The 70389-nt window shown below is 39.1% G+C and overlaps 8 protein-coding genes, 2 long non-coding RNA genes, 1 other non-coding gene and 2 pseudogenes across 11 annotated transcripts; 6 read left to right on the top strand and 7 right to left on the bottom strand.

Moving 5' to 3' along the window:
* The first annotated feature begins 11951 nt into the window (after positions 1 to 11951).
* TOM6 (translocase of the outer mitochondrial membrane 6) lies at positions 11952 to 13738 on the top strand. Its single transcript, XM_089621810.1, has 2 exons — positions 11952 to 12263; positions 13465 to 13738. The coding sequence occupies exon 1, from the start codon at positions 12079 to 12081 to the stop codon at positions 12241 to 12243; it is 165 nt and encodes a 54-aa protein (XP_089477936.1). The 5' UTR covers positions 11952 to 12078; the 3' UTR covers positions 12244 to 12263; positions 13465 to 13738.
* A 412-nt stretch (positions 13739 to 14150) lies between these two features.
* On the bottom strand, positions 14151 to 14224 carry TRNAI-AAU (transfer RNA isoleucine (anticodon AAU)). The gene has a single exon. It is a non-coding gene; the product is annotated as a tRNA-Ile (tRNA).
* A 2596-nt stretch (positions 14225 to 16820) lies between these two features.
* On the bottom strand, positions 16821 to 18515 carry NFD3 (Ribosomal L18p/L5e family protein). Its single transcript, XM_089621543.1, has 2 exons — positions 18296 to 18515; positions 16821 to 17750 (listed from the first exon to the last, which is right to left on the bottom strand). Exons 1-2 carry the CDS (start codon positions 18417 to 18419, stop codon positions 17161 to 17163), a joined length of 714 nt encoding a protein of 237 aa, XP_089477669.1. The 5' UTR covers positions 18420 to 18515; the 3' UTR covers positions 16821 to 17160.
* Positions 18516 to 18874: 359 nt separating this feature from the next.
* Positions 18875 to 20549, top strand: LOC149387784 (uncharacterized). Its single transcript, XR_016300981.1, has 3 exons — positions 18875 to 18980; positions 19044 to 19253; positions 20263 to 20549. It is a non-coding gene; the product is annotated as an uncharacterized LOC149387784 (long non-coding RNA).
* A 45-nt stretch (positions 20550 to 20594) lies between these two features.
* On the top strand, positions 20595 to 23290 carry LOC149387783 (uncharacterized). The gene is made up of 5 exons (XM_089622250.1): positions 20595 to 21240; positions 21461 to 21826; positions 22133 to 22210; positions 22723 to 23213; positions 23281 to 23290. Exons 1-5 carry the CDS (start codon positions 20680 to 20682, stop codon positions 23288 to 23290), a joined length of 1506 nt encoding a protein of 501 aa, XP_089478376.1. The 5' UTR covers positions 20595 to 20679.
* Positions 23291 to 23460: 170 nt separating this feature from the next.
* LOC149387782 (ubiquitin-like-specific protease ESD4) lies at positions 23461 to 25141 on the top strand. Its single transcript, XM_089624279.1, has 3 exons — positions 23461 to 23754; positions 23866 to 24368; positions 24440 to 25141. Exons 1-3 carry the CDS (start codon positions 23473 to 23475, stop codon positions 24627 to 24629), a joined length of 975 nt encoding a protein of 324 aa, XP_089480405.1. The 5' UTR covers positions 23461 to 23472; the 3' UTR covers positions 24630 to 25141.
* Positions 25142 to 25386: 245 nt separating this feature from the next.
* Positions 25387 to 29053, bottom strand: LOC149387781 (uncharacterized). The gene is made up of 7 exons (XM_089622249.1): positions 28937 to 29053; positions 27505 to 28330; positions 26396 to 27221; positions 26136 to 26351; positions 26019 to 26087; positions 25602 to 25643; positions 25387 to 25548 (listed from the first exon to the last, which is right to left on the bottom strand). The coding sequence occupies exons 1-7, from the start codon at positions 29004 to 29006 to the stop codon at positions 25387 to 25389; spliced, it is 2211 nt and encodes a 736-aa protein (XP_089478375.1). The 5' UTR covers positions 29007 to 29053.
* A 628-nt stretch (positions 29054 to 29681) lies between these two features.
* On the bottom strand, positions 29682 to 32293 carry LOC149387780 (Tetratricopeptide repeat (TPR)-like superfamily protein). Its single transcript, XM_089621765.1, has 2 exons — positions 32145 to 32293; positions 29682 to 31610 (listed from the first exon to the last, which is right to left on the bottom strand). Exons 1-2 carry the CDS (start codon positions 32266 to 32268, stop codon positions 30196 to 30198), a joined length of 1539 nt encoding a protein of 512 aa, XP_089477891.1. The 5' UTR covers positions 32269 to 32293; the 3' UTR covers positions 29682 to 30195.
* A 7534-nt stretch (positions 32294 to 39827) lies between these two features.
* LOC149387779 (Cysteine/Histidine-rich C1 domain family protein) lies at positions 39828 to 42499 on the top strand. Its single transcript, XM_089623475.1, has 2 exons — positions 39828 to 40242; positions 41859 to 42499. Exons 1-2 carry the CDS (start codon positions 39962 to 39964, stop codon positions 42340 to 42342), a joined length of 765 nt encoding a protein of 254 aa, XP_089479601.1. The 5' UTR covers positions 39828 to 39961; the 3' UTR covers positions 42343 to 42499.
* Positions 42500 to 48549: 6050 nt separating this feature from the next.
* On the bottom strand, positions 48550 to 49582 carry LOC149387778 (uncharacterized; annotated as a pseudogene).
* A 22-nt stretch (positions 49583 to 49604) lies between these two features.
* On the bottom strand, positions 49605 to 51371 carry LOC149387777 (uncharacterized). The gene is made up of 3 exons (XR_016301022.1): positions 51117 to 51371; positions 50278 to 50409; positions 49605 to 49721 (listed from the first exon to the last, which is right to left on the bottom strand). It is a non-coding gene; the product is annotated as an uncharacterized LOC149387777 (long non-coding RNA).
* Positions 51372 to 57958: 6587 nt separating this feature from the next.
* LOC149387776 (uncharacterized) lies at positions 57959 to 58369 on the top strand. Its single transcript, XM_089622248.1, has one exon. The coding sequence runs from the start codon at positions 57959 to 57961 to the stop codon at positions 58367 to 58369; it is 411 nt and encodes a 136-aa protein (XP_089478374.1).
* A 1369-nt stretch (positions 58370 to 59738) lies between these two features.
* On the bottom strand, positions 59739 to 60437 carry LOC149387775 (secreted RxLR effector protein 161 pseudogene; annotated as a pseudogene).
* Between the last annotated feature and the right edge of the window lie 9952 nt (positions 60438 to 70389).

Here is a 70389-nt window from a genome sequence, read left to right as displayed (position 1 = left end):
GGGCTTCACGATGAATTGTCGGCCCTTGGTTCCTCATGGCACGGGGTTTCGCGGTGACTCGCCAGCAACGAACTTCACGGTGATTCACCGAGATAAGTCTTCGCTTTATATAAAAAAACGCATACCAGTGATAACTATTAATAAATTTATGAGTTTTGAGTTTCTCTAATTTTTTTTTGTATAAATCGGTTGATATGCGTTAATAAATTTATGGATTTTTGGGTTTTCCTAATACATTTGAGTTTCTGTTTATTTTTCTAAATCGAATTGAACTGCATCTATTTTATTCGATTAAACTTCTTGATGCGTGAAGGCTGCAAAGTAGGCGTGTTCGACGCCCTGTAGATGCGTAGCAGAGTTTATGTAATATTGCATCTTTTATGATGAATGATAATGTAATATTATAAGAAAAACTTTAAACTAACTATTTAAAACTAAATGATTTGCAGAGTTAATATTAATTTTTTGTTAGAAATAATAATGTTTGCGAGAATAAATAGCAAGACAAATCACATATTATTTATTTTAAATAATTTAAAAGAAAATTAATAGACAAAAATAACAATTCAGAATAAATGTTCAGTTTCAATCAGTAGACCTCATTCAAATATTTACCGTAAATTGAATGTTAAATATTTTTTATCATCCAACCGTTTCCATCTGGTTAATAGTTTTTTTTATGCCACGCCACATATATAAAGTTTCATATATTGCACTGGTGTCCAATTTATTACGAAATTAAGTTAAATATAAAAGTGAAGCCGAAATAGGGATGCATCTTTTGTTTGAAGCATGAAATTGATATCTCCGCGAAACAAAGGACTATGATATAATTATTGTATCTAAATTCTAAATTAGTAGACGATGGAAAGTCGAAGAAAGTTTAAATGTGAACAGTATATATTACGGGAGACCACAAACAAAGAACGCACATCACTTTCTTGCCAATTTATCTTCGTTATTATTAATATAATTTTATCCTCTAGCCACAAGTCTTTGTCAAAAATAAATTTAGATCTTCGTGAGGAGGACCAAATTGTGGTGGTGGAAGACCAAAGTGATAAGAGGATGAAAATACCACTACCTTTCTTCCAATAATTAAAAGCCATATTGTTATTGCTCATGCCTTCTTTATTTTTATCCTCATCTTTTCTTCTTTGTTTTTTTTTTTTTATTAAATACCTCTGCATCAGCTTCATTTGTCACATAAACTTCTCAAGTTACAATTTATTTAAGCAACAATCCTCTTTAACGGTAAGTTAAATCAATATTCTAACTTGAGTTTACACCACATGACAATCATATTTGTTTTTTTTTTTGTTTTTTTTTTTTTTTACTTTTTATTTGGTTGAAAAAATAATGAGGTCTATTGGTTTTGTTAGAGCTAATTTGCTCTATAAAGTTAATTTGCTCCATGAAACAAATAGCCAAAAAGTGAAACAACGTTGAAATTAATTGTTTCAATTTTATCTTATGTAGTAGTACATGTCTTTTTGGACAATTAATAAAGATGTTCTAAAGAGGCTGCAAAAAATATATATAATTTGTTTTTTCTCAAGTCCAAAATAATTGTTTCATTCCTAAAACTGCATTTTGAGCTGGCGTGATGTGATGGACAAATAGCAATGAAATGAAGCTAAACGAGCCCATTTTCCTTTGGTTCATACTTAATTAATAGTGGACAGTGAACTAACATTTAAATTGATTTGACCACCACCCATGCTGAATACGCATAACTAGGAGGCTAAAGCTAAACAGATATTCTGAGCAAAAAGAAGAAGAAGAAGCTAAACAGATAATTCTGAAATTTAGGAATATGCGGGTGTTTGTTTTTATGATCGGTTTAAAAAAAAATGTTTATAGGAAGATATGCACTAAATTGTTCGATCACTTATATTTAGCCGGAGATTCACTCTAACTTAAAGCTACTATACATCTCATACTAAAATATTATAAAAAAATGGCGAACTAGCTAAATAGTCAATTTACACATGTAAATACACAGACGTGACTATTTACTTAAAATTTACAAAACGGTAGCTAAATGAAAATGTGAAACTGTAAATATGACTATATACCTAATGGACCCAAATATTATACTCTGGGATATAAATGAATATATCGATAATTCTAGCGTGATCCATGCAAGTGCAAAAATAAAATGTAATTTTTTTTTAAATGAAGACGAAGCTAAAATAAAGTTAAATTAGACCTGAGTATATAGAACAACATTTCCACCGGAATTGTGTTTTGTTTTGTAAATTATCTGGAGCTTTTCCGTGAAAAAATGACAATTAAAAAATAATTTTTGTTCTATCCGTTGCTATTTCAACTCATTTTTTTTTTCGAAAATTTGATTATATTTTTGGATTTTTTTTAGTTGAATTGAAATTTAAGTCATTTTTTTTAATAGTACGGACTTTCCATTAAAATTGGGTAATAAACTCATCAATACAGGAGAATAACACCTTAGTACATGGATTACCAAGACCTAAGTCGAGGTGAATCTAACACTTAATTCCGGTAAAAGTACGATATGTGCAAACTTCCGACAACGGGAAGAATTACAAGCACCAATAGAGCACACAAGAGGCTCGTTAAAAAACTCAAAGAATGGCGATGAAAAAATCCAACCAAACTCGGTCCGATAACCACGAATAGGGTGGCTCTTCAACCTGCTGTTGTCGGTCCGTCTCGGACCGACGAGAACTAAGGCATCGCTTAGATCCACGCGACCGGTGCAAGGCCCGCACAGCGGCTCCCGGCCGGCCAAGTGCCATCCAGCCAGCTCCCGGCCGGCGGCCGCCCGGCGTGTGACCGACCCAGGGCCGGCGCTGGCCAAGGCCGGCTCTCCAAGGCCGGCTCTCCAAGGCCGGCGCCGGCCAAGGCCGGCGCTCCAAGGCCGGCCCTCCACGGCCGGCGCTCCAAGGCCGGCCCTCCACGGCCGGCGCTGGCCAAGGCCGGCGCTCCAAGGCCGGCCCTCCACGGCCGGCGCTCCAAGGCCGGCCCTCCACGGCCGGCGCTGGCCAAGGCCGGCGCTCCAAGGCCGGCCCTCCACGGCCGGCGCTCCAAGGCCGGCCCTCCACGGCCGGCGCTGGCCAAGGCCGGCGCTCCAAGGCCGGCCCTCCACGGCCGGCGCTCCAAGGCCGGCCCTCCACGGCCGGCGCTGGCCAAGGCCGGCGCTCCAAGGCCGGCCCTCCACGGCCGACGCTCCAAGGCCGGCCCTCCACGGCCGGCGCTGGCCAAGGCCGGCGCTCCAAGGCCGGCCCTCCACGGCCGGCGCTCCAAGGCCGGCCCTCCACGGCCGGCGCTCCAAGGCCGGCCCTCCACGGCCGGCGCTGGCCAAGGCCGGCGCTCCAAGGCCGGCCCTCCACGGCCGGCGCTCCAAGGCCGGCCCTCCTCCATGGCCGGCCGGCGCTCCAAGGCCGGCCTTACTCCATGGCCGGCCCTCCAAGGCTGGCCCTCCTCCATGGCCGGCCGGCCCTCCTCGGCCGGCGCTCCAAGACCGGCCCTCCTCGGCCGGCGCTCCAAGACCGGCCCTCCACGGCCGGCGCTGGCCAAGGCCGGCGCTCCAAGGCCGGCCCTCCTCCATGGCCGGCCGGCGCTCCAAGGCCGGCCCTCCTCGGCCTGCGCTCCAAGACCGGCCCTCCTCGGCCGGCGCTCCAAGACCGGCCCTCCACGGCCGGCACTCCAAGGCCGGCCCTCCTCCAAGGCCGGCCCAACCTTGCTCACTCGGCCAAGGGGTCTTCAAGCCACCCCTTGGCTGCCTATAAATACAAGGGTCCTTCCCTTGACCCAGGTAATCCATTCTTGAGTACTGAAACGCTGCCGAACTCGTACCTCGCTCGTTTCTCTCAAGCTTTGGCCTCTAAACACCCCTAAAACCTCTATACTCCACCTCAATCATACTAATGTTGAGCGTCGGAGAGGTAAACAGGGGCACCCCCCCTGTTTCCCCTTTGTAGTTCACGTGTTCTCTACTCCTCTTCAGGCACTCTGACGAACTCAAGGGACATCCACAGCTAAGGGACGACTCAGGACACCGGGTCCGACACGCTCGAGTCAAGACGAGACCACTTGGTCCGGCCTTGGGTCTAACCGTCTTTGGCTCCTAAATAGTTGTCCGAAAAACAGCGACAACATTAGTATGATTGAGAGTCCGACACGCTCGAGTCAGGACGAGACCACTTGGTCCGGCCTTGGGTCTAACCGTCTTTGGCTCCTAAATAGTTGTCCGAAAAACAGCGACAACATTTTGGCGCTAGAAGGAGGGGATCTCTCGACCTTGGCAACACATCCCCTCTACCAGTCTTCTTCTCACTTCTACGACTCTCGAGAGATGAGTCGTAGCCCCGCCACCTCCGTGGGCGCCCGAGCGACTAGCTCGAGGCGCGACCTCCAAAGCTCCGTGCGCCGTCTCGAAGGGCAACCTCGTGATAACGAGAGCCAGCCCCGAGACCTGGCGAATGACCCCGAGGCCGCAGTCCGAGAGGATACGGATCGAAGGCTCGCCGAGCTCCTAGACCGCCCCGGCGTCACCGGCGCGCTCATCATCGATCTCCTCGACTCCAGCAATGTCGATGACATCAACCATGAGACCAGCCTCGACCTCGCTATTCACGAAAGTGGACACGCGCGTACGCCTCCAAGTGGACACCCTCGGGCGGCCGCGTCAAAACGTCAACTTTCTGGTGAGCACGCACACACGCCCTCGAGGGGACACCCTCGGGCGACCACGTCAAGGCATCAAAGCTCGCACAATGCCCAAGGACGCTCGACCTCGAGGTCCCGAAAGGGACGCTCCAAGCTCACCATCCGCGTCCAAAACCCTTGTGAAGGTGACGACGTCGATGGTCTCGGCCTCCGCCAAAGGCGTCGCCTGAGTGATGCGCCCTTAACAAGGGTGATAGGGACGGCCTCCGGAGACTTGAGAGACCGCCTCAACTCTCAAAGAAAGGATCCCGAGTTCGACTTGAGAGAAAAGCTTAACGCCCGACGCGAGACCGCGATCATCTTGGGGCAGCAACCACCCAACATTGATCGAGCACTCGATCAAGAGCACGCAGCCACGCTTGTGATGCCGGCCGTTGGTCCCGAGTCACGAAGGAAAAGGCGCCGGAAAGGTCAAGTCCCTAGCGACCACCCTTCTCCAGCCCCGAAGCGATCCTTCGTCCCGCTCAACACAACGCCCGACCGGATCCTGCGCTTACGCCGCGAAGAGCTGGGAAGCCCCGCTCCACTCACAAAGGACCCCACGAAACGAGATCGAAGTCGGTTCTGCGAATACCACAAAGATCACGGGCACGCGACGGTCGAATGCAAGCAGCTCAAGAAGCGAATTGATTCCCTAATTCGAGTTGGGAATCTCAGGGAATTCGTCGCGTCTACTGGCAAGCCATGATGGTCGCGACTTCGACATTCACGCCCGAACTCGATCGGCTTCGTGGTCACTTTCATTTCAAAAGTGTAATTTCTTTTTTTTTTTCAAAGAAGGCCAAGTGCCATGACAAGCTGTAATAACCCCCTTATTGCAATAAAGAGTTATTTCACACATGAAAAAATGCTATTGCATACCCCTAACGCGAGAGTTTCTCAACCTTTGTCTCACAAATGCAAGAAACTCGGGGGGCTAACAGGGACCAACGCGCAATCAAAAAACAATTCAACAACAACTCAAAAAATAAAAATAAGAGAGACTCTTCGCATGTCTCCTCGAGATGAATTCATTCCTCGAGTCGAGCTACGAGTCCGCGCGTCGACCGATACTCCTCGCGCCGACTCTTCACAAAACTCCTCGTGCAAGCTCTACGTGAGTCCTCGAGTCGAGTTCGAGTCCACGAGTCGACCAATACTCCTCGTGCTAACTCTTCACATGTCTCCTCGAGATGAATTCATTCCTCGAGTCGAGTTCGAGTCCACGGGTCGACCAATACTCCTCGTGCTAACTCTTCACATGTCTCCTCGAGATGAATTCATTCCTCGAGTCGAGTTCGAGTCCACGAGTCGACCAATACCCCTCGTGCCGACTCTTCGCATGTCTCCTCGAGATGAATTCATTCCTCGAGTCGAGTTCGAGTCCACGAGTCGACCAATACCCCTCGTGCCGACTCTTCGCATGTCTCCTCGAGATGAATTCATTCCTCGAGTCGAGTTCGAGTCCACGAGTCGACCAATACCCCTCGTGCCGACTCTTCGCATGTCTCCTCGAGATGAATTCATTCCTCGAGTCGAGTTCGAGTCCACGAGTCGACCAATACCCCTCGTGCCGACTCTTCGCATGTCTCCTCGAGATGAATTCATTCCTCGAGTCGAGCTCCGAGTTCGCGAGTCGACCGATACTCCTCGCGACGACTCTTCACGAAACTCCTCGTGCAGGCTCTACAAGAGCCCTCGAGTTGAGTCCCAAGTCCACAAGTCAACTAACTATTCCTCGTGCAGGCTCTACATGAGCCCTCGAGTTGAGTCTTGAGATCGCGCTCGCCGCCCAGCTCGTCGGCCGAAAGGCAACGAGTTACAAATGGGTTCAAGGCTTGCGTCCGCCAGGGCGTGTCTGGTCAAGCCAGCGTCCACGGGAAACCTCGCCACACAAATGTGGCATCGCGCTCGCCGCCCAGCTCGTCGGCCGAAAGGCAACGAGTTACAAATGGGTTCAAGGTCTGCGTCCGCAGGGCGTATCTGGTCTAGCTAGCGTCCACGGGAAACCTCGCCACACAAATGTGGCATCGCGCTCGCCGCCCAGCTCGTCGGTCGACAGGCAACGAGTTACAAATGGGTTCAAGGTCTGCGTCCAAACAAAAAAGACGTGCTAATCGATTATGCCTTCGTTGGCAAATCGAGAAAAGTAAGACGCGCACTAAACGACGAAGACGTGCTAATCGATTATGCCTTCGTTGGCAAATCGAGAACATAAGACGCGCACAATACAACAAAGACGTGCTAATCGATTATGCCTTCGTTGGCAAATCGAGAAAAGTAAGACGCGCACTAAACGACGAAGACGTGCTAATCGATTATGCCTTCGTTGGCAAATCAAGAAAAGTAAGACGCGCACAATACAACGAAGACGTGCTAATCGATTATGCCTTCGTCGGCAAATCGAGAAAAGTAAGACGCGCACTAAACGACGAAGACGTGCTAATCGATTATGCCTTCGTTGGCAAATCAAGAAAAGTAAGACGCGCACAATACAACAAAGACGTGCTAATCGATTATGCCTTCGTCGGCAAATCGAGAAAAGTAAGACGTGCACTAAACGACGAAGACGTGCTAATCGATTGTGCCTTCGTTGGCAAATCGAGAAAAGTAAGACGCGCACAAAACAGCAAAGACGTGCAAATCGATTATGCCTTCGTGGGCGAATCGAAAAAACAAGACGCGCACAAGACAACAGAAGACGTGCAAATCGGTTATGCCTTCGTTGGCAAGTCGAGAAAATAAGACGCGCACGACACAATAAAGTCGTGCTAATCGATCACGCCCTCATCGGCAGACCGAGAAAATAAGCCACGCACGATAAACCCGAAACAAAAGGCCATCCCTCGCGACGCACAAAGGCCGTCCCTCGCGACGCACAAAGGCCGTGCCTCGCAACGCGCGAGGGCCATTCCTCATGACACGAACCCGAGAGCGTTCATCCCGCATCCGTATAAAGGCGTAGATTTTGAGTTTCCACTCGATCTACGCTCGACCGGAAACTCGGGGGGCTAATGTTGTCGGTCCGTCTCGGACCGACGAGAACTAAGGCATCGCTTAGATCCACGCGACCGGTGCAAGGCCCGCACAGCGGCTCCCGGCCGGCCAAGTGCCATCCAGCCAGCTCCCGGCCGGCGGCCGCCCGGCGTGTGACCGACCCAGGGCCGGCGCTGGCCAAGGCCGGCTCTCCAAGGCCGGCTCTCCAAGGCCGGCGCCGGCCAAGGCCGGCGCTCCAAGGCCGGCCCTCCACGGCCGGCGCTCCAAGGCCGGCCCTCCACGGCCGGCGCTCCAAGGCCGGCCCTCCACGGCCGGCGCTGGCCAAGGCCGGCGCTCCAAGGCCGGCCCTCCACGGCCGGCGCTCCAAGGCCGGCCCTCCACGGCCGGCGCTCCAAGGCCGGCCCTCCACGGCCGGCGCTGGCCAAGGCCGGCGCTCCAAGGCCGGCCCTCCACGGCCGGCGCTCCAAGGCCGGCCCTCCACGGCCGGCGCTCCAAGGCCGGCCCTCCACGGTCGGCGCTGGCCAAGGCCGGCGCTCCAAGGCCGGCCCTCCACGGCCGGCGCTCCAAGGCCGGCCCTCCACGGCCGGCGCTGGCCAAGGCCGGCGCTCCAAGGCCGGCCCTCCACGGCCGACGCTCCAAGGCCGGCCCTCCACGGCCGGCGCTGGCCAAGGCCGGCGCTCCAAGGCCGGCCCTCCACGGCCGGCGCTCCAAGGCTGGCCCTCCACGGCCGGCGCTCCAAGGCCGGCCCTCCACGGCCGGCGCTGGCCAAGGCCGGCGCTCCAAGGCCGGCCCTCCACGGCCGGCGCTCCAAGGCCGGCCCTCCTCCATGGCCGGCCGGCGCTCCAAGGCCGGCCTTACTCCATGGCCGGCCCTCCAAGGCTGGCCCTCCTCCATGGCCGGCCGGCCCTCCTCGGCCGGCGCTCCAAGACCGGCCCTCCTCGGCCGGCGCTCCAAGACCGGCCCTCCACGGCCGGCGCTGGCCAAGGCCGGCGCTCCAAGGCCGGCCCTCCTCCATGGCCGGCCGGCGCTCCAAGGCCGGCCCTCCTCGGCCTGCGCTCCAAGACCGGCCCTCCTCGGCCGGCGCTCCAAGACCGGCCCTCCACGGCCGGCACTCCAAGGCCGGCCCTCCTCCAAGGCCGGCCCAACCTTGCTCACTCGGCCAAGGGGTCTTCAAGCCACCCCTTGGCTGCCTATAAATACAAGGGTCCTTCCCTTGACCCAGGTAATCCATTCTTGAGTACTGAAACGCTGCCGAACTCGTACCTCGCTCGTTTCTCTCAAGCTTTGGCCTCTAAACACCCCTAAAACCTCTATACTCCACCTCAATCATACTAATGTTGAGCGTCGGAGAGGTAAACAGGGGCACCCCCCCTGTTTCCCCTTTGTAGTTCACGTGTTCTCTACTCCTCTTCAGGCACTCTGACGAACTCAAGGGACATCCACAGCTAAGGGACGACTCAGGACACCGGGTCCGACACGCTCGAGTCAAGACGAGACCACTTGGTCCGGCCTTGGGTCTAACCGTCTTTGGCTCCTAAATAGTTGTCCGAAAAACAGCGACAACATTAGTATGATTGAGAGTCCGACACGCTCGAGTCAGGACGAGACCACTTGGTCCGGCCTTGGGTCTAACCGTCTTTGGCTCCTAAATAGTTGTCCGAAAAACAGCGACAACACCTGCATAGATAAAAACCTAACAGGAAATCCACTACGGGAGATGCGACTACGGCTAATCCGAGTCCAAAACAAACCAAAACAAAACAAGCATAATAAAAATTAAAAGGATCCATACTCCAACCAAGAACCCTATAGCTAAACTGAAAACAAAAAACCAGCCACCAAAACAATAAACCAACCACAAAAACTGATACAACTAGCCCAGATCTGCGAACCTTCGTCAGTCGCACAACGATCGGAGAGCAAGAGCCCGGAGGCGCACACCGACTGCGCGCGGTCGCACTACGGTCGGAGAGCGGTAGCTAGGACGCGGACGCGCACAATGATGACACGCTGAGAGCCACACTCCGAGGGTCAGACGCGGACGACGGTCGCACCGTAGGAGTCCGGCGGTGCACAGCGTCAACGACCCCATGAGTCCAGTGAAAAACGACAAGAAGCAAAGAGCCGTGAAACGACAGCACCGTTGCGATCCTGATCCTGTTGTTGGGTCGGACCGCCTTGCTGGCGGCGGCGAGGCCGGGGCTGGTGGTGGATGCGGTGGTGCTGACCGGAGCTCTAGTGATTGAAGGGGTGCTTGAGGGCCGGGGCGGGGGGCTCTTGGCGGTGGCCAGCCTCTGGAGAGTGGTCAGAGTGGTAGAGACCGCCTTCGAGCTCGGCGGTCGACGGATCTGAACCGGCGGTGGCGAGCGGGCTCTGCGACGAAGAAGCGGAGAAACGGCATCCACTGAGAAGGGGGTCATGTGGAGAATCGCCCTCCCCTCCGGACCGGAGCCGCGACAGCGACGGCGTCCGAACCCAGAGGGCGGCGGCAACGATTCAAAAGTAGGGTTTTCTTTTTCCCTGTTCTGTTCCGAAGTTTTCTTAAGGAATTGAAATTCAAGTCATTGGAACACTCAGTTTCGGCTGATCCCGTTATCTCGGCAACATAACAAATTTTTTTTTTTTTTTTGTTGGCTTGTCTAAATTTTGGTGAGACAAAATTAAGAAACTATTCAAACTGTACCAAATCATTTTAGCTGATTTGAACCTAATTTCAAGCACTAGACCTCACTCCAAAAAAAAAAAAAACCTAGCATTAAACTATTTGTAGTATTTGATTTATAAGATAAGTTAGTCGAAATCTCAAAATATGTAATTTCTTTTGTCTTAATATGACCATTAACATGTTGAACTAAAAAAAATCTAGAGTTTATAAAATCCTTAAAATAAATAATAATAATAATAATAATAATAGTAATAATGATATTAAAAATAATAATAATAATAATAAATAAAAAGAAAAAAATGATATTGCTTCCCCCTTTATTTTGACAGTTGTGTCAATTGGGTCCATGACTTTTAAATTTGTTTTAATGATGCATAAACTTTATGTTTTTAACATTTTTAGTCATTCCGTCAACTTTTGGGTGAATCCGTTAGTCAACTTGTTTTTCGCACGTGATTGTTTATAAAAAAAGAAAATTATTAAAATGCCCTAATCTTCTCTCTTTGTATCATTTTTATATTAAAATCTTTAATTTATTTTATTTCTTACTTGTTCTTAGTCCTCGAAAACGAGTTCGCCGAAGATCGGTTCTTCGATTTTGAGCCCGAAGTAGTGATCAAAAGGGATAATCAAGTCGATAGACTCCACGGAGAACATAGACTCGATATTCTCGGTATCCATATCTTTTATGCTATCGAAAATAGAAGCTTATGGTTCAAGGACTATCGACGGAGGTGAGTGAGAAGCCGAGCTCAGAGACGATTCATGGTTTGAGTTCTTGTCGTTTTGCTTCGTATGCTCTGAAAGCATCCTCGAGAGTAGCGTAAGTGTCGAGCCAAACCCTAGATCCTTTGAACGGGTCTTGGATCTCAGCCATCATTTTCTCCACTTTCGTTGATGGACGCCTATGTACGGCGACGAGGACGGCTTCCTCGCTAGAAAGGCTTGCTGAACTTTACCTCCCGCGGCGGCGGCGACAACGTTCTTCTTCTTCAAAGTGACGAATCTTAAGTTGCAGTCCCCTATTGATAAGAGCTCTCGGAAGAATCGAGAGACGGTGAGAGATTCGGATCTCCCGTTCGACTCGCTCGATTCGTTCGGAGAATTTTTTTTCCTCGTCGTCGCTTGAAACAGTCGCGTAGGGATCGGAACAAATTAGTAAATTACGCGGGGTTTTCTCTTGGATTTTGGTGGAGTTACTATTCGGTCTTTGATTCCTCCGAGGCTCAGGCATATCTCTGAAACGAAGAAAAAAAGTGAAACAATGGAGTTACAATTCCAATGGATCCACAATTTTAGCACCCAACATAATGACAAAGAGAGATAGATTTGTGTTTATGTTTAGTGATAAAAACATGACCACTTAACTGCCAAATTATGTAAAAAATTGAGACGGAAGGACTAAACTAAAAAAAACAAATAAAGTTTCTACACCATTAAAACAGATTTGAAAATTCATAGAGCGAAGTGAGACAACTAAAATAGTTTTTAGAGAAACCGATCCTAGCCGTTTAACTAATAAGTAGAATAAATTATTGAGTTTCACACGTGTTGTAAGCGAAACCCTAGCCACACGAGTCTCCTAAATACTCATCGGTCTCCAAAAAAAAAACAAGAGATCTCCAAAGCCCTATAACAAGTAAAACCTCAAACCCTCTGATAGCCATTTTCCTTTATCTGCTTTCTATCGCTGTTTATTTTCCCTAAATCAGTCGAAGAAAAAGATGTTCCCAGGCATGTTCATGAGGAAGCCCGACAAAACGGCGGCGCTGAAACAGCTCCGGAGCCACGTGGCGATGTTCGGAGCGTGGGTTGTCGTGATCCGAGCCACCCCTTACATCCTTCACTATTTATCCGGCGAAACCAACGAGCTCAAACTCGAACTCTAGATCTCCAATTTCATTACTGGGTTAGTCTCAATTGCCATCTCACTCTCACTCTCTTCCAAGAATTTTGGTTCGATGAAAAGTGGAGTTTTATTTCAAGGCCTTTTGTGCGTTTGGTGGATGTTGATTTAATATTTTGGCATTCGATTAATGATCTGATTTTACGAAAAATAAGGACGATGGTGTTAATTATATTCGATATATAGTATGTTGTATTTGTTCGAAAAAATCATGGTTTTGGAAAGAAAAAAAAAAGAGAATTTACTTCAAGATTGATTTTTTTTTTTTTTTTTAATTTAGGTATTATGAATGACAGAAAATAAGTGTAGATTGGGTTCGAATTCGTAGCATGTGACAAAGGCATAGAATTCGAGTAGAGATGTTGTTTAAGAGTAAGTGATATTGGTAATTAGCTCTTGATAGACCTAAAAGAACAATCATACTAAGTGACGAGTGATTGTCAAGTAAAATAGAAAATTTGGAATATGAAGATTTATTTTTACAGGGAAGTGAAGTGAAATGCAGAACACTGTTCTTGTGGATTCAATTTTGTAGGTTACAAACAAGCTTGGTTAGAATATGGGATTGCCAACATAATAGAAAGATGTTGTTTTGATTTGGTTCACACATGTACAATATGGTCCAATTTATGTGAGATAGAAAAGATTGGTGAGAGATAGAATTGTGAGAACGCTGTGATAGACTTGATGTCAAGGTTTATGTAATCATAAGGAATGGTTTATGCTCACCTGCAATACCGGGTTTCATTGTTTTGGACCTGAAAATTTTGTGCTGTACGCTTATTTAATGGAATATTTTGAACCAGTTCATGTCAATTTTTTTGAGATGTTATTTTTCTTAATATCGCTATTTAACCGAAGTTTTTAACTTTTTATGGTTACGTGATGAACTTCATAGAAACAATAGATGTAAATTTCAGGAATTTTTTTCTTCTTCTTTCTAATTGCTAGTCTTGCGACGTTATATCATGGCCTTAGTGGGACTAGATGTGCATAAACTTTTTGCAGGAATGTTATTTCTTTGAATATAGCAGGTGCAATAACATTAGCTAATTTAATTTATCATGTAATTTCACGATCTTGAGATGTTAAGAATGGTTAATCATCATGTGATTTAATTTGGATTGTCGTAAACTAAACCTTGTATGTTGTTCATAGACAAATCTGCGTCTCAGCAAATTTCTACTTTTTTTTTGTTTTGCAGAGAGGATGGAAAAAAAGGGGAGTGATTCTTTCTGCAAAGGAAACTTCGCTAAGCCATTTTCTTTTTCTTTTTCTTTCTGTGTTCTTTGACATTAGAGGCTGAAACTGCGACAAATGTTCACTTTTGGGAAGATTAGAGAAATTCGACGACAAAATCTTTTGTAATAATATATTTTTCCGATGTTATGATGTTATCTTTGGTGATATTTCATGAACAAGAATCAAGATGTAAAAGAAAATATATGATCTAAGAGGTTTGATACGTCATTAGCTTCTGTTTTAGACTAAAAAAATGTCAAATTGTAGAAGGCTAAATTTTACATAAATGTTATCGGCATAAATTTTGTTTAAAAAGGCATATAAGTTGGTCATGAAATTGCACAAGGTATCATAAAAAAATATATTCACACGGTAGTGGAAGGCTACTCAATTTTAGCTTTCAAAAATGCTTTTAGTTGTATTCAGTTTGGTTGGATTGACAGAAATTCCAACAGGATAGCACATGAACTCAGTCAATGGGCTCTCTGTTCTCCGAAATTCCAACCGTATAGCTCATGAACTCAATCAATGGGCTCTCAGTTCTGATAATTCTCGTTTTTTGTTGATGCTTTCGTGCGTTAATGAAAAAAATCAGTTAAAAAAATAATATTAGCATGACTTTTCCAACAAATGAAAATCGTAAAAAAATGGCCCATGCAGGTCTCGAACCTGCGACCTTCGCGTTATTAGCACGACGCTCTAACCAGCTGAGCTAATAGGCCGCTTGATTTGAAGATAATTATGTATCTTATTTGTTTTAAATAACAATCAAACAATTGAGGTTAATTAATAACACAATTTACAATGGTTTGCACTCTGCATCATCTCATGGAAACTATACCGTCGAGAAGGTATCATTGTGACCGATTTTTACTTTTGGATCTCAACAAAAAAAATATCAATTGAACATACCTGATGCAACACTACTTGTTGTAAATATGTTAGAATATCAGACATTTTCAAAATGGTATCATTCGTTCGTCTCACAGCTTTGTAATTGAGGAAAAAATGTTCGAATCGGATTTTTTTTAGTAGTATTGATGAACTTAGAACGACCATGGAAGGAGCCATTTCGGAGAACCAAAGCGCGTTCGTGGGCAAGAGACAAATATTTTATACTGTCATGATTGGTTTTGAAGGTATTCACACAATGCGGCGAGTTCGCTTTGGCAATGGGAATTGCAGGGCTCTCAAAATCGATATATCCAAAGCTTACGACAGAGTGAAGTTGATTTTCTTGAAGCGGTTATGCTCCACATCAGATATGCTTGCGGTTGGATCAGGTTGGTCATGAGATGTGTTCGTTCGGTAAGCTTTTCTTTTGCCCTCAATGGGAAGGTGAAAGGGAATATCATTCCGCAAAGAGGTCTTCGTCAAAGAGACCCTTTCTCTTCCTTTTTTTTTCAAGGGCTTGTCGGCTATTTTGGCGAGCGGAGGACGCGAGTTTTATCACGGAGCTGAAGTTCGCTTATGAGGGAGTGATGGTCTCCCACCTTTTCTTTGCTGATGATAGTTTTATTTTCTCCACGACCAAGAAGAGGGAGGGGATTCGAAATTGTTGGAAGACGTATGCTCGAGCCTCGGGACAAGTCATTAATTATGATAAATCGGAGATTTTGTTTGGGAAGAAGGTCAAGGAGGAGCAAGGTGGTGCCATTGCTAGCCTCCTTGGAGTCAAAACCACGGAAGGACACGAGAGGTACTTAGGCTCCCGATGACTATGGGCTGAAGTAAGGCGGAGATCTATAGCTATATCCGAGAGCGAGTTTGGAACAAGGTTCGAGATTGGAAGGGGAATTATTTCTCTTTTGCCGGAAAAGAGGTTATGTGATCATCAAAGCAGTTCTTCAAGTCATTCCTAGCTATGTGATGAGTTGTTTCATTCTACCGAAAGGTCTTATTAAGGACCTAATCAAATGGAGGCGGACTTTTGGTGGGGTAGTACCGAGGAAAAAATGAAGACTCATTGGGGAAGATGGAAAAAGCTTTGTTGCCGCAAAGAAGAGAGTGGGTTGGGTTTCTAGAATCTCAAAATTTTTAATCCTGCTTTGTTGGCGAAGAGTGTGGAGAATTTTGAGGTTCCCTTCTTCTTTGGCGGCCCGTCTGATAAAGGCTAGCTATTTCCCTAACTCGGATATTCTCGAGATGAGCAACTATTTCGCCTTTAATGGAGAAATGATAAAGGCTACGAGCATTTGGAGAGGACTTATGTGGGGCCGTGAGATCATCAATAAGGTCTCGAGATGGTGTATTGGTTCCGGAGCTTCGGTGGATGCCCAAAAGGGTTGGTGGCTTCCTAAGACAGTCGACTTCTCGGTTTGGGACCCCTATTGAAGCCCGATAGGTATGAAGGTAGCGGACTTTAAAATGCTGGATGGAGAGTGGAATATTCTGGCCCTCCAAGCTTTGTTGTTAGCCGAGGAGGTCGAACTAGTGCTAAAAATCCCATGAGTCAACATGTTTTCACCCGATGTGATTTGTTGGCACTATTCAAAAGATGACGAGTACACGGTTAAAAGTGGATATTGGGTCACTTGTGATGCCATTGGTAGGGAGGGCCCGCGGAGCCGAGTGAGACGGTGAAATAGTGGGAAGGAATTTGGAGAGTTAAAATTCCACCTAAGATGAACATGTTTTTGGTGGAGTGGAGAAGAAGTGGATCCTTGGTGCTCTCGGTGCAAGGCGGGCAAGGAGAATATTTTCCACGCCGTTTGGGGGTGTTGTTTTAGCTCAAAGGTGTGGAAGCGTACGGGATTGGTGGAAAATGATAAATGCCTCGTTTGTAGGAGATCTTGTGGCTTTCCTCCGGATTTTGATGTGTTCGTTGCGGTAGAATGGAACGTGCGGAACGAAGCGGCTCATTCTGGAAGAAGTTACGCCCCGCGGATGTGGTGAAAAGGGCGATTCACTCAGAAGTTGCACTGATCTGTGAGTTTCGTTGAATTTTCCCCCAGAGACCATTGCACATTTATTGGCTAAAAAGCTTTATTATTTCCTGAACGTGTAGTGGGGCGGTGGAATCTGTTCCCCCAGACTTGATTGACTCATGTTTGGCTGATATGCCTTAATGCACTTCCCTGGATTCCAGGTTGAATTAAATCTTGTCAAATCCCTTTCATCACTGCTATCAGATTCAGGTTAGTATAATCCAAGAAACGGTTAATGGATGTGGATCTGTGTGAATGACATTTTATAAATGTATATATAAAAATAAAATAATAAAGAGCAAGACAATATGATGCATGTGATAGAGCTTTTATGGGTTTATCATCATTCTATTCTGGAAGGGGAAAAAAAACTCCGGCAGCCACACGACTATAAATCCTGAAAATTCTTTGAAATATACGAACAAGAAATTCAGTCGTTTTTTGAAAAATGAAAATTCAAGATAATTTATTCTTTGCACTCCTAAATCTGACCATAAACTATATATAAGAGTGCCAACTATTCTTACAACGGAGCCAAAAAAAAAAAAACATTTCCCCTCCAATAAATTCCGAAATTCCCAGAGTAAAAAACAGACCAAAATTATCAAAATCCTTGATCAACCTAAAACCATCAGGCAACAAATTAGAGACCTTCCTCAACAAAATCAAACAGCTACGAGAATCGGGACGGTCACGAGTAAAAACCCCAAAAAAAAGCCCCTCCTTCAATCCTAAGTCCGACGGGCTTTGGGGCGCCGGCAACCATTGTGGGGCTTCCTCGTGGTGTCCTCGATCGACACAACCGGAATCTGATCGGCCCGAGAATTGGTATACCCTTCGATCCAGCCCATCACAGCTTGCTTCTTCTTCTTGAAGTGGATGTGCCCGTTGACTTTTATCACCACGGACTTGACGCCCTTGCTCCGGCACATCCTTCCCACGTGCTCCGAGACTGCCTCGGCGCTGAACCGGGTCGATTTCGAGCCCGCTTTGTCGGGCAACGAGCCGCTCGAGAACCCGAACTTCTTGTTCCCCTTGGAATCCGTCACCGTCACGAAGCTGTTGTTCCTCCGGATCTTTATGTGCACAAAGTCGACCGTGCTCTCTCCTCTGTTCTGTGGAGAGCCAAAGTCTCCCCTGACCGTGTCTCTCACATATCTCATAGGGTCTCCGCCTCTGTTCACGAAATCGATCCGGTTTCCGATGCTCGGGTTCCAAGCCGGTCTCTGGGGAAATCCCTGCCCTCCTTGAGGAGAGACCTGTGTCCTCGGAAGATTATCGAAGCTTCTGGTTGTACCGGTGTTGGGTTTCTCTTCAAGACCTTCATCGAAAAAAAGCCGAACTAAGATTTTTCCACGTATTTTAAACCTAGTTCAACCGAGTTCTGTTGGAAAACCTAATTCCTTCACGTTAATCACAGAGCCTTTGCTTACATTATTTTCAAGGGAACTTTCTTCTTAGTTTATTTGATTTGAAAGTTTACATTTATGATATTGTCATTAAATAAAATTTTCCTTTTCTTCCGAATAGGATCCAAGTCAGGAATGAGCTTCCTCAGCTTTGAAGCAAAGTTCATGAACAGGTTTCGCAAGAAATTATTTAAGTTCTAGCATCGTCCAAAAATAAAATTCGGTGAATTTGAGGGACATCCTATTGATTGCTTCATTTTCTTTTTCCTAATCGATAAAAAAATTTATTGCCTTGTGAATCAAAGCCATGTTAAACCTGAACACTAGTAAGAGAAAAAAAAATGCAGTCTTCGTATCACTACGTAAAGAGAGAGATAGAGAACATAATAAATCAACCGAGAGCTAAATTTTCGTATAAATTTGACAAATCAAAACAAAAAATGAACCAAAAAATTACCGTATCTGGGGGGAAAAGCAGAGAAAGACCTCAACGCCTTGAGGTCGACATGGTTCCGAGCTAATTGAGAGACTAGAGAAGAAGATCGGAGAGCATTGCGAAATGACGATAGTGAAGAGTACATTCCTCAAATGTATGGGAACTGATAAGAGTATTCGCACGAAATTTCCCCAAAAGAAAAAAACGAGAAAGAAAACCTTTAAGCCCTAGAAAAGAAGCGATTAGAACGAGCAAGCAAGCGGTGACTGGGAGGGGCAAAATGGGAATCCAACAGACAATTCTGCATATTTGGGCCTGAAATCCTTTGGGCTTGTTTGGGGTACTATATCTTTCAGAATAATTATGTGGGGAAATGGCCGGATGTAGTAGTGTTTGTAATGATTTGGACCAAAATGTAGAGTTTCTTGTTTTGGACACTTTTAGTAGTTGTTGAAGTGAGCAAGTACATATTTGCCCTTGAGTTAATTTTTTGTTTTGAAAATACCCATTTCCCAAATACCGAGTATATCAAAATCAAAACGAAATTGAAACCCATTTTCATCTCCTTCTTCGCGCGTATCTAAAACCCTCACCCAGATCGCCTAAATCGCCGGGTGCCCTCCCCCACGTCGCCGAAATCCCGGGATCTGTCACCCACGTCGCCGAAATCGCCGGGGCCGTTTCTAATCTCTCCTAAAAATCTCAGGTTTGTTGCTCATTATTCTTTCAAATCTCTACGAATCCCATTTTTTGAAACCCAAAATCGCAGAAAATGACGGCCAAAAAACGCGCGCCGGTTCGGAAGAGTCCGAGGACGATGAAGAAAGCTCCGGCGCCGCTGAAGAAAAATCTTTCTCCGGCCAAGAAGCCAACAAAGTCTCGAGTGAAGAAACCAAAACCGGTCATTGACTCACCGGCGTCAAATTCAGATGAGACATCGCAATTTCAACTCAGAAAACGAAAACCAACTGTAAATGAGGTAAATTTCTTCACTTTGAGTGTTTTGGGTAACTTTTTTATGCCATGCAAAACTGAATTTGGGTTATTATTTAGATTTCGTTGATCTACATTTTCTGTGTTTTGAAAACTGCATAGGTTATAATTTCTGTAATTGTAGACATTTAAAGCTATAGTTCATAGAATTGTATATGTTTATGTCTACAATTTGACACCATTTTGTTGTTGTAGACTATTTTTCGACATCTACAATAGCTGTAATTGTAGACTTTTATTTCTAGAATTTTTGTGAATGTAGCCATTTATATGAACTGTAGATGTAAATGGCTACAGTCATCAGAATTGTAGACATAAAGGTATACAATTTCAGAAATCGTAGACTCTTTTTTGTATGAGTACTGTTTGTGTAGATATAAGTCTGGTGATATGTGTAGATTTTCATGTTTTTTTCTTCACTTATGAGGTAAATTTCTTCACTTTGAGCGTTTTGGGTAACTTTTTTATAGCATGCAAAGATGAGTTTAGGTTATTATTCATGTGATTGTAGAATGTTTGATCTACATTTATAGTGTTTTAAAAACTTAATAGGTTATAAATTCTGTAGTTGTAAACATTTATAGCTATAGTCACTAGAATTGTAGATGTTTATGTCTATAGTTTCACACCATTTTGTTGTTGTAGACTATTTTTTTCGACATCTAAAATTTCTGGAATTGTATAGTTTTATGTCTAGAATTTTTGTGAATGTAGCCATTTATATAGCTATTTATATGAACTGTAGATATAAATGGCTACAGTCACGCGAATTGTAGACATAAAAGTCTATAATTTCAGAAATTGTAGACATAATAGTCTACAATTCCAGACATTGTAGACATAACAGTCTACAATTCTGGAAATTATAGACATAACAGTCTACAATTTCAGAAATTGTAGACTGGTTTTTGTATGAGCACTTTTGTGTAGATATAATTCTGGTGATATGAGGAGTGTTTGTGTAGATTTTCATGTTTTTTTCTTGGCATATGCAGGGATTTGTGAGGTTTGTTGCCGAAGAACAGATTGTCGACCATAATTTCAGCTTCTTCGGCGCATTGGACAAGTTTGAGGAGACGATGGCCATGTCTCCTGAGGAGAAGGAGTTGTTTAGTGCGTCATGTTTCGGCCAGTTCCTTGATCATCCAAAAATCACCAAATCATCTAAGATTATTAATCACCTGTTGATGAGGGTTGGTGATTTTGAGGGGGTCGAGTCAGATGACGCGATCTACATAGAGATTGGTGGGGAACCGAGACCTTTTACAGCAAAGCAGTTCGCGGAGATAACTGGTCTTCGCTACGTCGATGACTACAACCCCTGTGACGTGGAGATTACCGATGTGGAAGGTAGCTTGTTCAAAGAAATCTTCCTTGGAGGCGTCGTGAAGAATCGGGGAGTGTTGACGTCAATGCTAAGTAAAAGCAAGTCTTGGGAGAACACTCAAAAGCGAGTGAAGTTGTTACTACTTCACTTCCTGACGAACATTCTCCTCGCCGCTCCGGCTCACACCCCGATACAAAACATGTCTTGGGCAATGCTTGTCGAGGACTTGGATGAATTCAACAAACATCCATGGGGGAACGTGGCGTGGAATTTCTTCCACGGACAGGTGCGGAAGTATGTTATGAAGATGGCCTCCAAGGCGGAGTCGAAGCAAAAAATCAACTTCCCGGGTTTCGTCTACCCGCTTCAAGTCTGGGCGTACGAGTGCCTGCCTGTGCTGACTGCTCTAAAGCTCTGCCAACAAGTGTCTGAAACCGCCGTACCACTTATGCGGCGGTGGAAAACAAATGCGCATGTCTTGGATTCAAGACTGAAGGAGATTAATTTCCAGGATGTAGAATTCAGACCACTTGGCGCTGAGGTTGAGGATATACTCCCTCAGAAGAAGAAGCAGAAGTTTAAGCAGAAGCATGTACTTTCCCTCGCGTCCACCTCCACCTCGAGGTCCAACAATGATGATTCACGGGTGAGTACATTACCTTCCTATATATCTACAATAACCACTACTGTAGATATTCAGGTCTACAATTTGTACCAATTGTAGACGTAAATGTCTACAATCAGTTCAATTGTAGACGTCAATGTCTACATTCATAAATTGTAGACGTAATTGTCTACAATCAGTTGTATTGTAAACGTCAATGTATACACTGTTTTGATATATTGTCCATTTTCTAACCTTACAGACCCAACTTAAGCTCATAGAGCTGGAAGATTCAATCCTTCAGTTGAAGGCTGAATGGACAGGGTTTAAGGCCGCCAATGAAGTTTTCAAGAACGAGATTAGGGGAATTGTCAAAGCTCTCTCGGCGAAGATTGATCCACAGCCGGAGAAGAACAACAACAAGGAAGCACAAAGTGAAACAGAGACGGGGACAGAAAGTGAAACCGAGTCCGAGACCGAGTCCGATGGTGATGGTAAGCCAGACAACAAGCCAGATGCCACACCAGTGAAGGAAACGGTCGTTGAAAAAAAAAATGAAAGTGAGAGTGAATATGAAACTGACTCTGATGATGAATCAGAGACAGAAGAAGACGAAGAAAAAAACAAGGTAAATTACTGACTGAAATTGTAGACCTATACGTTTACACTTTCTGAAATTGTAGACTTTTAAGTCTACAATTACTAAAACTGTAGACTTAGAAGTATACAATTTCAGAAATTGTAGACCTATAAGTATACAATTTCAGAAATTGTAGACCTATAAGTATACAATAAATGAAATTGTAGACTTAAAAGTCTACAATTACTGAAATTGTAGACTTATAAGTACACAATGACTGCAATCGTAGAATGGATTTTAAGTAGACAATAACTGATATTGTAGACTGTTTGAACTTGTTGATTGTTTGTCTAGGGAAAAGAGGAAAAGGAAGAGGAAAAGAAAGATGAGAAGGAAGAAGAAGAGAAGACAGAAGAAGAAGAAAACAATAAGGTAAATTACTGACTGAAATTGTAGACTTACACTTTCTACAATTGTAGACTTTTAAGTCTACAATTACTGAAACTGTAGACCTAGAAGTATACAATTTCTGAAATTGTAGACTTCAAAGTCTACAATTACAGAAATTGTAGACTTATAAGTACACAATGACTGCAATCGTAGAATTGATTTTAAGTAGACAATAACTGATATTGTAGACTGTTTGAACTTGTTGATTGTTTGTATAGGGAAAAGAGGAAAAGGAAGAGGAAGAGAAGACAGAAGAAGAAGAAAACAACGACGGGGACAAGCCCGACGACAACGACGGGGACAAACCCGACGAAAACGACGGGGACAAGCCCGAAGGGGACAAGCCCGAAGGGGACAAGCCAGACGGAGACAAGCCCGAAGGGGACAAGCCCGAAGGGGACAAGCCCGACGGAGACAAGCCCGAAGGGGACAAGCCCGAAGGGGACAAGCCCGACGGGGACAAGCCCGACGGAGACAAGCCCGACGGAGACAAGCCCGAAGGGGACAAGCCCGATGGGGACAAGCCCGACGGAGACAAGCCCGATGGGGACAACCCCGAAGGGACGAATGAAGACAAGAAAGAAGACCAAGTTGGTCAAGAAGAGTATGTACTTCCGTGTTTTTCTGAAACGGAATCAGAAAAAAGAGAAAGGTTGGACCGTCAAGAAAAACTACTTGAGGAAGAGGCATGGGATGATAGCCAACCATGGTTTTATGGTACGGTTCCAGAAGGCAAAACTAGAGCGCAAATTGAGGAAGAGTTGTATGCCGCAAAGAAGTTGGCAGAACAACATATTATCATTGAGGACTCACCTCAAATTGAGGATGAGTTGTATGCCACAAAGAAGTTGGCAGAACAACATATTATCATTGAGGACTCACCTCAAATTGAGGATGAGTTGTGTGCCGCAAAGACGCCGAAAGAGAAACAAATTCTCATTGTCGACTCACCTCAAAAACCGAGAAGTAGAGCACCTCCGAAAAGGTACATTTATACATAAATTGTAGTCAGTTATACAATCAATTGTAGTCATTTATACAATCAATTGTAGACAATCGTGAAATTGTAGACATTCATGACATTGTAGACATACATGAAATTGTAGACATACATGAAATTGTAGACATTCGTAAAATTGTAGACATACCTGAAATTGTAGACATGTATGTTTACAGTTTAGAACAGTGTAAATAGATTTTTGACATAGTTATTTGTTTGATTTGACAGGTTTACACCGACTTCGATGCCACGACCATACGTTAAGTTCACGAAAGATCAGAAACGACCCGCAAAGATCCCGCTATCTGGTATTTTCATTGTGCCAACAGATGAAGAGACTACAATCATGGAAAAGTGGATTGGGGTTGGGTTTCGGAAAAATTACAAATCATTGCCGCCCGGTTCCGCAGTTTACAAGAAGGAGAGTGAGGGCTTGCCGGGAAATTGGAACTTTAACGTACAGGTCGTCACAAGCAAAACCTTCTTTTATACCCTCTGGACACCGGCGGCATGGCTGAGTGACGAGGTGAGTGTAATTATAGTGTGACATATTTGTACAGTTATACATCAATTGTAGGCTTATATGTCTACAATTTCCTGGATTGTAGTGTAATTGTAGACTTTTTTTTTTTTGTAGCATATCGACATTGCCATGTACTACTTGGGCAAGAAGCGGAAGTATGGTCAAATGTCACAGAAGTTCACCATAATGGACGGGTTTTTTTATAGTTACGCCGATGAGGCATATGACAAATGGAAAGCGTGCACCGACAAGGATGAATTTAACTGGAAGAAGGAAACCCGCATCTTGGACTACATTACTGCTGATATTGAGTGTCAACTTCATTCATGGCCGTGGGTGGAGGTTGATTATATCTACGTCCCTTGTTGTATCAAGAAGTTGTCTCATTGGGTCCTTGTGGTAGCTCATCTAAAGTCACGGAAGCTAATGGTCTACGACTCCATGTCCAAGAGCAAAAGGAGCCACAAATCCGTGATGACCCACCTGCTCAGACTCGCTGAAATCATCACAATTGTTCTGTGTTCGATTAATGCTTTCGACGGATTAGGCATCGAAGACACAAGCTCGGCGGCGTTCAGCCTTGAGGACCATGATGCTATGCCACAACAAGAGAATGGGTAATGCCCTCCGCTAGAATTCTTGTGTATTTCATATTTTTTTTATACTAAACTAACATATATATTTGCAGCGGAGATTGTGGCATGTTCGTGATCAAGGCAGTTGAGTACTTGACCCACGGCGTACACATGTCTAATTTAGACGCATCCCTCATGAACATGTTTAGGCGGAAGCTCACGATTGATTTATTCCGTCATGGGGCGGTGAAACTTGCGACCGGCTACGGATCTGACGACGAGTTTCCGACATCTAAGGACTAGATTTTTATGTTTACATGAACTCAATCTCAAACTATGAAGTTACTTTTAAAACTATGTTTTATATTTTTGTATGGCTTTGTATGACAATTTGAAGCATGAATTCCTAAACAGTGCTATCTATCTTGGTATGGTTTGTTTTGTTATGGCTACAGTCGTCGTGATTGTAGACATATATATCTACAGTTTGACATTATAGGTCTACAATCATAACAACTGTAGACATTAATGTCTACATTCACTACAACTGATAGCTTTTGTTTTGTTATGGCCGTGTCTAAAGATCTGTACAGTGATGTCTACAGTCGTCGTGATTGTAGACATATATATCTACAGTTTGACATTTTACGTCTACACAACAACTGTAGACATTAATGTCTACATTCACTACAACTGATAGCTTTTGTTTTGTTATGTCTAAAGATGTGTACAGTGATGTCTACAATCGTCGTGATTGTAGACATATATATCTACAGTTTGACATTTTATGTCTACAATCACAACAACTGTAGACATTAATGTCTACATTCACCACAACTGGTAGACAATGAAGTCTATAATTTGAACAACTTCTATCATGTAATGTATTCAAGACGTAAAAAAGACATAATTTTATCATATAAGTCGTCATTCAAACTCCAAAACAGAGTAAATACACTCCAAGTTCCAAAAAGACATTAAATACACATGCAAAGGCGTACACTCAGCCGGAATTTGAGAAGTACATGTGTATGTTGGACTCTGAAAATCCGGAAATAATTCATCCATTCCTCTCCGACAAAGGAACTGGACTGCTGCATGTAGTCCGGTTGTGACCAACTTCTCCACACCGTGAACACTTCCTACGAATAGGCTCTTCCCCTTGAGAAGGTATACGTCTCTTCTTCGGTCTACCTGCGGCACGTGCTCTGTGTGTTGGAGGCTGAATTACAAAATTTGCGACCTCAGGGGGAATAATCCACGTCTGAATATTACCATGGGGATGGTGGACACCTGCATAACTTGCCCTTCAATACTCTGCAGTATAGTAAGGCGAAATATATCCCTCAACCGCAAGGTTACGATGTCCACACGCAGCAATACCATGAGCACATATGAAACTGTCAAGTTGAAATTCCCGACACGAGCATGTTTTTTCGTGCAAATTGACAGCCCACGTGTTTCCATCTCTGTCACCTACCTCAAACTCGAGGAATGATGATGGCCTCACCTAGAATAAAAGAATAATTAGAGTAAGTCATGTACGTGTAGACATATAACTAAAATTGTAGACGTAGATGTCTATAAATACCTGTAACTGTAGACTTCAATGTCATTGTAGACATCAATGTCTATAGTTTTATACAAATTGTGGACATCAATGTATATAATCACTACCAATTGTAGACATACATCATCTACAATCACTGCTAATTGTAGACATAAATGTCTACAATCATCACAATTGTAGATGACGTATGTCTACAGTTAGAACACAATACTGAATAAAATACAAAAAGATCAACATACCGGCATTCCACAAGCTGCATCATAGTTTGTCTCTAGTTTCTTCTGGGCCTCTTTGGTCAATAACGTTGTTGTTTTTGTTGCCAACTCTCTACGTTCGTGATACCATCCTAGACTTCTTTCCCGCAACCAGTCGAACAACTTAGAAATAGGAAACTCTCTAGGCTTAACGTGAACGCATTCAATGATTCTGCGTTGTTGTTCGTCATGATATCGTACCTGTTTTCACGAAAACAAGATCGTGCCCACCTTTGATACCCAACCTCCTTCTCCAGGTATGGGCGTATTTCTGGATTTTCAGAGTCCAACATACACATGTACTTCTCAAATTCCGGCTGAGTGTACGCCTTTGCTGCGGCGTAAAATTTCCACTTCACTTGCTTTGTTATGCTCCCTTTGAATGTGGTCTTCAAGTTACCAAGCAAATGATGTACGCAAAAACCGTGTTCACGGGTTGGATACACCTCCTTGACTGCATTAACTATTCCTTGGTGCCTATCAGATACAATTACCGTATGCTCCCTATCCCCAATAGCGTCCTTCACCTTTCTCAAGAAGTAAATCCAAGTCTCATTAGATTCATTAGAACCATGAAAGAAGGCGAGTGGAAATATTTGTTCATTTCCGTCCATGGCACACGCTGTATACAAAGTTCCTTTGTAATAGTTCTTCAAGAAAGTTGCATCAACAATGATAATAGGCCTGCAATACTTCCAACCCCTCCTCCACGGGCTAAGTGACATGAAGAAGCTAACGAACTGATTATTCGACCACGTAGTGACAAGGTCAAAGAGAGAACCTGGATTTTCAGTCTCGATCATGTACATCAACTTAGGTAGGAACGCGTAGGACTCTGCTTCGGTGCCGTAAAGGGACTTAAGAGCTTTTCCTCTCGACCGCCACGCTTTTTTGTATGACATACGAACTCCGTAATCCATTTGCATGTAATTAATGATCTCCTTTGGTTTACACAATCCCAACGTCGGATCTATGCACTTGTGCTTCACAACCTCTCCCACTACTTTGGATGTGGCTTGAGGATGATATCCTTGTCTTTCATTTATAGGACAAATATGTTCACTCTCAAACCTGAATAAGAAAATTCCAAATTAAACATTACTTTCAATTTATATGTATAATTGTAATAAAAACTCTCATAAACTGTAGACTTATAAGTCTACAATTAACGATAATTGTAGAGATATATGTCTACAGTTTCAGTAACTGTGTACTTATAATATCTACAATTGTTTTCAATTATAGAATTGCAAGTCTATAATTTCTGTAAACTGTAGACTTGCATGTCTACTCTTGGAGTAGTTTGTAGACATGTAAACTAACAATTATTCTATTATGGCAACCTAATAATTACCTTTTAATCCTAAAAATCGGAGAGCTGGGAATTCTAACTGCTCGAACACTCCATTTACAATGCTCTCCCGGACAAACTACATGGAGACATTCTTTAGATGAATACTTTGTCCGAAACGTACAGTGTTTGTTAATGGCATACAAACTCAATTGTTTTTGCAACACCAATTTGCTAGCATACATTCCATGAAGCTTGAGTGTCACAGGGGAATTGATATCCAGCACTTGCTCATCGCTACTTGGATGAGGAGGAGGAGGATGAGCGGACTGCCTACGTGGAGGAGGCGGAGGATGGGACTCTCTACATGGAGGAGGCGGAGGAGGGGATTCTCTACGTGGAGGAGGCGGAGTAGGAGGAGTCTGTCTAGGTGGTCGAGGAGGGGATTCTCTACATTCTTCCGTTGCATCGTAGAAAGTATTCATGTCCTCAAGTCCCTGCGTTGGCTCAACCGTGTTAGGAGTTGATCTAAATCCTGGAGAAACTACGCTCTCCCATGCTGCCTCATGCCCTTCCCGTGGCTCTTCAGATATTTCCAAAATCATATGAAATCTTCCGACGTCAGGTATCGTTTTCCTCAAATACAAATAAGCTTTCAATTGACCGTTGTCTTTAATCTCAACAGGTTTACATGCACCGTCAATCAAGTACTTCAAACCGATCCTGTGAGTTGATGGGGAAAGGCCAAGCTCCGCGAACAAAATCTGCATCAAACTAGGGTAGTTCACCGAAGACGACACCATAATACCCAAATTTCCTCCCTCGACGTATACTGTGGGTTCGACCCATGTACCACTGTGTTTCAAAAATATATATATTTCGGACATTCCTGCATAGGAGAAACGCATATCTGATTTTGTTATTATCATGTATGAAAAAAATTAAATGTCTACAATGAGAATATTTGTAGAAATGTATATCTACAATTACACCAATGAAGTGTAATTGTAGATATACTGTCTACAATTATTGTAATTGTAGATATACTGTCTACAACTGTAGACTTACAGGTCTACACCTTCAGCTGTTGTAGACTAATACGTCTACAACAACGGAAGTTGTAGACCTATATGTCTACAATTACAACATGTCTACAGTCTACAATTTTAGAGACTGTAGACATGTATGTCTACAATTCAAGAACGCGAAAAACAATGAAGAACAACACACAAACAAACCCAGCAACAAACAACACAGAGACGGCGGGTAATGGCACCAACAAACCCAGAACGACACAGACCTAAAACCCAGACAAACGCACGAAAACAAAGATGAACGACGAAAAAGAAGCTTTCTTTTAAGATGCACGATAATGACGTTGAACAAACATGAATCCGAAACCCATAAACTCAAAAACCCCACGACGATGAACGAAAGCCCAGAAACAAAAAGAGAGGAGAGAAGACGACGAAGACGATGAACGAAAGAAGCTTACTTTTAGACGAGGACGAGGTGGCCGGAGAGCTGAGCTTCACTTCATAGACACGCAGCTCATGGAGGATCATGACAGGGAGATGAAACGTCCTTCACACGCAGAGAAAAAAAAAAGAGAGGAGAGAGAGAGCTGTACATGGCACAATAAACAAGACCGTATGAGAAGTCTTATACAGCAAGTTTTGGTTTGGGGGTTTGAATGAACAAAATTACAAATTCAAGGGCAAACCCGGTATCAAACTATTATCTCTCCTCAAAACAACTACTAAAAGTGTCCAAAACAAGAAACTCTACATTTTGGTCCAAATCATTACAAACACTACTACATCCGGCCATTTCCCTAATTATGTGGAAATTGTCAGTCGTAGTGCTTTTTTTAAAGTTAATCACATAAATATTGGGTAAATATTGTGTATAAAACTTTTATCGCAAAATTTTTTTGTTTCTAGTGGTAAACAATGTTTACGTAATTTTTTTTTCTTCAAAATTTCTTTATTATTTTGAACTTTACAATGGTTTATCATTAGAAAAACACTTGAAAAATATTAGAAACACCGTATTAGCACTAATATTGTATTTTTAAAACACTATTCCTGTAAATTTCCCCTTTCTCATGGATCATGCGTCTTTAGTCTTAAATCTTAATGAATTATTGTCGACTTGGCGACCAAAACCGCACTCAGGAAATTTTGCTGTATGGTATGGACGACGAAAAGAACGAGCTGAGGTAGTGTTCAACACAGCCAACCACGAAATCTATTTTATGAGCTGAAAGATGTAACTTAACTCTAAAAAAGCTTCTTTTGCTTGTTATAAAAAAGAAAAAATAAAAAGGTCTTTCATTTTGCTCCGAACATATGAAAAGGTCTGTTGTATAACGACTCTGCATTTCCTTCATGTGTTTAGTAAGCTTTGGCCCTAATACTCTGCTTTCGTTAAATGCCCTATTTGCCAGCCTCGGAAATCGTTGATCATCATCGTCGATGATCGAGTAAGAATCTCCACATCAAGACTCATTCTCTGTTCATGGCCAAGGAATTTTCACCTTGGGTCTGTTACACCGCTATGGCTGGTTCAGTGATTCCAGGCCAACTATTTTTGCCTCTTTTCAACCTTTGGCTGGTTCAGTGATTCCGGGCCAACTATTTTTCTTTCGGTAGTTGCAAAAGTGCGTAGACTTCAATGAATCTGATAAAACTGATGGCACAAGCAGATCCTCATCCGTCTGATTCTATATTTTCACCTCTTTAGTTGAAGGCTTCATATCCCACTTTCGAACATTTCCTTCCTCAACTTTGAGGCCATTTCGACATTTCCTTGTTCCTCGTAACTTGTAATAAAAGCACAGTAGATCTCACGACTCGGTTCAAACCCTCCAGCCACCATTTCCGCTTGAAGCTTCAGAGCCTCTTCCATCTTCCCCTCCCGACACAGACCCGCTATCAAGACCTCAAAAGTCTCCCTCGCCGGACAAAAACCGACGCTCCCCTTTGCGCATTTCGAAACATCCAAAGCCTCCGAAACCCTATCTCCGAAGCAAAGCGCTCGGATCAACGTATCGATCGTCAAAGCCTCGGGGCTAAAACCTATGCTATCGATATCCTTGTAGATGAGCATGGCTGAATCGAGGTGACCCATCTTGCAATAGCCTTTTATGAGGTGTTCATACGTTGTAGAGCTACTCTCTATTCCACGTAAACCCATTTCCCTGAAATATTCCTCGGCTTTCTCAAGCTCTCCAGCCTGACAAAATCCTCCGATAATTGTATTATATGACACAATATCGAACTCGACCTTGCTAGCCTTCATTTTTTCCCAAACCTCCTCTGCTTTGTTTATTTTTCCTTCGTCGCAATAAGCAGCCATCAAAATACTAAAACTGAAACAATTCGGCTCACAATCTGATTGGGTTATTTCATCCCAAATATTTTCCACTCTTTCCAGCGCACTTTCCTGGTAAAAAGCTACCATCAGGGTGTTCAAAATCGCCACGCTTGGCCTAACCCTAGAATTCTTCAACCCAAAGATCGCTTTGTACAAGTCATAGCCTTCATCGGCACCGACAAACCGAGAAACCTGTCGAAGCAGAGAATTGCAAGTGCCATAGCTAGGACTAATATTACGAGAGAGCAACATCCTCACGATTCGGATCGCGGGTTTGAACTTTTTCGAGTCGAGACACGCTTCGATTAGCAGATCGAACACGAAAGGAGCCGAATCGCATCGCTTGTAGGTTTTAGCCAAGGTTTCGAAAACCTTCAACGGCTTCAAATCTGGCTTGAGGTCATCCGATCCAGAGACCCTGATTGCTTCGCATATGATGAGCCGGGCTTGGTGTTTTAGTCGTCCACGAGCCAGGATATGTATGATTGCCGAGTAGGAACTTGTGTTGTGGTTACAAAGAGACTTATTTTGGGTCCAGCGGAAGAAGCGAAGCGCGAGATGAGAGTTGTTTCTGATTGCGATAACAATCTCGGAAAATTCTTCCGGGTCGAAGCCTTTGGGGCGGAGAGATTGAAGGTGCCCCCACCTGGATTTGGAACGCTGCATGGTGAGGACAGAGATGAGGTGAGAGGTTGACTCTTCTGTGGTGCGATCAGGTTTCTGAGCGGTGTGTTCATCGCATTTTCGGTTCTGATATCCTTGAGAGTCGGTGAAACTATCTTCAGAGCTCTCTGAAATAAAATCATGCATCTAATTACAAAGGTTCGGTAGATAAAGTGGCGATAATGATTTCCATTATTCACTGATCAATTTTTCTTGGGGAAAAAATTACGAAGAGGAAATCAAAGAAACTAACAATCATATAAGTCCATGGGAGTACTAAAAAAAAATCACTACGAAAACAGCATTTCTCGGATGATTCCGATTTAATTAAAGTTTGTGATATTCCTATGCTTTTTGAAGGACATGAATTATTCTTATAAATAGCTATTTCATTACAGTGTAAACAGAACAAGAAACTCACTTCAGGACCAAGGCCATAAAACCAAGTTCATGAACAAGTGTTGTCAGAAAGTTTTCCATAAATAAGGAAATTCATAGAAAAACCACGCTCAATTCCTTATGAATCTAAACCATGGTAAATTTAAACACAGACCCCTACGGAAAAAATCAATATTTATAATTTGATATTCACAAAACCAAACTAAAATGCAACAGAGAGCTTAAATTTGTCAAGAATTAACAATCAACAATAAACAAAATACCGCATTTCTCGGGCCCCGAAGAGACTGGCCTTAGAGCCCTGAGGTCGCCATGGTTCCGGGATAAGAGAGAGAACAGAGCCGGCGATCGAAGACCATTGCGAATCGTTTTAACGCAAGCGTACATTAACCCAAGTTCTGTTGGAAAACCTAATTCCTTCACGTTATATTATTTGTCAAGGGAACTTTCTTCTTAATTAGTTGATTTAAAAGTTTACACTTAGGATATTGGCTGCGTTTGTTCGAGAAAAAACTAAATTGTTTGTTCGGTGTTTGACAAAACTGTTTTTACAAAAAATTTCAAAAGCGAAAAGTTAGGATTCCTAATTTTAGAAAAAAGTGTTTTTAAGTTTGTTATACAAATTACTGTAATATTTTTGTACAAAGTGTTTCTAAGTCATTTGTACTTTGCTCAGTATGATATTCTAAATTCTATCTCTCCTTGTAAATTGTGAGGATTTTTGTATCATAATGCATAACTTTTTTATCTGCCTCATCTTTTTTTTTTCTATCTAAGAGTAAAACTTGTTAAAAAATGATTTGTGCATTTTATTGGAATTTTGTTGGTTGTTGGAGTCCAATAATAGTTTATCTTGTTACGTTGTCTTCTTTTCTCTTTGATTTTTTTTAGAAAAATTATTATTAATATATATGCATATAAATAACCATATTTATAATTATTATTTAATTTTTAAGAACATGTCTATTTTAGTCTTATTACTATAATATATTTATTTTACCAAACGCTAAATCAACTTTTGTTATCAGCAATAACTGTTTTATAAACAGTTTACCAAAAAAGCTACGACAAACGGATCATTGTCATTATATAAAATTTTCTTTTCTCTTCCGAATAGGACCCAAGTCAGGAACAAGCTTTGAAGCAAAGTTCATGAATAATTTTCGCAATTAATTAATTCAGTGCCAGCATTGTCCAGAAGTAAAATTCGATGAATTTTAGGGACTTCCTATTGGTTTTTAATTTTTTTTTCTTCCCAAAATCCATAAACAAATCTATTGCCATGTGAATCAAAGCCATTATAAACACTAATAAGAGAAGAAAAATATGCAGTCTTCATATCACAACGTGTGTATATATATATATATATATATATATATATATATATATATATATATATATATATATATATATATAGAGAGAGAGAGAGAGATAGAAAGAGAGAGAGAGAACGCGCATAACAAATCAACCGAGAGTTAATTTTTTTGATCAATTTGACAAATCAATACAAATAAACGAACCAAAAAATTACCGTATATGGGAGAGAACACAGCGAAAGACCGCGACGCCTTGAGGTCGACATGGTTCCGAGCTAATTGAGAGAGAAGAGACGAAGATCGGATAGCGTTACGAACTGACAAGAGTGAAGAGTACATTCCTTAAATGTATGAGAATTGAAAAGAGAATTTGCACGAAATTTCCACAAAAAAAGAAAAAAAAAACGAGACAGAAAATTAAAGCCTTAAAAAAGGAAGTGATTAGTAAGAGAAAGCGGGGACTGGGAGGGGCAAAATGGGAATAGAACATACAGTTCTGTACATTTGGGCCAGACATCTTTTGGGCTTCAACTGTTTGGGTTACATCACTATGTCTTATAAAGTAATAAGAAAATAATTACAGAAATACTGTATTTTAAAATAGTAGTTTATCTCTTCCGACATCTTCTGACACCTTGCCTTTAACCATGAGACCTCTTCCGACATCTTGCCTTTAACCCGTGAGATCTCTTTCGAAACCTTGCCTTCAACTTGTTGATCTTCTCTCCGAGTCTTCACGCCATCGTGTTCTTTGGGTTCCTCGTCGAGTCTTCGGATCTCCGAGTCGTTCTTAAATCTTCAAATTCTTCGTGTTCCTTGTCGGGTCTTTGGATCCTCGCACCTTCACTAAGCACAAGAAAACGTGAATTTAGAGAGATGCAAAGGGTTTCCCCTCGGCGCGCGCTCCGACGCTCAATATTAGTCATGTTGTATTGTGCTATTGGTGAACGATTTGTGCTCATCTATATGTTTTCTAGAGAGAGAGAAAGAGAGTCGTGGTGTGATTTTGTTAGATTTTTCACAAGTTGAAATAACTTACCTCGTGTTGTGAATAGATGAGGTGTTCATATGAGCCAATGGGTTTGGTGAGAGGTACTTGGTCGGTGGTGGAGACGGCCGGGTGATCTTGGCCGAGTGGTGGAGACGGCTGGGTGGTCCTGGTCGAGTGAAGACGGCGGGTGGTCTTGGTTGAGTGAAGACGGTGGGGTGGTCTTCTTTTTTTGCCGATCGGGTGTTCATCTTTTTTGGCCGATCGGATAGTCTTCATTTTTGACCGACTAGGTGGTCATCTTTTTTGGCTGGCCGGGTGGTAATTTTCTTTGGATAGCCGGGTGGTCTTCGTTTTTGGTCGACGGGATGATCATTTTCTTTGGCCGACCGGGTGGTCATTTTCTTTGGCCGACCGGGGTGATCATGTTTGTGGTTTAGTCTTGAAGATTTGTCAAATAGTTTAGCTCGAAAACATGCTTCGAGAGTCTCTTTTGAGAGCTCGTTTGAGAGACATCTTATAAGCGTTGATCCGGAGCTTGGCGCGTGAGTTTGTGAACTTTATTTTGAGTCGTTGTAAGGACTTGTGAATTCGATTCGTAGTCTTGAGAGATATCATTTTTTAGCTGTGATCTAGAGTCGTTGCGTGTACTCTCGAGTTGTCTCGTGGACTTGTCGACTTAGTCTCGAGACATAACTCGTGGATTCTCTGATTGACATGGTCTTGAGTCGTTTCGCGAACTTTATTTTGAGAGATTTAACTTGGAGTTTGACTTGAGTACTTTCCTTGTGGGCTTGAGCCTTGTGCATGGGCTTAAAATGTTGTTTTTGCTCTCATAGTGTTATGTCTACCTTGTGAAAATGACGGCATAACAACTCTAATCAATTGGAAGGAATTGCGAATGGGAATAATGGGGGAAAATGTGAGCAAACAAAACACAGTAAAAAATTAGAGTGAAAGAAATGAATTTTTTTTTTAAAAAAAAACTATCGATTTTGATTTGAAACTATCCAATATAAGTACGAAATCTCAATTATTTGAAAAATAAAAAAACCTCACCTTTTGGGCGCCCATGGAGATCGATGAATGGTGAAAAAGAAGAAGAAACAGCGGGGAAAGAAGACGAATGGTGCTGAGACGAATGCGGCGATGACGACGATGAATGAGAAACAACGAACGGCGAGGGCGAAATTTCTTCTTTCTCTGCTTTTTCTTTGGGTTTCGATGGAATGATGTTACAACGTTACGTAAGCTGTACTGTGGTTTGGAAGAGCTAAGTAAATGGTATTTTTGATATGTTAAGTGACAAAATGTATAGATATTCAAATATAGTTACTATTGTGTTCAACTTTCACCTAGAACTAATAGTGAAGTTTGGGTTAGTTGATTTGTTCCAATATGTGCCAGACATTTATCAGTGTAAAAGGATTGATTAATTTTTTAAGAGATAAAGCATTAATTTGGTGTGGACTAAATAGAGCCGTACTTGATCAAGACAAACTTTGAACATTAAACATGAATTCAAATGCCAAAATTCAATAAAGCGACACGAATAAGCTTCATCGCCGAGAGAAAAACCGCTCGGATCATCAATTAAGATTAATCACTCATATCATAGTAAGAAGGTTTGGATATAAGCTATATGTTGTTACGTTATGTTGTTGACTTTATTTTTTAGTGTAAAGAAAGATGTCGGTCTTCATGCTCCAGCTTCTGGTAAGACATCCTTCAGTTTGTATTTTTGGCAAGTTCTTAGTTTTAACAGATTGCCTCACTATTGACTCGCTGATATTTTTATTGCGCAATATTCTCGCGAGTACGGGTAAGGAAACTCTAGATACACTTCCAGGATTATGCAGCTGCTATAAAAGCCATGCGTTTCCCCTTAGCAGCCTCGACGCTTTTTCAAAATACTTAGAGCTCCTAGACGTGCAAGATCGGCGGATTGAGAGGCTTTGTGTTTTGATAAGAGCGGTGTCTTTCACCAAATACTATTCGAGAGGTTTGAATGTTTGAGTGATTTGGGTTCTGTGTATACGTGATTGAAGACTCACGTGCGTTTGAAGACTGAAGTCATCCGAGTATAAGTGTTTGCTCGAAGAGTGGAATTGAAGAGAATCTCAAATTCAGGGGAGTCTCTGGTCTAGGCATCCTTTCTACTGGCAGAGTGCCCCCAGACGTAGGTGATATTGCACCGAACTGGGTAACCATATTGCGTGTCGTTTATTTACCGCACTTTTGTTGATTATCCATTATCTGTATTTAAGTAAGGTGTCGGACATATTGTCAACACTTTATGTGTGACATCTTGTCTTTGTGACTAATCAGAATTTCACTATATTAGCCACCCTTGAAAGAGTGCCTAATAAATCGCTTATAGCGTTGTTGCACCATTGATGAAAATATTAAACTATATCCCAAATTTGTGCAATGTAAAAGCGGACCCCTAGTAGGGGAGCTTTCCACGGAGAATGAAACTCTCACGCGAGCAATGATAAACGAAGCGGAAATAAAGAGTGTTAGCTTGAGTAACGCAAATATGTGTTGCTGCGAAAACCTAGAAATTCCTATGAAAAGTTCAATATTAAAAAGATATTACGTCACTTAGGTTAAAATTGAAGGGTTTTTAATATTTTTCTAAATTAAATTGGTTATTACATATAGTAATAATAAAAATTTCTTGAAATATTTATATGATGACCTTATTAAAATAAAACTGAAAAAGAGTATACTCTCGATCTATTAATATTTTAATAAATCTTTACTTCTAAAGAAGCTTTAAACGTAATTGAAAAAAAATAATTAATTTTCTTGAAACGGGAGGACATGTTTTCTTTTAATTTCTACTTTAAAGTTAATAGACCCCTATAAATGCTATATTGATGGTTTATAAGGCTTAGAAGCATGAGTCAAGCCCAAAAAAGAAAAAAAAAATGGGGGTGATTTGTGATTTACTGTTTCGCTAAAAAAAATGGGGGTGATTTGTGATTTACTGTTTCGCTATTTTTGTTTTGAAAACCGTATACTCTTAGAATAGCTTAACTTGGTTGCTTTTACGTTTTCCAAAGGAAAAAAGATCGGGACTTGACTAATATAAGTGCTTAATTATTGAGACTATTTGGCTCATCATGGTCGCTCATGTGAAGATTAAAAAGCATATTGCAACTGAACGACCACTGGCTAGCTAGCATCAATTTTGACCGCGTATACATATGTATATATAAAATTAGATTTGATGATGATATATAGATATATATGCACTTATAATATATTTTACGTCATATCATAAAAAATAGGAATACTCTTAATCACCATAAGCTCTAAGCTTTGTATATAGGATTTTTTTTTTTTTTTGAACAACCGTGGGATCATTGAGCATTGGCTTCCATTTAATTGGAAGCTAAGTTTAGTTTCGAATTCAAGTGCTCCGTCTACTCGTGAATGTGCACAAAAGCGGGCAACAAAAAAAAAAAAAAACCAAAAACAAAAACTTGCACGCAATATTTACATTCATTATTTTGTGCTAATGTATCATATCAAGTTATCAACGATGTTAAGCAATGCGAATTAAACTCAAACAGTTTTATTCGTTGTGATACGACAACGAGTCATTATGAAGATACAGAAGAATCATATTCATTTCTTCTTTTTCGTGTCCATCTGTTCTAGCTGACTACTCCTTGAAAAAAAATAAGGATAAGGATATTTATATATGCTACAGATTATCGCTTGGACTCATTTGGAATATTCCAGGTGTTTCTTTAATTTGTAACAAAGGAAACAATAAATAAATGCGAGACGGAACGAAAGCAGGTTTCAAAAAATTATCTTTTACCTAGAATTATTGTTTTGTTTGAACTTTGAATCAGTTCTAGCAAGTCCAATTTTATTGTGGAGACTCAATTATTCAGTTGGTTGATTGAGTACAAATGCTTTTTCTTACGTACGTACTATCTTTTATCCACGTGTACAATTCGCGGTACCAGCTTATAATCCACTTGGCGCAAAAAGTACTCCCTAATTGACAACAATAGTGACTACACATATCCAAAAATATATTTAAGATATAGTCAACTTACCCTAGATATGCAAAAGGCCACTTAATCCTGAAATATATGTTAACTGATTAATTAAAATGATCAACATTTTTCTTTACTTTGATCAAGAATATAGTATGCAACGGATACAAATCTCATTATTTTTCTTTATTTTTTGTGCTAATTTTTACTCTAAAATTTACGAAAATCAACTTTTCTTGAATTTTTATTTTGCATATTAGTCCTTCTAATTTAGATTACTCCCTGTTACTAGTTATATTTAATCATGTTACATGCTAGATACAGCTGTTTTTTTTTAATATGTAAATTGTAGTAGCTACTCGATAATTTCTAAAGAAATTTTGAAACAAGAAACGGCAATGGATAGATTACATCCAACCAATATAATAACTTTACGCAAATATTAATTGCGCCAATAGGTATTGCTCAATTGGAATAAGTTCCTTAGAAGATTACCATGGACAAAAACAGAAAATATGGATATATATATATATACGTATATATATATATATATATATTATAGCTAATAATTAATTAAGCTGATAAGCAATCCTCTCTTAAAATAAAAACAACAAAGACCTGATGGGTTGGAGAAATTATTCCAAAAATGAGAATCGCATACGTTCTCATGCAAGAATGGATAAACGTTCAAACGAGTTATTCTTTACTATATCTTTTGCTTTCCATGTAAGAATGATATATTTACGTAGGGTTCTTGATTAAATTTTTATATATGATCGTATGCGTGTATCCCCCATAGCCCATAGATAATATATGGCATCATATATTCATATCCATATATACCTCCTTTATAAAATTTGTATACTAGATAAACAAATTAATTATTATTTACGGAAAGTTAATCAATCGATAGCTTTTGAAACAGACGACCTGGAACATCGATTTCATATAAAAGAATATTATTCTCTTACATGAAATTCAAATATTCTAGCAATTAAATCTATAGTTTTCTCAGTTATTATTGTAACCTTGATTCCTTGCTTTTCCTTTTGTGGACCTAAAATAAATATATACCAGGATTAAAATAATAGAAACGAAAAACTTTTGACGATTGATGACCCACTTGCATAAAATTCATAATATCTTATTTCTTAAATGTTTCGTTTGGTGCAGTTTTTTCTATAAGCTTATAGCCTATAGGACTATAAGAGTGAATCTTTCTACGTTTTCCTCATAACACTAGCTATAAGCTAGCATTTATTATGCATATGGATATGATATCTCTTATATTTTTGGTACGCGATATATTTATATATTGTATGCCTATAGATGCACACAACAAGAATTATTGCTAGTGAAACTTGTAAAAAGAAGAAGAACTAGCTAATAATGAAAACTAATTCGTATATATTCTTGAGTACGTTGACATGACTTAAAAATATGCCTTATGTCTGTTCTTTTCCTTCTCAACGTACGTGGGGATTCCCATGCACACTCATTTCACCACCATCCCAAAGCATATAATTCTAATTCCCTCACACATACCCTTTGCTTAACCATCAAGCCAACATCAAACAAAATTTCATCCCACATATATATGACCTAATCTATATATTTTCACCAAGCTATAGCTTCTAAGCTAAACAAATTAAATCCCCACCACCAAACCCACTATATATACAATGCTCCATGCTCCAAAAGACCTCATTTTTCTCCTAGCACCATATAATTAATCACTAAAAAAAAAGGGAGAGGCCATGAAATACAATGAAATATCTCATTTCAGTCATTCACAGCACAAGCTGAAATTCGAGTACTTGGAATCGGCGTTCAAGTGTGACGGGTGCAAGGAGGCGGGGATCGGGTCCCGCTACAAGTGTGGGGCCGGGACATGCGATTTCGACCTTCACACGCACTGCGCGGTCCCGTCTCCGGTTATCTCTCACCCATTTTACCCGAAGTGCTCTTTTCGCTTCCTCTCCCGTCCCCCGGGAGACGCCCCCCGCTACTGCAACGCCTGCGAGAAGGACGTCACCGGGTTCGTTTCTCTTCCATATATAACTTTTTTTTTTAATGTTTGAATTTAAATATATTTTTAACGTGGGCTATGATATATGTGCTTGTGTCAAGTTTAAACTTATTGAGACGTGTAGTCTTAACTTAATATTGTATCAAGTAATTAAGAAAATATAACGTTCAACTTCACGATATATATACTTAAACATCACTCAATGTAATTCTTTGGTACAGTAAACATGAGTTGGATAAGTTAAGTGTTTATAAATAAGTTGAGTATATATGATTTTTTTCACACACATCATTAAATAAGCCAGTAGCTTAAAAAAAATATAATAAAATATAATATTGGGTACCAATACTATTGCATACTAAATTGTTTTTTTTTAATAAAACATTATATAATATATAAGCATAAATAATGAAATGGAAAGTACTAATACGAATAACTAGAAATTATCTCTAATATGTCCCTTAAGATGTATTTAATATATATACATGTCAAACAAATATAACAAGTACTATATCGTGTTTGGGCTACACATAGACATTGTTAATAAGCAACTAGCTTGTGCTAGGATGAAGAGCATATTGTGCTCGTGAAGAAAATGAACTTTTTCTTCGAGAAAGAGAATCGAGCAAGTGCCCTAGTAGTATATAGTTGAAGAAGAATGATACGTGTGTTATGAAGAAGAATGATAAGTGAGGGTTATTAAAAAAACTCTCCGTGGTTCCGTCTACGTTTAAAAAAAAAAAAAGAATGATACGTTTGTGTCGCCTTGAATCATAGCGGTGATGGTGTCAAAGCCGACGAAGAGATAACTTCGTACGATGGTTAAACTTATGATCGAAATTGCACAAATAAATTATAATAGACCACGATGATGACGAAGGCGACAAAATATAGTAAACAATTGTTTCAGCCTGAGATCATATTAGTCTTCATAGAACTTCAAATTTACTTCGACGTAAAGGTTAGTCAATTAGTCTATAAGGGTGACAAACAATAAGTCAATAACATTTTATTATTACCGTGGTTATAACTTATAATTAATATTTTCAAACATTCAATAAAATATTTATTTGTTTAAGTTTCAGATTTTTTTCCTGATTCTAAATTAAACATTTTTTTTTTATAAATAAAATGGTAAATTGTTAAAAAAGAGAGTCAAATAAAAGAACTACCTGAGATAAAAACAGTTTTCTACCAAGGTTAAACAAATAAGTTTAAAATTAAAACAGTTAGCTAGGTGTATGGATAATTGAATGGTCCACTGAATAAATAACCATATAAAACGCTAGAAATTGTTATACAACTAACGTTTCTTAATTTTTTTATAAAAGCCACCAACAATTATTTACGCCGTTGAAAATACGTAAATACCCGCCGAAACTTCCCTCCTCAAATATGAATAATTATTGGGTATTTACGTATTTTAGCTGTGTAAATAATTGCTGGTGGTTATTTACCAAAAAATTACGAAATCTACTTTTGGTGACTTAGTTAGCTAATTATTTGTAATTAAATTTGAAAAAAATAGTAAGTGAGGTTATCACTTTTTTGTTACTTAACACTTAAACAATGACCAACCCAATCGATTCACTTATCACTTAGTACTTTCGATTTCGCGATTTCAGATTCGTGTACCACTGTACGTCATGTGGGTTCGACTTACACCCATGCTGCGCAAAGCTTCCGATGGTTCTAGACGACGGCGAGACAGAGCTCCACCTCCACCGCAAGGTGAGCTCATCCTGCCACCGCTGCGGCCGCAAAGGCCGGAGCTGGAGCTACCGCTCTTCCTGCAAGACCTACAACCTCCACGTGGCATGCGTCCGTGAGATGCTCATGGGAAATTGGGCCCAGCTCTACCGTAGTGGGTCCGGCCGGAACGCCGCCGCCGCACCGCCTCCAAGCCTGAAGAACACCCTTCAGGCGCACCATTGTCGGAAGCCCAGCGGCGGAGGCATATTTGGGTCCCACCGCAAGAAGAAAGGCGGGAAGGCCAAGAAGTGTTGTGAGATGGCGGGGCTGGCTGTGCAGTGCGTTATCTCGGCCGTGCTCGGCGATCCCACCGCGCTCATCGCTGGGCTTATTGGGACGTTGATTTCGAGGGCGTGATGGTCTTTTTCTTACGATGTACTTTATTACGAAAAAGTGATTATGTACAAATTAACTAATTTAAATTTGGTTTATGCTATCTGTTAGCTGATTGACAAAAAATACTTCATAATTTAATATAATGCGCTTTTTTTTAATGGGACGTTGATTTCGAGGACATGATGATCTTTTTCTTCTTCGTTGTGCTTTATTACAAAGGAAATTGATTTTCGGCCCGATTCACGAGTCCCGAACGATCCACTCACGTGATGACACGTGACAACAAACTGCCACGTGTCATCACGTGAGTGGATCGTTCGGGCTCGTGAATCGGGCCGAATAGCATCACTCTATTACAAAAGCGTGATTATGTACAAATTAAATATTTTAGAGTTGTTTAAATATTATGTACAAATTTAGAGTTGCTTAAATGTTCTCTTTAAGTACCCCCATAATTTAATATAATTCGCTTTCAATATTGTGAAGTTGATTTTGAGGACATGATGGTCTTTTTCTTTTTCGACGTGCTTTATTACGAAAGCGTGATTATGTACAAATTAAAATTAAAGTTGTTTCAAGCTCTCTTTTTATCTGATTGATAAAATACCCCATTATTATATATATATATATATATAAAGCAAAACCCGGAATTTACTGTTCATGCTACAGTGAATCCAGGTTTTGCTTTTATATAATAATATAAATGTTATTATTATTATTATATATATTATTATTAAATATATATATATAAAACAAAACCCACTTTTCACATGTTACAGTATTTCTATATTTTTTAAAAATTTCCATGAATACCTATTTAAGTTTTATAATTACATTAGTAATCGTATAACAAGATTACAAAAACAACTTTAAGAAACGAAAAATTCCAGAAATAACTCAAAAAAAACGAAAAATTTCATAAATAAATTTAAAAATGAAAATTATCTAAACTAACTTTAAAACGATAACAATTATTATTACAACTTACTATTTCTAATTTTTTTTATATCTGAATTATTATTTAATTAAAATGGTTTAAATATATATATATATATATATATATATATATATATATATAAAAGTGGTAAAAAAATACTTATTTTTATATATGAAAAGTGACAACTAACAATTGCAAACCGTTCACATTATTATCTAATTTAAAATTTATCAAGCTTCCCGGACAAGGCCGGGATCTATTGCTTGTAATTTAATATAATGGTTCTTTTACTTTGACTTATGAAAGATGGACCATTTTTTTCATTTTGATTCTTCAATTATTATTTTTGTTTGCTTTACTAAATATAGAAGCCAATTCATTTGTGTGTGTCGTTTGTTTGGTTTGTTGTAGTTCGTGGATATCAACCAATTTCTCACTGGTCTTTTAATGCATAAAAATTTGAGATTACCGTAACATATGGACGCATAAGTTTAGTTTTTTTTTTTTTTTTTTTTTAATTTTATTAAAACGACCTAATAAATGAGTCATGCTTGATGGGTCTGAAAAGAGGTGCTGGTTTATAATATACAAGAACCTAGTCATAATGGAAATGTACAAGAACCGAGTCATAATATCGGACAAGGTTAAAGATATTGTAAGCCGCATTTTTGGGTTGACATTTAGAATCGTCCGTGGTTCGATCTATGGCCGGACATATGACCGTACGTACGTAGGTTAGGTATGGTAAAGTTCTTTCTGTTCTCGTCATCTCCGTCTCATCACTTCGTCAATAGTGTCTTCATGCTCTTCGCATTTGTTGCGTTCATCAAGTTCTTCGGGTTCGTCCTGTTCTTCGGGTTCTTCGCGATCTTTGGGTTCTTCATGTTCTATGTATTCATCAAGTCTTTTGAGTTCACCGTGTTCTTCGGGTTCTTCACGATCTCCAAGTTCTACGCGTTCTTCGTGTTCATCGAGTCCTTCGAGTTCATCGTGTTCTTTGGGTTTCTTAAGATCTTTGGGTTATTCGCGTTCGTCATGTTCTTCTCATGAAAAGACAAGAAATGTGAACTAAAGGGACCCTGAGGGGTTTCCCTGGCGCGCACTTCGACGCTCAACATTACTAGTATTGTATTGCGTTCTGGGTGAACGATTTATCACTAGGACAAAAAACGTTATCCGGTGCGACGAATGTCGCACCGAATACTTCAAATGTCGCACCTAAAAGTTTATTAGGTGCGACGGCGTCGCACCGGATAACCCGTAGCAAAAGGCATTAGGTGCGACATGTCGCACCTAATAGTCATACCTCTAGGTGCGACATATCAGGTGCGACAATGTCGCACCTAATATGTTTTTTAAATTAAAAAAAATTACAAAATCAGAAATAGAAGGGGGGATGCTGATCGATCCAGGCGGCGGGGCGGGGGGCTGGTCCAGGCGGCGATGGGGCGGACGGGAAGGGGGCTGGTCCAGGCGGCGGGGCGGGGCTGTTCCAGGCGACGGCGGGGCAGGCTGGGAGAGAGAGAGACAGAGTGAGAGATGACCGGTGAGACAGAGAGAGAGAGAAATAGCGGGGGACGTACCAGGGACGGCCGGCAGCGGCGGAGCGGAGAAGGACGGCGGAGGGGACTGGCTGAGAGAGAGAGACAGAGTGAGACGGTGAGAGACGGCCGGTGAGATATAGAGAGAGAGGTGGGGACGTACCAGGATGGGCCGGCAGCGGCGGAGCGGGGAAGGACGGCGGCGGGGGCTGGCTGAGAGAGAGAGACCTTGTGAGACTGTGAGAGAGAGAGAGAGAGTGAGTGAATGTGTGAAAAAATGAGAAAAGTCGGGTTTAAAACCCTAATAATCATATTGGGTGCGACAATGTCGCACCCAATATGAAATCCCAGATAAAAAAAAAAAATTCGGCGGGATTCGTTGACAAATTTAAGTTTAAAACTCATTGGGTGCGACATTTGTCGCACCTAAAGGTATTAGGTGCGACATTTGTCGCACCTAAAGGTATTATGTGCGACAATTTCATATTAGGTGCGACATTGTCGCACCGAATAGCACTAAACATTAGCGAAATTTTTAGTCATCCGGACGAGTATCCGGTGCGACATGTTACACCTAATATGGGCTTAGGTGCGACTATTAGGTGTGACATGTCGCATCTAATACTCTTCCGCACCCAATATGTTAATTTGTAGTAGTGTATGCTCGTCTCTATAATTTCTAGAGAGGGAGTCATGGTCTCAATTGTGTAGAGTTTTGACAAGTTGAGATAACTTATTTTGTGTTGTGAGTAAACGGTGCAAAAAGGAAGGAACTTGTGTTCTCTTCTCCTTTGTTAGAGAATTCCCCAAAATAAGGAAAGAGAAATTCTCTTCCCTTATTTTAGGGAATTCTCTACTAAAAGGGAAGAGAAATTCTCTTCCCTTAAAAGAGAATTATCTTCTCTTAACAATTAATTTTGATTTAAATTTAATGGTATTTTATTTGTAGTGTTTTTAATTGAATGGACTAAAAAGCAAAGACATTTTTATGTGTGTGTAATTATTTCATGACTAAATGTGTTGTTCTATTTAATTGTATGTAAATATTTTTTTAAGGGAAACGTGGTGTTTTTATTAATAACCCTCGCTTATGGCGGAGGAAAACCGTGGTTTACACAAGATATTACAAAGCAAAAAAAAAAAAAAAATGGGAAGCATTCCTTCGTGTTGCCTCCACCAATCCAAGAGGTCAAGTTTGGTGTTCGAGTACTCAACGTGAAGATGAGTAGTGTATCTTGATATTTCGTCGTATATCGGTCGAGACGGTTGTGGAGATCCTCTCCCTCCTCTCCCTCTTGGAGACGATTGTGGAGATCCATCAACTCCACGAAAGTGTCGGTGAACAGACAAGAACATATACTCTTCTTCTTGCCTTGCATTTCGTGGTGGGCTAGGTTCGGGGGGCGGTGCAACTCGTTCTTGATAGACCCTGAAAAGATCATAAAAACCCTCCACGATCCTATTGTGATCATGTGTAATATAATCTTCCCCGATGAACATATCTTGTAAAAAATTTAAAAACATTTTAAAACCATCCAGTTGAATACGAGGGTCTAAAATACAAGCATACCCATACAAGTAAGGAATTTTGCCTTTACCCCAATATTTTAAAAATTTGTCTCTCATAGAGGAAATACAATCTTGAAAAATTACATAGTCCATATTGGTTTTAAAATGTTGAGCAATTGCACAAAGACTATGAATTGCTAAATGAGAAGTAGGTTTATAAACAGCAGATAAACAACAAGTTTGGTCATAAAAAAGTTTGAGAAAAGTAACAAAAACTTTAGCCATGTTAATATCTTCCTCGCTTAGTGCACCTTCACCTTCACTCAAACTTGAATTGTAAAAAGCTACAATAACCTCATAATAACCCTCGGATAAGAAATTTGTTAACATCAAGTATGTGGAGTTCCAACGAATTTTATTGTCTACATGAAAGGTTCTTTCATGTAGTCCATGAAGTAAAAATCTCCTCTTAAGTTCATCTACCCTTGGGGTTGAACTATTGATCCAACTTATAGCATGTCTAATTCTCTTAATCCCAGAATGAAAAGCTCGTGCCCCACTTTGAACTATAAGGTTAATGATGTGTGTGGCACATCTTTGGTGCATAAGGTTTTCCTCACAAAGTATTTTGGTTTGTAATCCTCTAATCATGGAATCATTGCTAGTGGCATTATCTAGGGTCACGGAAATAATTCTAGCACTAAGTTCCCACTCTTGAATAACACCTAATATAATCTCTAATATGTTATTCGCGGTGTGCTTTCCTTCTATTCTCCTAAAGGCTATAATCCTTTTGTTAAGGTTCCATTGTTCGTCTATGTTATGAACCACCACACTCATAAAATCCATCCTAGATTTACCCGTCCATATATCAGAGGTCAAGGCTACACTAAACGTTCCAGAAGATAAAATGGCTTTCATTTTTTCCTTTTCTTCCAAAAAATATTTGAGTACGTCACGCCTCAATGTTGATCTAGAAATAATTTCAATACCAGGTACCAAATAACTAACATATTTAATAAAACCTTCATCCTCAACATGACTAAATGATTGGTTCGTGGAAATGATGTACTCAACTAAATGTGTCCTATGTTCTAAGGGATCGTGAGTACTTACATTACTTGAAGAACCAATCGAGGAACACTTCTTGTAGTGGTGAGTGGATGAGGTATTTAAAAGCATGTAGTCAAGTCTTCTCACTGCCCAGAAATGCTAAATTAAAAAAAAGAACGATTTAACAGCTGTCATATTGAGAAGCATCCAAAAGAAGGAAACAACTTGGAAACTAATTTGAAACAAAACAAAATAGCACTAGCGAACCAATAATTAGGATGGAGAGGATAATTTCACGAATAATACGAAATGCCCATCACTTTCCAAACTGAAAGAATGAAAATATGACAGCCAATTAATATCAATGCGTACATATTCCTATACAAATACAAATACAGCATACCCATATATAATTGAGGCCGAACAAGCTTTCCATGCTCATAATATGGAAAATCTAATATCTTCTCAAATTTCTCTCTTTTTTACTTAAATACTGAAGTCTATAATATATGAAATCTTCATCATATATATGTATATATATTATATGATATCAATTTTTTTTTTTTTTGAAAGCCGTGTGCGTGGGACACTTTCATTAGAAAATGGGTAAAAAAAAATGATACCATATAATGAACAACTTATGAGTTATGACAAGGTACGATAGAACTGATATCGCATATATATTCACTTAGATCGAATGAAGATCAACAATGTGTCAGCTTCTCATATGCGAAAAGTAACAATGCACACTCAATTTTGAACACACGTAATTTGCTCTTTGAGTTATTACCCTCTCAGAGCACCTCCAATCACACGGTATAACACCATATATACCGTGGATTGTGCTCCAACCATACGTCAAAAGTAACACCAAATTTAGTGTTTTGTACAGTGGCACGGTATATATGCCGTGCCACTGTATACACGGTATAAGTTTTTTTTTTTTTTTAAATCCTTTTAATAACACATTAAACATTAATTATATATATATGTATATATTAACCCTATAATTATTTATAAAACACCAAAACTCATAAATTGACAACAAAAAATACATTAAAATAAACTTCAAGTAAAACATAAAAAATTTAAACATAGATTACAAAGTTTAAATTAAACACAAAATAAAATAAAAACTAAAAACAATAACATAATTTTAAAAGACATAGTAAAAACTTAAAACACAATTTAAAAACGGGGAAAATTATTTCCAGTTCTGTCAAGATAATTATAATACTGAGTGTAATCTTGATTTTGATCTCCTTGAGTTTGATCTCCCTGAGTTTGATCTCCCTGAACTTGATCTTCCTGAGCTCGATTTTGTTGATAATTAGATGCTCGATATTGAGATCCATAATATTCAGAACCTTCTCCTTGTTCTTCATATTGGTTCGTCTGTGCTCTTTTTTGCATAATTTTTTCTTTTTCTTTTACTAGAAATTCACGCATATTTGGGTCGGATATAGTATCCAAATTCATGAATAAAATTTTATTCTCTTCTTTCATTTGAGCTAGCTCAATTTTTTTTTTTTCGAAGTTCATTTTTTTGTCTCTGAACTTCAATTCTATCAATATTAGAATCTTTAATAGTTCGGACAAGACTCTCATTTTTGTCCATCATTTTTTTAAATTCTTCAGCATCTTTTTGTTGTTTCTTTGCTTTTTTTACACCCATTGGTCTTCCAGATAAATTGCAAGTGCATTCTTGATCGTTCATGTTAAGATCAAATGAATTCATACCGGGGGTTACAGGTGACTCGGTAGAAAATGATGACGATGACGGATGGTTAAGACCCGGGGACTCGGTATTTGAGCTGTTACCAGCAAATTTCTCAATTCCCTTAAGAATAGGCCACACATGGTCGAATTTGAAGCCCCTCTTGTATTTGGCATCCTCTACCAATAACATCTTCGCTTGAGTTAACTATTACATATTGATAAAAGAATGATGATAAAAAGTTAGTTAGTACAAATAAAAAATAAATATAATGTATACATTTATCGACAAAATAAATACTTACAATGTCTTGTTCCGAAGCACCGCTGGGATTCTTATTTTCAATCTGGTTAATACATCCCCTTAGTTTCGAAACAGCAGAAAGAATGGTTGTGTCACGCCCCGAGAACTGAGACGTGAACTAAGCGAAGATAAGCGATATTAAACATACTTTATTAAACACTAAACGAGTAACTAAACATCCCACAGTGCATACTCAGTCATTCGCTTTACAGATCCAAAGATAAACAAACTTTGATAAACCAAAAGCTTATATACAGACCTGCTAGATAACGAAACTAAAAACTTCAAAAAACTTGACGACGTAAAACTCCGAGGTCGTCCTAACCCTTCTTCTCGTTCCCTGATTATAAAAAAAAATTGAAGAAATAGGGATGAGCCTGAGGCCCAGTAGGTGCTATAATAATGGTTTGATTTTAAAAAGATTTTCGAAAATAATACTTAGCTTTATAATATTACTATTCTTGTCACGTGTAAATCACCATACACGTACAAGTATACCTTGCAGAAATATAAATTGCATAAATGTAAATGACAGAAATTTAAATGTGTCCCTAGATACTTCTAAAACGTGTACTATCTCTTGAGCCGCCTGCCAACTTAACCCGTGGCAGTCCTCTGATCAGAGCAAGGTGCACTCTCCGCACCGTAAACATGTGTGTGTGAAACCGGCTTATCCAGGATATACGAAACATTTCTTTTCGTAAATACGGGATATATGTATAATATCGAAAAATATTCTTAACTTCATTATCGGATATCCCGAGTTGAAGTTCCGCCACATTTTCTAAAAACGATTCTGGGTTTCGTGGCACGTTCACAAACATTTTCATTTCGAAAAATAATATATATTTGAGGCCAAACCATAAAATCAGGAGAGAAGGGTTATAATAACCTACCTCAAGAGTAAGCGTCTATATCGCTCTTCCACGAGACGTCCGCTCGTCCTGTGAACTTGAACGTTCACTAATATCGAGAATCCAGACGTTCACTTACTCCGTGAACCTCTAAACGACTTTCAGTCTTGAGTCCTATCACGGTAAATCAAACCGATCCTGAATCAGAATCCTATGAATAATTCACGATACTCAAACTCAAACGTACAATTTAATAATCGTATAACCCAAAGACATTTCTAACTATAAAGTCCAAAATTCGCATTTCTTGAACGAGTCTAATTTCATTTCCATAATGAAATCTGAAAATAATTCTAGCGAAACAAGTATCATTCTTTTCTTTTCCAAATTCAGAACTGTCAATAACTTATCTCAAGTATATCGAATCATTAATCACCAAAAACCAGAATCTCAAATCAACATCACACGGTCAAACAAACTCACGGCCAAACAAACTCATGGCCAAGCAAGAAAACCAAAACCAAATGTTCAAAATCAAAAATCCATAACAATTCGTCCAATTATCCAAACACAATCCATCTTAAACTCAGTTTTGTAACACAAATTCAGTCCAAAATCATCAAATCACATCCAGAATATCGAAACCCCCAATTCAGATTTATACAAACCCTAAACTTCTAATTTTTCGTCCAAAATCCAAAATTTCATCAAGAAACATGCTCAAACTCTCCAATCCGAGTAACAATCATCACTAATCCATCATAAACAAGAGCAATGACAAGTTGATTTCACAAAAAAACTCGTTGAAATTGAAAACCCCCAATTCAATGAGCAGATCCTAAACTTTTCCAAAATCAATTCGGGAAAGAACGATTCCTTACCTTTCCTCGAGAAATTCGACTTCCTTGATGTTATTCCCTTCTTTTCCCGGCGTTTCTCTTCCGGTCGGCGGCGGTGTGAGCTCGCGGCGTTCTTTTCTCGGCCACGGCGGGCGCGCGCACACGGTGATGGCTCGGTGGCTTGATGGCGCGCGAAGACTAAAGAAGAAGAGAGGAAGGTGAAAAAGATGACGGTGGTGGTGAGGATTGTGGCGGTGACGATGATGTCCTTGATGTCGGTTTTGTTGTTTTTTTTTCTCTGTTTCTCTTTGCAGATAACGCACGAGAGAAGGAAAGGCAAGAAGAAGAAAAGAATAGAAGAAGAAGAAGAAAGAAAAGAAAAGAAGAGTGTAGAGAATTCTTCGAATTTTGCAATTAAATTCTTCCTAATTCCACCGCTATCAAATTGACCCCGACTCAAGCTTTTTATTTCAATTAACTCCAGAAAACATGACAATTACGTCCTTGTCACAAAATTTTGTGACTTCAAGCATAACCGATCGAACCTTTAATTAAAAGCTTCAAAACCAAGAAAATTCTCATTCGTTCTCAAATAACTCAAATATACTCAAGGTTTCTCGGAAATAATTCTCGTCCTTAAGAATTTATTTTCTTAAATTAAATTCCGGAATATCTCATCGGAAAATAATTTATCATTCACGACAAACTCGATAATTCCTTTATTTTATTCCGAGATTTCTCAATACCTTAATATATTTCAAATCCAAAATACTGGAAATACTACTTAGAAAATTAATTTACATAATTTTCCCGTCCTTGGATTAACTTAATTTACAAGATTAACCTTAAAACTTCGAGTCGCTACAGGTTGCCATTCTAGTTTCTAAAGATCTTCTTGGTCTAACTTTTTGGATTCCATTTGAGTGATACTCTGTTTCAATTCTTGCCCAAAATTGATCTTTTTTTTGGGAAATCCCTATGATTGGGTTTTGAGAAATATCAATATAGGTTTGACACAAGAGTATATCTTCTTGAACAGAGTATGAAGAACTGCGACTTGAAGTCATGTTTGAAGAAATGAGGTGAAGAATGAATTCGTGAGGAAATGGGTTGAGGAGTAAGTCTTATTTATAGAAATTGAACGGCTAGATTTAACGGCTAGATTTTAGATCTAAAATTCAACGGTCCGGATCTATTTGTTTCTTTCTATAAATGATGAGTTTCATACTTGGAAAAATATCACCTCCTTCTTTACCGTATACTTCTCATAAAAAACGATGAATTTTCAATATGGTAGTTCATCTTACATACCATCTTCTTCCTCTTCTTCGTCTTCCTCTTCTTCTTCAGATAATGAATATTATGAAGATCTAGAAAACAAAGTCATATCTCAAATTACTGAAAACAACAATTTCATGCTAAATCGTATGCTAAATACCGAAGGCTCTCATCGTGGATCTACTCCTGGTCATATCGTTATCAACCGTGATCGGGAACAAGCCGCTCGCAATCTCTTCAACGACTATTTTGCAGAGAATCCTCGATTCCCAGAGACAATGTTCCGACGAAGATATCGAATGAGTCGAGCTTTATTTCTTCAAATTCATGATGCTGTGCAAAGGCATGACAATTACTTTGTCCAACGAAGAGATGGACTCGGTAAACTCGGGTTATCTAGTTTGCAAAAACTAACAGCCGCTTTTCGAATGTTGGCATATGGATCACCGGCAGACTCCACCGATGAGTATATCAAAATAGGCGAGTCCACAACTTTGGAATGCTTGAAGAGATTTTGTCGTGCTATTGTCGAGGTGTTTGGAGGCCATTATCTTCGAGCACCTAATGCTAATGACGTTGCAAGACTTCTCCACATTAACGAGCGTCGAGGATTTCCAGGTATGTTGGGTAGTTTAGATTGTATGCATTGGAAGTGGAAAAACTGCCCAACAGCTTGGGGAGGTCAATATGCTGGACGTAGTGGATCTCCTACGATTATTCTAGAAGCTGTAGCTGATTATGATCTTTGGATATGGCATGCATACTTCGGTCTACCAGGATCTAATAATGATATTAATGTGCTAGAGGCATCTCATCTTTTTGCAAATCTTGCTGAGGGTACTGCTCCACCGGCCAATTATGTCATTAATGGAAAAGAATATAATATGGGTTATTATCTAGCTGATGGCATATACCCAAAATGGTCGACCCTTGTTCAAACTATTCACGATCCACGTGGTCCAAAAAAAAAGTTATTTGCAATGAAGCAAGAAGCATGTAGAAAGGATGTGGAGCGTGCATTTGGAGTGTTGAAGTCAAGATTTGCAATTGTGGCCGGACCATCCCGCTTTTGGAGTAAGAAAGTGTTACATGATATCATGACATCTTGTATTATTTTACATAATATGATAATAGAAGATGAACGCGATGTTAATCCAACCATTGAAGAACAAGCCGAAGTTCCAAATGTTGAAGTTGAGATGGCAGCCGATGAAGATGCTCGATTTTAACAATTCTTAGCTCGACACCGACAAATCAAGAACAGAGACGCTCATATTGAACTTCGAAATGCATTAATTGAGCACTTGTGGAATGAATATACTAATTCTGATAATTAGTACGATGTAATCTATCTTTCAAATGTATGTTTTTATGTTGAATCATTTAAATGTAATATTTTAATTAGTAATGTTATTTTTATTTATCTTTTTTTATTTATCTTAATTTTTGTTAAATATTGGTAAGTACTAATTTTAATCACTTAATTAAAAAATATCACCATTATAATTATTTATTGAAATATTTTTTAATAAAGAGATTGTTTTATTTTAATAATATAATAATGGTGAATAGTATTTTTAGTGTGAAATTTGGTGTTGTGGTTGGAGTTGGAAAAAAATTTGGTGCTAAATCAACACAAAAGTTGTTTGAATTAACACCAAATATAGAAATTGGGTTGGGGTTGCCCTCGTTGATTGATGGAAAAAACAACACAATTACCAAGGTCCCAAACAAAAAATCGTACACAGAGGGTCAAAGTGAAACCAAACAGCTCAACATGAAGAGGGAAATGAAATACAAACTAAAGCAAAACAAACAGTAAGTAAAATTGGAAAATGGAACAAAGATCCCAATAAAAAAAAACCCATGTGACACCATCGAAGAGCCATAGAACCACCTCTGAACCGCACCCAACCACAACTCTTGATGATAACCCATATTTTTCTTTGCTATGCGTAGCTATTAATAAAAAAATTCTGGTACCACACAGTTCAAACTCCAAACTAGAAGGCACTATGTGGACTAAAAGAATGTGCATATGAATCACATGCTTTAGCATCGTTATTTCAAAATGTCAAAAAGTCATCCAAAATAACTTAATAATGTCAATTTACTCGAAAGTTGTCCATTAACTGCAAGTTCTAAGCTTGAAGTTTGTTCGAAGCTCAAGAGAAGTAGCATGTGATAATTACGAGTGTAAATGATTTTATAAAAAAGATAAATGGATTTAACAAAATTAATAAGATCGTGTTACTACTCTCATTGTCAATTAACTTGAGATAAAAATCGCGTGATACTTCACGATAACGAGGTATTGAGCTAATTTTCATATTTAGAAAAAACATTGTTGCTAGTATTTTGTTACATCAAATTAATAAGCTTAAGTAATGACAAAGTTTATTACATTTTTTTTTGTTTGTTGGGAAAGATGAATACATGATGAGAATCGAATTGAGAAAAAAAAATCAAATAATTGGCTGCATAGCCATCTTAAACACTAGCAATTTGGTTTTAGCCAACATTTCATTAATTTCCCGTAAATAGCCATCTTGCTTACGTGGCAGCTTATTAATTGAATTAGTTTTACATTTTTGCCCTTACGCTATTTTAATTAGGAAGTTTTTTTTTTTTTTTTTTTTTTTTTAAATTTCGAATCAAATATTGAAACCAAATAGAGAAGTTTTCAAATTTGAAAAATTTGAATTTTCCAGCAAATTTTGAAAGTTCTCAGCCCATTTATTGTTATCTATTTGGAAGTTTTCAGCGTTGACTTTAGATAATTAGTTTCTATTTTCGTGGCAATTTATTATGGATAAAATCTGTAAATATATTCTTCATTTATTGATATTATTTTGTCTTTCATATATTCATAATTTCTAGAATTTTCGTACCCAAAATATTTCCAGAATTTTTTTCCGTTTATTTACACGAATATACTGTAAATATGTTTTGTATTTAGAGTGAATATACTGTAAATATGCTTTGTATTTACAGTGAATATACTGTAAATATTCTTTGTATTTACAATGAATATACTGTAAATATGTTTTCTATTTACACGAACATACTATTAATGTGAGCAACAAAAAAAAAAAAAAAACTGTTCTTCGCGGAGTCCATGATTCCGATCGGGACCTTTGGACGCAGATCGCGGAGAGGAGGACGAAGTGAGAGGCGCCGGAGTTTTTCCTGGCGACGAGACTGTTCTTCGTGGCAGATCGCGGAGAGGAGGACGAAGTGAGAGGCGCCGGAGTTTTTCCCGGCGACGTGGCTGTTCTTCGTGGCAGATCTGCCTCTCAGCGTGGACGACGGGCGGGCTGATCGATCGAGATCAGTCCCAGGTGGTGGGAATCCAAGGAGATCCGAGAATTTCCTGGTCCTCCGATCATCGAAGTACACGAAACCCACATGCAAAACGCACTGAAAGGCGTACCCAGAGACCCAAGCCCGAGAGGCGTCGAGGGTTTCTCGTCGAACGTCGAGAAGAGGACGAAGAACGAGACGAGGATGAAAGCGAGGTTCCAGATCACGTTCAGGACCATGATCGGCTGCGAGTACGCGCAACTCTCTCCGCCGCCGGAGATTTGTTCTTCTCCGTCGTCTTCGTCATCGTCGTCGGCGAGGAGGCGGAGAAAGAAGGAGGAGAGTGTTGGTGGAGTGGTGTGGTGGCTTCGGAGGAGAGGGTGGGTTGTGGAGAGAGTGAGGAGCAACAAATTAATGAATTTTAATTTGCTTCCAGAAATAACGCGATAGTTATGATGACCAAATCTTTGTAATTATGTTTTATTATTCAGTTTAAAATGATCAGGATATTTATTGAGGTCTGTTTGGTCTTTTAATTAATTGTTAATTGGTGAGCGTGGCTATTTACTGGAAATTAACAAAAGGTTGGCTAAAAACAAAACCTCTATAACCAAATGGCTATTCACCTGTATAACAAAAAAAAAATGGCACTAATTGATTACCTCTTGAGGGAGATGAAGTTTTTGTCTTAGGTCCATCCACTTGCCAAGAAGTATTTTATGGGAGCTAGACCCTTAGTTTAGAGGGGGCTAATGTGAAGTATTTTATGGGCGGAGGGGATCTATTACGTAATTTAAATTAATTAATAGGCCTCAGACTTTTATCATGAGTTTGATCACGCTCGGATTACGATTAGAATGAACTTTTTTTTTAAGGAACAATTAAAATTGAACTTAAATTATAATGAACTAAATTGAAATAGAAACGTGGCTTTTATTATATAATATTATTTGATAATATCATCATAGTATTTAAAATTTTAATTGTGCATCTCAATTTTGTTTTTCAACACTAACAAGGACTATTTTAAAAGTTGGCTTTAAGCATGGAAATATGATAAACGGTTCCTTATTAACTTACGGACATTTATAACTAAATACAAGTAAAAGATGAGAATCTTTTTTATTATTAATATTATTAGAAAAAAGATGAGAATTATATAACTAGTAAGGATCGAGTTTGTCGTCATATAAATCTTGACGAATGACCAGGCAGCTTCCTCGATGGAAGACGGTAAAGGGCTTTAATTGATGGACAAGAATAATAAATGTCCCTACAACGTATACTAAAGTTATATTAAGGAAGATTTCATCGTGTGAATTTCTATGGAAATTTAATTAATTCATAGAATCTTTTTGCCCATTTCTTTTACTTGTGCCGTCAACGCTGATTGTGTTTGTGAACAACGGAACATGTACTCCCGCATAAGTTGACCGCTCCAATTAGCCTTTTGGAATATTAAGCGTATTAATTAGGTAAAAGATTAACCCTTTAGGTTCGTTCCACATTCATGAATTAACGACCACGTAATTAAATGACTCGTCTTTAGATTAATTATCATCACTCTTTCGCTCAAAAAAAAAAAATTATCATCACTCTAATATCAATTATTTTTTTATTTATTTTTTTTTATATATGTTTACCAGTTTCAAATTTCATAAAGTCATACGTAGTTTTTATATTCCATTTCCATCTACAAAGAAATAAAAGTGAAGTAAATTTTTTAACTTTTTTTTAAACACTCTTTATATATATATATATTTTAAAAAACCCACTGTAAACCTTTTATCATCAAAGTATTTTATGTCTAATTCACGTAATTAATTGAATACAGTACAAAGTGTTTTGATCTCTTATTCAAATAGAGGTATTATAGAGAATAAAAGAGAGTGTTAAAAGTTAAAACATAGAAAAGTCGCATTAAAAAAAAAAGGAAAAAAAAAAAAACTCACTAGTCTTCCAAGTCCATTTATATGAACCTGTGTGCCAGGGAACACTTTGCCCACAATAAATCCAATGAGGTGCTGTCTCTCTCATGAATTTTGTATGAGACATTACTAATTCTTTGAAAATTCCCAGACTTTTTTTTTTCATTCACCGCGTCTAAAAAAAAATACATCGTAAAGTATGTGCTTTTTCTTGTCAAAAAAGAAAAAAAGTATGTGCTTTTTGAATTAATCAACGGCTCAATTAATATACCCTCTCTTTTTTTTTCCTCCACTATAAATACACCACCACCCCAAAGCAAAGAGTCCCAAGTCCCAACCCATCTCTCTCTCTCTCTCTCAAATACATAGAACAGAATGGGTGTTTGTTCCTCTACACAAATGTACACAAACAACAAGGCAATAGGGTGGCCAATAACAAGCACAACAGTCCAAATAGTCCACTCAGATGGGAAGCTTGAAGAGTTCAAGCACCAAGTGAAAGCTAGCCAGATTTTGTCCCAAAACCCAAACTCGTTCCTATGCAGCTCCGAGTCCATGCTCGTCGGGGCTCGGGCCCAGCAATTGGGCCCACAAGACACGCTCCACCCGACCCAAATTTACTTCCTAATCCCACTCTCGGAGGCCAAGACGCCGCTATCGCTGCACCGATTGTGCTCTCTGGCCATCACCGCCAGCGATGCGCTCTCCGGCTCCGACCTCGACTCTCCCAGCATCACTGATTGTGGATTCCAGGGTTGGAGTTTGCCCGTTCTCCCGAAAGCTTAGTTGATTTAACCCGGATCGATTATTGATCGTAGTTTGTTGTAGTAATTATTAATTTATTTTTGTACTTCATGAAATCCAATGAACATGTATATATATATTTTGTTTATTTTTTATGATATGAAAACAAATTGAATTGTGTTTTAGATTGTTTTTCCCTATCAAGCACATTTATGGGGTACTGTACTTTTTTTTTTTCCTGTATGGATTTTGTGCAAAATATGCATATGCGTACTTTCCTTTTTTCTATAATCATTTTTTTTCCCACATCCATAATTGCGTTAACATAGTTATTTTGTGACAACATTGTCACAAAACAGTATATCACAAAATGATCGTAATTAATTATAGAGTAATTTTTACTCTCCCAAATTCACTCGTAGATATGTATATTACACTGACGTATTTTAAAACTTTCGGACTTGGGAAAGCCATATTTAATGTGTTTTTTTTGTTAGATCCGAATATCACGGGTGAAAACCATCACCTAATTCCACGACCGAATCATGTTGAATAATTAAGAAAGCATAAAACAATAGCGGAAGCGTACCTGATGAATCCATGACGGTTGGTCTTCCAGTTCAACACGTATTTCTCTGAGAGTCCCTTCAGTTCTCTCTGGCTCACTCTGACGACGGGATATCAGGAATGACAAGAATGTTCCGTGTGACCTGGGGACCAGCCGTATTTATAGAGAAACCCTAGGTTACCCTAGTGGGCTTCCTATTTCAACCCATCACTGAAATAGAAGCCCATAATGACTCTACACATTAAAGGCCCACAACCTGTTAGATACATTAAAGCCCAATAACCGTACACCAAATTAGATCACTTTTAACAGGCCATCTTTATTGACAGTTCACAACACATAATTATTTAACATATAAGCCCAACGTTGGATTAAGGATCCAACATATTGGATTAAAGATCCAACAATCTCCCACTTGGGCTATATGTTTAACCTTATAATTATGTATCGCAAAAAATAACCGAAAGAGCTCAACTTTACTGTCATTACCAAAATGTATCTCATAACCAATCCGGTCCATCAACCATATCAACATAGGATCAAAGCGGCATTCACTACATCTATCGTAGTTATACCCATCAATGGTCACGTATATCGATACAACTGAACGACATGGATCATGAAGTGGATGTGTAGTATGGAAATTTCATGTTATGTGACCTCAACATGTCTATTTCCATTTGGTCCTCCTTAAACCTTAGTGAGATCAAACCATATACTAGAAAAAACAGAGTCTAAATAAACAAAAAACTTAATTTTCGCAGAAAACCTCGATAATCATAAATAAAACCAAACATGTCTATAACATAAAAGCACTAAAAATAGCAAAACAACAAACTCCCACTAGAACTGAATATCCTGAGCTGAAATAACACCCATATGAGCAGTGTGCTCGTGAAACACTTTGGGTGGTAGTCCCTTAGTAAGCGGATCCGCAATCATGGAGTTTGTTCCGATGTGCTCGATAGACAACTGTCTACTCTGAATTCTTTCTTTCACAACCAGGAACTTGATGTCGATGTGTTTCGACTTCGTGGAGCTCCTGTTGTTGTTGGAGTATAGTACAGCGGATTTGTTGTCACAATATAACTTGAGTGGTCTATCAACACCATCTATTATGCGCAGCCCAGTGACAAAATTCCGCAACCATATCCCCTGATTGGACGCCTCATAACAAGCTACAAATTCTGCTGCCATGGTAGAAGATGCTATAAGAGATTGTTTAGCACTCTTCCAGGAGATAGCACCTCCAGCCAACAAATAAATATAGCCTGATGTAGATTTCATACTGTCTTGGCATCCAGCAAAATCAGAGTCAGTATACCCGATGATCTCGATCTGATCTGACCTCCGATATGTGAGCATGTAGTCTTTTGTTCTTTGTAAGTACCGCAGGACCCGTTTAGCTGCTTTCCAATGGTCCATCCCTGGGTTGCTTAAATATCTGCCTAACATCCCTGTAATGTACGCAATATCCGGACGCGTACAAACCTGAGCATACATTAGACTTCCTACTGCCGAAGCGTAGGGAATCGTCTGCATTTCCTTTTCTTCAAAATCATTCTTAGGGCACTGATTGAGACTGAATTTGTCTCCCTTAGCCACAGGAGTATCACCTGGTTTACATTCCTGCATGCCATATCTATTTAGAACCTTTTCGATATAGCTCTTTTGTGATAATCCAAGAATCCCCCGAGAGCGATCTCGAGATATCTGGATTCCTAATACAAAAGAGGCGTCACCAAGATCTTTCATCTCAAAATTCTTAGCTAGAAATCTCTTGGTTTCGTGCAATAAGCCTATATCGTTGCTGGCAAGCAAAATGTCATCAACATATAAAACCAGAAAAATACACTTACTCCCACAGAACTTATGGTATATACATTCATCCACCAAATTCATTTCAAAACCGAACGAAATAATCACTTGATGAAATTTGAAATACCATTGTCGAGATGCTTGTTTGAGTCCATAGATGGATTTCTTAAGTTTGCAGACCAAATCATTTGCGTCTTTGGACACATAATTTTCTGGTTGCACCATATAGATCGTTTCCTCGATGTCACCATTGAGGAACGCAGTCTTCACATCCATCTGATGTAACTCAAGATCAAAATGCGCCACTAATGCCATTATAATTCTAAAAGAGTCTTTCGTGGAAACCGGAGAGAAAGTCTCTTTATAGTCGATGCCTTCTTTCTGTGTGAAACCTTTTGCAACAAGACGAGCTTTGTACTTTTCCACATCACCTTTCGAATCCCTTTTGGTCTTAAATATCCATTTGCAACCAATGGGTTTCGCACCTTCTGGTAATGGTACAAGGTCCCAAACGTCATTATCTTTCATAGATTTCATCTCTTCATTTATGGCATCGATCCACATTTGAGAATCAGAACTTTTCATGGCTTGAAGGAAGTTGATAGGATCATCTTCGTTCACTCCAATGTCATCCTCATGTTCTTGAAGAAATACAACATAATCATCTGGTATTGCACTTCTTCTTTCTCTGGTGGATCTTCTTAATGGCATATGTTCTTGAGGTGGTAGAGTTTGTTCTTCTGGAACAATTTGTTGCGCAAGGGGTTCCCTAATATTGTCTTGAATTGAGTCTTGAACAATGTCAGGAGTAAAGTCATGATCATTGTCAATGTCACCTATGGGAATATTAACATATTCCTCTTCCAAGACAAATTTTCTTACCGTATCTCCCCCTGCAAACTCGACATCCTCAAAGAATTGAGCATTTCCTGTCTCGAAAATTGACCTAATTGTGGGATCATAAAACTTGTATCCCCGGGATCTCTCAGCGTATCCAACAAAATAGCAGCTCACAGTCTTTGAGTCCAGTTTCTTTTCATTAGGCTTATAAGGCCTTGCCTCAGCTGGACATCCCCAAATGTGCATATGTTTTAGACTAGGCTTTTTGCCCGTCCAAAGTTCGTATGGTGTTTTGCTTGCTGCCTTAGTTGGAACCCTGTTAAGGATATATGCTGCAGTCTTTAATGCTTCTCCCCAGAGCGATTCAGGTAAAGTAGAATGACAAATCATACTTCTTACCATGTTTTTAAGCGTTCTGTTTCGTCTTTCAGCAACACCGTTCATAGTGGGCGAACCCGGCATAGTGTACTGTGGGACGATACCGCATTCCTCTAGGAATTTAGCAAACGGTCCTGGACGTTGTTCACCTGAACCATCATATCTACCGTAGTACTCACCACCACGATCAGATCTGACGGTTTTAATTCTTTTACTGAGTTGATTTTCAACTTCAGCTTTGAACTTCTTGAACACGTCTAGTGACTGTGACTTTTCATGAATGAGATATATGTAGCCATATCTTGAAAAATCGTCTATAAACGTTATAAAATACTGCTGACCATTCCAAGAAGATGTTGGAAAAGGTCCACAAATGTCTGTATGAATAAGTTCTAAGACGTCCAAAGTCCTGTTGGCTTCAAATCTCCTTTTATTGGTTTGTTTTCCTTTTATGCAATTTACACAGATGTTGAAATCCGTGAAATCTAAGGGATCTAGAATTTCGCATGACACAAGTCTCTCTATTCTCCTTTGAGAGATGTGACCTAATCGTTTGTGCCATAACGCGCCCGAATTCTCGCTAGTTAATTTTCTCTTTACACCTCGAGTACTTAAATGCAAGGATTCATTAAATGAAACATTTATCTCAACGGAATATAGATTATCGTATCCTGATAAAGAACCGGAACCAACCATATTTGAACTGTGAAACAAACTAAATTTTCCATTCTCAAATGAACAAGAATAACCACATTTGTCCAAACAAGAAACAGAAATCAAGTTCCGTCTAAAAGACGGTACCACAAAAGTTTCATCAAGATCCAAATAAAATCCAGTCTTTAACAATAATCTAAATTTTCCAATTGCTTCAACTTCAACCTTCTTGCCATCGCCCACATAGATGTATCTTTCAGCATCATTTGGCTTTCGGCAATGGAGGCAACCCTGCATAGACACACTGATGTGAGTGGTTGCACCAGAATCCATCCACCAGGTGTCCTTAGGTACCGAAGCTAAATTAACCTCAGAACAAACCAAATTAAGAAGCATACCTTTCTTAGCACGCCAAGCGTGATAATTAGCACAATGCTTCTTTACATGCCCTTCAGCTCGACAGAAGAAGCAACCAGTCTCCTCAGGGTTATCTGGTTGCTTTTGATGTTTCTTCTGAGGTGCTGTATTCGCAGCTTCCTTATCCTTCTTTCTTTTCTTTCCCTTGTTCCCGCTCTTAGAGGTTGAGGCTAGGTGAGCACTTTCTGTCTTATCTTGCTGCAACCTTTCCTCTTCCTGAACACAATATGAGATGAGCTCATTAAGAGACCAAGTCTCTTTCTGACAATTGTAGCTCACCTTAAACTGGCTAAATTGTGTTGGAAGAGATATCAGAACTAGATGCACTAGCAAGTCCTCAGAGAGTTCAAGCTTAAGTGCTTTCAGCTTTGAAGCAAGATGAGACATCTCTAGTATGTACTCCCTGATATTGCCTTTACCCTTATACTTCATTGAAATCAGACTTGTCAAGAGCGTACCAATTTCAGACTTTTCGTTCTTGACAAACATTTTCTCAATATCAGCAAGGAACGCCATAGCGGTTTTGATACTATCGGACATTGTGCCCCTGAATGCTTCTGGAATGGCCTTCTTCATAATCATCATGCACATGCGATTCGATCTCTCCCACTTTTCCATCTCCCTCTTGTCATCAGAGGTACTCTGGTCCGTAAGTGCCGGAGGAGCTTCAGTTCGTATCGCCAGGTCAAGATCCATGACCCCGAGAACAATCAGCAAGTTCTCCTTCCATGACTTGAAGTTAGAGCCATTCAGCAAAGGAATTGAATTGATGTTGGCAGAAATATTTCCAGGAGTCGTAACTGATACAAAGAACAATAAACAAATAAACAAACAAGCTCAGATAAAACCTAATCCGAAACTCAAAAATTCAAATTCAAATATGGTAAAACCCATCTCAAGATACCGTGCACTCCATCAATATTATGTCTTTGGACAAGAATAATGACTTGTAAGTGATATCTTGGTGCACTAATCAAATACTAATAATAATGAACATATCAAATAATAAATCTTCCTTTGGGCCGATCTACTATTCACATGTAAAACCAAAGAATCATCACGTATTTATTAGCGCAAACATACATGCAATCAAGTTAAACATTTACCTTCCTTTGGGCCGATAAATATTCACAATAATTACAAGTACAAAACCTTTTATATTTTAAAATAAATAAATTTCCACAAGAGAGGCCACTTTGGTGACATATTGCTTCAATTAACTTATTTTAAAATATATATACTAAATAATACTAATATTTGAATTTAATTTTTTTTTTTTTAATATGGGCTAAACCCACCACTTTAAATAACCAAGGCCCATTAGGTATTAAAAAAAAAAATTAGGGTAAGCAAGCAGCTACCCCGTAGGCCGTCACTGACTGATGCTTAAGAATCCATATACCAAACTTAATTAAATATTTTAATATGCATAGCTGATGAATCTAATAGCCATCAATAGTTAAACAAAAAAAAACTTCTCTAATACATATCACCTGAGGAAATACTGAAGAATCCAAGAGATAATTAAAACACACATAACATGAATACAAGACAAATGTGTATATAAAATACACGAAACTGATGAACAGGATTCCATGGAATAAAATAAAACACATGCATATGTATATATATGCGATGATATAGACATGAATAAAGATGAGTCTGATGACTATTCCAACAAAAAACGTTATATACACATATATACATATACAACTTAAACCGAATTTCTTAAAAATTCAAACACGATCGGCTCTTATACCAATTGTTAGATCCGAATATCACGGGTGCACGATCGGCTCTGATACCAATTGTTAGATCCGAATATCACGGGTGAAAACCATCACCTAATTCCACGACCGAATCATGTTGAATAATTAAGAAAGCATAAAACAATAGCGGAAGCGTACCTGATGAATCCATGACGGTTGGTCTTTCAGATCAACACGTATTTCTCTGAGAGTCCCTTCAGTTCTCTCTGGCTCACTCTGACGACGGGATATCAGGAATGACAAGAATGTTCCGTGTGACCTGGGGACCAGCCGTATTTATAGAGAAACCCTAGGTTACCCTAGTGGGCTTCCTATTTCAACCCATCACTGAAATAGAAGCCCATAATGACTCTACACATTAAAGGCCCACAACCTGTTAGATACATTAAAGCCCAATAACCGTACACCAAATTAGATCACTTTTAACAGGTCATCTTTATTGACAGTTCACAACACATAATTATTTAACATATAAGCCCAACGTTGGATTAAGGATCCAACATATTGGATTAAAGATCCAACATTTTTTCCTTCTGTGTGGGAGCGAGTGGGATTAGTTAGAGTCTGTGTGTGTGTGTATAACTTTTTATGACAATTTAATTAATTAGTTATGACATATAGTTGATCATATAATAGCGTAATTTAATAATATTAAATTTTTGAAGGTGTAGCGTACCAGACTTTTGCGTGTGTCTTAATTACGGTACACATTACTTATTTTCTTCTCATTAACGTCACGTGGTAGTTGGGTTAGAAAAAGAAATTTGATTTTATTTGGCATTAATATATATTAATCAATCGTGGTTAAATAGAGGATATCTTCTCTATTACATGATTATTTATCACCTTATAGGGGAAAAATGTTTATCATCATCATTCATATATTATAACTTAGTTATTCTCATGTATAGTTATCATTCTCAACTGTTGTGATTATATTGCCGAGTGTTCAGTGATAAATATGAAATACCTATGTATATTATACCTACTTTTGAAATGTACCAATATTGATAAAGATTGAGATCAATGTTTGAAAAATCGACGAAAATCATCAAAAGTACGGTGATTATTCTTCTATTTTTTTTGTTAAAAAATAATTTTGTTCCTAATCTTATATGTTTTTTGTATCCAATTTTTGTAACGTTTTCAAGAGTCGTAAGTATTTCTATAATATGAGACTCGTATATTATGGGCAAACGCAAATTCAAACCTGAATTCGAGAGTAAAGTTCTCATGATCACAGAACAGTTGTAAAAACTTTAGAATTTTATCGGGAACCTTATCTTATAATCTTTTATTATTATAATGTATTACGATGTGCATTATTGAAGGCTACTGAATATCTACTTAATTCTTTATTGTGCACTTAACTCTATATAGAATGTGAAATATAATAGAGTATTTTACAAGTTGCAGAGCATATGTGCGCGTTGGATCGAATTTTGAGCACATATATGATTCGAACTAAAAATCTAGTTAGAACCTTAATTATGAGAAGTCGAATATTGGTCATTTTGTAAATATTTCGCACAGATCACTATTGTCAGTTTCAAATTTCAATAATCTTGCGTCATGGATGGTGTGTCAGACATATTGAACCCCCTTTTATTAAAAACACATATCAACTAACCACAACTCACATGTAAATTTAAGTTTTGATATAAATAGCTAAGATTTTGTTAATCTTGTAAATTAAGATATTTAACATAAATAAGAGAAATTAATTTTGTCACATCAGATTAAGTGGCTATATTTAAAATATCTTTGAAACATTGAATAAATAGCAATGTTTACGTGTCAAGTGACTTATTACATTTTATTTTTCTTTAATATATATGGAATAAAAGAAAGACAGCATTTGAATTTTTATATTATAAAGAATGATAAAAATATGCTTAAAGAACACGAAAAGTCCATTATAAAATTCTAATTATGCTACTCTTTAATCGGATATGAACTTAAATTTAATTTTTTTTAAACACTTAAATTTAATTTGTAAATTGACACTTTTCAGTTAAATATATGAGATTTGTAAGTAACTAGACCACTTTAAACATGTGATTTTGGATCTAGCATATGTTTGACAATTTTTAGGGATATAGCCAAATGGCTTATGTGGCAATAATTAAAGTCTGATTTGCCCTTATTTATTAACAAATTCGTCACTTTCTCTCTCCTATATTTTTTCAAATAATTTTTTTTACATCAAAACTTCAAAAATTCGTATCTTTCTCATATGAACTCGAAATTGAGTGATTTCAGATCCTATAAATTCGTGGCGTCGAGATCTTCAAAAATAGACCCATTGTGTTTGATGAAAAATTATGTTTAATGTATCATAGTTACGTTTCCATTTATTTTTTGATAATTTCAAAAATTTCCAGTTATTTCCATATTTAAGATAGTAACATGATTTTTCTACATCTATGGTATTAAACATGATTTTTCATCAAACACAATGGATCTATTTTTGAAGATCTCGGCGTCACGAATCCGTAGGATTTGGAATCACTCAATTTCGAGTTCATATGAGATAGATATGATTTTTTGAAGTTTTTATGTAAAAAAAAGTGTAGGAAAAAAGTAGGAGAGAGAAAGTGACGAATTTGTTAATAATAAGGGTAAATCGGACTTTAATTATTGCCACATAAGTCTGTTGGCTATTTCCCTAAAAATTGTGAAACATAGGCTAAAAACAAATTTCATAGTTTCATTTTGGCTATTTCGCTACAGTGCCCTAAATATATTTATTTAAATTTTTACTTTTTAAATTTGTAGATTATCGCTTTAATCTTGATTTTTTTAGATTATAGCACTTTTATTAGATTATTTACCTTTTTAATCATATATATTTCAATTAAATAGCTATATCAATTAATTAATTTTTTTTTGTTCAACTATCGGTTTTTTTTTTTTTTTTTTTTTTTTTAAATATATATATGTGATATGTATAAGTTATAATTAACACAAACAAACTAAAACACATAAAATACACATCTGCTTGCTTCAATAAAATCTAGGTTTGTTTATGTCATTAGAAGAAGGTATAGTAGAAGAAAAAGATTTAAGTATGGGATAACGGTTAAGAGGTGTGTGTTCTTCAAATTATAAATCAAAGTAGTAGGAATTCCACTATTCGAATTTCAATATATATATTTTTAAATTAACTATTAGAAATTAATATTATTATTCCCATTTAAAATTCTCTTCTAGTATATATATATATATATATATATATATATATATATATATATATATATATATATATATATATAGAGTATGTACGCATGGACGAAGCTAGGTGGTGTCTAGGGAGGCTTTTATTCGATTTGTTTCATAAAATAATTAAAACACTTATCAAACATATTTATATTTAGCCCCCTAACTTTTTCTTGTATGTACGTATGCTAAATCTATTGGCAACTAGTGGTGAGTATTTAACATATTTTCCCATATGCTGTAAATGAATGTATTGTTGTGATTAGGGCTGTACAAAACCGAACCGAAAATCGGATAAAACCGATATCCAAACCGAACCGAAACCGAAATTTGGAGCCACGTCAGCTAACCGAAATTCGGATTCGGATAACCGATCCGGTTTACAAAACTGGACCGGATATCGGATTTGATTTTGGGAAAATCTGGATATCGGATATTTAACCGATTTTTTTTAATTAAAAATAAATATATATTAAAACAAATTTATGTCACTATTATTAACACATGATGGTCAAGTTGTCATAGAAGAACAAACTTCTCATATATCAACTCATACTGCTACTATAACTTAATTATGTGATCTATAAAGGTAACATACAAATTCAATTGTTTTATGGTTTATTATGATCATTAGGGTAATAATTTTAATTTTATATTATGATATTTACATGTGCAGGTAGTTGGAGACGAGTGTCCTTTTGAATTTTATTTTTTTTACTCAGTTTTAGATTATGTATTGTCATTTTGGAGCTTTATAAGAGTCGTTTATACTCGTTTATTGAATTTTTACAAACTGGATTTGGATTTTAGAAACTGGATATCCATTTTATAAAACTGGATATTAAACTGGATCTGAAATTTTACAAACTGGATAACCGAATTTTAAAAATTGGATACTGGACTGGATACTGGATTTAAGAAACCGGATAACCTAATATTCGGATAACCGAATTTCGGTTTTAGACTAAATTGGACCGGATACTAGACCGAGTTTTTAAAAACCGAAAATTCGGATTCGGATACTAAAACTGTCAAAAACCAAACCGAACCGATCCAGTTTCACCCAACTTAACTGAGTTGGAGGAGATAATCTAAGATCTAGATTCGACCTATAACTATATAAATCAGATTTATTTTATACTAGATATGTGCGAGTACTTCAATGTGTTTAATGTGTAAGAGTACTATAATTGCATTATCCTCACAAGCATATTCTTACTGCTAGTCTCTTTGAAAAAAGACATTTTTTTAGTGGGGAATGACACTGAATATCAGTACATATATATTTATATTATTGTTTAGCTAGCAGGGATTATTTTATGTTAAATACAAGGAATCTGGATTGTCGAATAATTTCGCTAAGCTGTAGTATTATAGGATTATATATGTATATATAGCTGGAAAATAAAAGAGGATTGGCTTTGTGAATCACAAAACACCAACTTGGGATATTTTGTTATTTGATTATGTTTATGGCTGGAGTTTTATGGCATGTTTCAGAATGCACACAATATTATTATATTTGAGGATTCTCTCCATTATTATACCAACCCATCATTGATGCAACTTTGTTACATGGATTCGATAAATTCGTTATACATTGATTTGGGCGTGTATTTTTTGCATATCAGTTACAATTTACATAGTTTCGTCGTACTTGCACATAAAATATTCAAAGTGGAATCCATAAGGTCACGTTTCATTGACCTTTGTATCATGCGGGTTTTTGGTTGGCCAAGTCTTTCCGGTGTTTATTTTGTATCCTAAAACAATTAAACGTTGAGAAAATAACAAAGATATCCTCTGTCCTTTTTAATGTGGTTTATATTAATCATGAGAAATTGCTCCATTTGTCATCAATTTCATAACATTTTCCCACTTTCCACCAAAAGATTAATTTTTCCCAAAATGCCACCATTTATGTCAACAATGTTGACATCTATTTTTGCCCTTCACTATGAGATGTCAACATTGTTGACATAGATGTCAACAATGTTGACATCTCGGTGGCATTTTGGGAAAAATTAGTCTTTTTGTGGAAAGTGGGAAAATGTTATGAAATTGGTGGCAAATGTGGTAATTTCTCATTAATCTTTTGGACTGATATTTTCAATCTTTTAGACAAGGGCAGGGACAGAGCTAGAGACAAACACTAGAGTAGGCGTGGCAATTTGGACCGTACACGAGACACGGCACGGTTACGACACGGTGTAAATGGGTTTGGGTCGACCTTAAATGGATCGGGGTCCATCCGTGTCGAACACGATTAACACGATTAAATAACGGGTGAACACGACAACCCATTGGGACCCAATTAGACACGAATTTTAAATGGGTAAACACGATCAAGACCCATAATGACTCAAACGGATTGTGTTTGAACTTCTCTTTTGTATTAA

This window comes from Urtica dioica, chromosome 8 (genome assembly GCF_054948205.1).
Source record: "Urtica dioica subsp. dioica isolate 48M chromosome 8, U.dioica_male_clone48M_v1_H2, whole genome shotgun sequence".
Classification (NCBI taxonomy): domain Eukaryota; kingdom Viridiplantae; phylum Streptophyta; class Magnoliopsida; order Rosales; family Urticaceae; genus Urtica; species Urtica dioica.
The sequence above is the reverse complement of the archived record's forward strand: the minus strand, read 5'-3'. Positions and strand labels throughout refer to the sequence as shown.

Coding starts and splice junctions, on each gene's coding strand:
- LOC149387780 (XM_089621765.1), bottom strand. CDS start 32,268: ATGTACGCTTGCGTTAAAACGATTCGCAATGGTCTTCGATCGCCGGCT. Junction 31,611..32,144: donor TTCGGGGCCCGAGAAATGCG/GTATTTTGTTTA, acceptor ATTTTATTTCAG/AGAGCTCTGAAGATAGTTTC.
- LOC149387776 (XM_089622248.1), top strand. CDS start 57,959: ATGGGTGTTTGTTCCTCTACACAAATGTACACAAACAACAAGGCAATA.
- LOC149387782 (XM_089624279.1), top strand. CDS start 23,473: ATGCCACGACCATACGTTAAGTTCACGAAAGATCAGAAACGACCCGCA. Junction 23,755..23,865: donor CGGCATGGCTGAGTGACGAG/GTGAGTGTAATT, acceptor TTTTTTTTGTAG/CATATCGACATTGCCATGTA. Junction 24,369..24,439: donor ATGCCACAACAAGAGAATGG/GTAATGCCCTCC, acceptor ATATATTTGCAG/CGGAGATTGTGGCATGTTCG.
- TOM6 (XM_089621810.1), top strand. CDS start 12,079: ATGTTCCCAGGCATGTTCATGAGGAAGCCCGACAAAACGGCGGCGCTG.
- LOC149387783 (XM_089622250.1), top strand. CDS start 20,680: ATGCTAAGTAAAAGCAAGTCTTGGGAGAACACTCAAAAGCGAGTGAAG. Junction 21,241..21,460: donor CCAACAATGATGATTCACGG/GTGAGTACATTA, acceptor CTAACCTTACAG/ACCCAACTTAAGCTCATAGA. Junction 22,211..22,722: donor AAGAAGAAGAAAACAATAAG/GTAAATTACTGA, acceptor GACGGAGACAAG/CCCGAAGGGGACAAGCCCGA.
- NFD3 (XM_089621543.1), bottom strand. CDS start 18,419: ATGTACTCTTCACTATCGTCATTTCGCAATGCTCTCCGATCTTCTTCT. Junction 17,751..18,295: donor TGCTTTTCCCCCCAGATACG/GTAATTTTTTGG, acceptor TTTTCGATGAAG/GTCTTGAAGAGAAACCCAAC.
- LOC149387779 (XM_089623475.1), top strand. CDS start 39,962: ATGAAATACAATGAAATATCTCATTTCAGTCATTCACAGCACAAGCTG. Junction 40,243..41,858: donor TGCGAGAAGGACGTCACCGG/GTTCGTTTCTCT, acceptor TCGCGATTTCAG/ATTCGTGTACCACTGTACGT.
- LOC149387781 (XM_089622249.1), bottom strand. CDS start 29,006: ATGATCCTCCATGAGCTGCGTGTCTATGAAGTGAAGCTCAGCTCTCCG. Junction 26,088..26,135: donor ATGCAGCTTGTGGAATGCCG/GTATGTTGATCT, acceptor TTCTAACTGTAG/ACATACGTCATCTACAATTG. Junction 25,644..26,018: donor TAGCAGTGATTGTAGATGAT/GTATGTCTACAA, acceptor ACTATACTGCAG/AGTATTGAAGGGCAAGTTAT.